The 71,298-nt window shown below is 47.4% G+C and overlaps 2 protein-coding genes and 2 long non-coding RNA genes across 5 annotated transcripts; 2 read left to right on the top strand and 2 right to left on the bottom strand.

Annotated features, from left to right (window-relative positions):
* Positions 1 to 19,690: 19,690 nt before the first annotated feature.
* Positions 19,691 to 47,042, bottom strand: ENDOD1 (endonuclease domain containing 1). The gene is made up of 2 exons (XM_086678608.1): positions 46,608 to 47,042; positions 19,691 to 23,972 (listed from the first exon to the last, which is right to left on the bottom strand). The coding sequence occupies exons 1-2, from the start codon at positions 46,905 to 46,907 to the stop codon at positions 22,770 to 22,772; spliced, it is 1,503 nt and encodes a 500-aa protein (XP_086534734.1). The 5' UTR covers positions 46,908 to 47,042; the 3' UTR covers positions 19,691 to 22,769.
* LOC147576829 (uncharacterized) lies at positions 23,920 to 29,704 on the top strand. Of its 2 annotated transcripts, XR_015241187.1 has the most exons (3): positions 23,920 to 24,022; positions 24,740 to 24,890; positions 29,391 to 29,704. It is a non-coding gene; the product is annotated as an uncharacterized LOC147576829 (long non-coding RNA). The 2 variants fall into 2 exon arrangements; XR_015241186.1 differs by lacking the exon at positions 23,920 to 24,022 and having other exon boundaries at positions 24,668 to 24,890.
* LOC112866054 (uncharacterized) lies at positions 45,282 to 48,150 on the top strand. The gene is made up of 3 exons (XR_015241185.1): positions 45,282 to 45,418; positions 45,949 to 46,265; positions 47,919 to 48,150. It is a non-coding gene; the product is annotated as an uncharacterized LOC112866054 (long non-coding RNA).
* Positions 48,151 to 66,379: 18,229 nt separating this feature from the next.
* Positions 66,380 to 67,216, bottom strand: LOC147576828 (lysine-specific demethylase 4D-like; the record flags this gene model as incomplete). Its single annotated transcript, XM_086676427.1, has 1 exon — positions 66,380 to 67,216. A coding segment is annotated over one exon (837 nt), but the record flags the coding sequence as incomplete, so codon positions are not given.
* Positions 67,217 to 71,298: the final 4,082 nt, after the last annotated feature.

The raw sequence follows: 71,298 nt of genomic DNA, 5'->3' as shown, positions 1-71,298 counted from the left end.
GGGGCCGAGGCTGCCCCGCCACGCCCGGGGCTCCCTCCCCTTCGAGGACTCCAAAGCCGGCCAGGAGCCTCACCACCGTTCTTCCACGTCCCCTGCCTGGGAAGAAAACAAAGCGGCCTTCCTCATCGCTCCGGGGGACTGCAAGGGAAGAGAACATTTCCTGCGCTTTGAGTGTGGGCGCCCTTGTCTCCTCCCTGACAGCCTTGACCCCAGGAATTAGTTCTTTCGGGTCCTGCACCTTGTGCGAGGTCCCAGAGTTGGTGAATGGCAGAGGGTCTCAAACCCAGCACTGTTTCAGAGAAATTACGTACACACACGCACACACACATGAATATATACACATACGAATTTATACATGTGCATTTTTTTCCTTTCCGCCACCCAGGGCTGAGAACGAATGCCATTTCGACGTTGTCCCCTTTCCATCTCCAGAACTGTGGCTGGTGTGTACTTGCGTCCAGGCCTTCCATGCGCCCCAGCAAATAACACCCTCACTCCCTCCTTCACCCACCTCCCTTTTACCTGCCCTGCTTCCTTGGTTGCTTGGTAGCACTTAGGGTCACAGTGTCACTGCTTTGGAGGTCCCCCCTCATAGACCACCCCCCCTGCCTCCTCATTTAGATCTGAGAGGTGGTGCCTTCTGCTGGCTGTGCCCCCAGAATGGTCCTCTCCCTTCCGGCTCTGGCTTGTCAGCCCCCCACAATGCTCCTGCCAGTGTCTCAGCACCCTGCCAAGACCTGGAAGGACCTGGTCTCTCCCATCCGCTCTGCAGAAGGGCAGAGCCTCAGGGGTGGTCACACCCCTGCCCCACCTTGGGGACCCGTTGGCAGCATCCACAGGCGTCCACGCAAGCTAGAGCCAGTCCCAGACCCAGGATGATTGCCAAAGGCAGAGGGCAGTAGGTGCTGGCTGTGGGGCCACTGAGGGACCACCGACCGAAAGTACAGACTGAGTGACTCCTTGGGGAGAATATTCACATGGGGGTGTTGGTTATTTTGCGGGAGGCGAAAATGAGGTGCTTGAAGTCACAGCTCCATATGTGACCGAATTCTCCTACCACCCCCACACTTTCCCTGCCTGTGCTCCTGCTCTGTTGGCATTGGCTGTGGCTCACTTCGTCTCGCCAGACGACTCAGTGCAGTTGGGAAGTTTTGCTTATTTGAGAGAGGCCTGTATACTATAAGGGTACCAAGAGTCACACGCAAAAAGGTTGAATTAAATAAATAAAAACAAAATGCCCAGGACTGGGTAGCTGATCCCTGGCACACTTGTGATCCTTGACGGATGCTGAATGTTTGGATCAACCAAAAGCAAGACCAGGGTCATCCATGTAGGGCTCAAGGCCCCCCCAGTAACCTTGAGGCAGGAGGAACAAGTGAAAAACACACAGGCTCTAACCTGGCTTAGAATCCTGGTTCTGACACTGGCCGTGCCATCTTGGATCGGCTATTCAACCTCTCTGAGCTTCAGATTCATCTTCCACAAAAAATAGAAACCACAATCCTTTATCTTGGCGGGGTTTTTGTGAAGAGTAAATGAACTAACCTATTTGAAAGTGTCTCATGTGCGGCAAATGCTCAGTTGAGTGTTAATTTCATTGTTGAAAATTCTATTCAAAATGAGGCCAAAGATGATTTCTGTCATCAGTCTCTGGAAAGACAGTCCTTCAGAGGTCTTTGGGCACCTCAAGCAGGAGCTGGAGATATTTAGAAAGGAGGAAAAGAAGCCGGAATGAAGACTGGAGGGTTCAGGGCCGTATTTCCTTCTTGGATTCTCAGTTTGAGTGCTAGGGGGAGGAAGCGTGGTTTTCTGGCAGCATGGCAGTGTTTTGGCAACATCTTAAAAATTGTCTCCCCTTTTTGCTAAATGGGCCCAAGTCTAGTCTCCCCCCTTCCCTCCTCCCTTCACCCCCTTTTCCTTCTCTCCCCTGTTTCTCCCACACCCACTGGATCTCAATTAGTCCTTTTGAATCTCAATGTCCTCATCTGAAAGCTGGCAATCAGAGTAATGAATTCAGAGGGTCGAAAGAAGGGTCAAGAGAGATAACATATTCAATAAGTCAGCCCTATCTCCCTTCAGCCGCCTCATATTTTCCTCTTCCCTGTTGACTTCTAATTTTCCCTCCTTCTCCTTCTTCCCCTTCTCCAAAGAGATGGAAAGTGAGGCTGGATCAGCCGCAGAGACGAAGGGTGCGTCTGGGAAATGTGTGCTTCCTTTATACCATTCCACCCTGTCTGGCCGCTACCGTTTGAAGATGACCGCCATTGTGAGTGGCTCTTACTATCTTGTCACCTAACGAGCTCCCACCACCAGCAGCAGCCTCTAGGAGTAAACAGCCTCTGAATTATTTACTTTTAGGAACTTTTCACTGGGTGTGTGGTCACAACGTGGAACGCTACAATAAATAAATTCAATACTGTAAGCTGATTCCATTTGGGGCCATGCCTGAACTCAGCAACATTAAAAATGTACCAGCCTGTGCTGAGGGCTCCTTGGGCAGCTTCGTTGAAAGGACTTGCAGTGTTCATTTTAGTGCTTCGTTTGGGCTTAGCGATCTGGCTGCTCCTTTTGAGGATTATCCGGAAGTCAGGGCCTCAATGTTCTTGTGTCCAACAGGAAAGACTGTCCTGGTCCGGGGCTCAGCCCCTTACCCGTCAGCCGGTCCTCCCCTCTGTGGTGCCGCTTCCTTATACAGTTCAATCCGGATTGATCGCTTGATGCAGTTGTTTATTGGGCAACCATTTACTGTGATCCCTGTTGTGGGGGAGGGGGTGGTAATAAAGCCCCCACGCCTTGCCCTCTATTCGGGACAACTCTGGAGAGCTCTTCCAGCTTCAAAGCTCTCCAAGGGCCTGCTGAGTCCTTTGGTATGACGGCCACAGCCCACCTCTTCCTCTGCTGGACACTGTGTCCTCTTTCAGGGGTGCTCCCTGAGCACTCATCAGTTACCTTCCATCATGCTGGTCTCATCTCAGGAATCAGAATTCCTGGGGGCCCGACCTGCAACATGGAGCTGCATGGAAAGTGGCCTGAGACACACCTGTGTTTCCATCCTGCCTCTATCACTCAGTGGCTATGTGACTTTGGGCAAGCTCTTTAACCTCTGGAAACTTCTTTTTCCATCTGGGGGAAACAGATGATGGGAAAGATTAAATGAGTTTATATACAGTGTGTAAGTATCTGGGTCACTGAAGCAGCTTAACAAACGTGACTTCTGTCTACGGCCGTACCACCCCGAATGTGCCTGATCTCGGAAGCTAAGCAGGGCCGGGCCTGGTTAGTACTTGGATGGGAAACAAATGGGACTTCTTTCTTTAATAATACTTGTCAAACATGACATCCCCGATCCTACTGGAACTTGTCTTTCAAGTTTATACATTTTGCTAGAATTTACGTTTTTATATCCTTGAAAATAATACTGCATCCTTGAAAGGGATAACTCTTTAAAAAAAATTTTTTTTAATGTTTTTATTTACTTTTGAGAGAGACAGAGAGACAGAGTATGAGCTGGGGAGGGGCATAGAGGGAGGGAGACACAGAATCTGAAGCAGGGTCCAGGCTCTGAGCTGTCAGCACAGAGCCCGATGCTGGGCTCGAATCCATGAACCTTGAGATCATGACCTGAGCCGAAGTCGGATGCTTAACTCACTGAGCCACCCAAGCACCCCAAAAGGGATAAGTCTTTCATTATTAAAGTTTTAGAACTCTGTCTTAAATGAAGCAATAGTGGTTAAGAAATCAGAGGGAGTGTGGATTTGGTTGCCCTTAAATGAGCAAGCTAACCTTATGACCTAGCGAATCATTGCAAAATGTCCTCATCTGTAGAATGGGACATTAATAGTACATACTTATGACAGATGGTATTTTCCTTGAATGCCTCTGATAGTATTTCTCATCCCAGCTGCTCTTCTAAAATGACCTTGACATTCCTCCATCAACAGATGGAGCCTAATTCCCATCCCCTTGCATCCAGGCTGACCTCAGTGACTTACTTGACCATAGAATGTTGCAGAAACAAGATTCTGGGACCTCCGAGGCTAGATTACAGGAGACCAAGTCACTTCATCTGGTTTCTTGTAGCATCCCTGTTGGAGCCCAGCCGGCATGCGGTCAGAAGCCCAAACACTTGGAGAGGTTCTGGCAAAGGTATCTCCTTAACAGCCCCAGCTGACAGCCAGCATCACCTGCCAGCCGACGGAGTGAGCCACCTTGGATGTCAGGCCCCATTGGGCCTTCAGATGCCTGCGCCCCAGCCAACATATAACTGTAATCCCGAGAGGCCACCCAAAGAACGGTCCCACTGAGCCCAGTCAAACCGCGGACTATGGCAGGTAATAATAAACTGTTGTTTTAAACCATGAAGTGATGGGCTGCTTTGTTCTGCAGCAACAGAAACCCAAACACTACCTCCTAGGCCTGTTGCGAAATGCGATGAGATAATGCGTACAAATTGATTGGTAACTGATTACTACACTTGGAAAAAATGGGTAAGCTGATTTATATGGGGAGATAGAACATGGGGACAAATAAACCCAGCCCCAAGCAGGCATGGTCTGTCACAATTCAGGCTCTCTATAGAATCATAAAATCGCGGAGTAGAAAGGAATCTTGGAATTCTTCTAGTTCAACTTCCCACCCAGAGAGGACATTCCTTCGTGAATGCTTGTTTAATCCAACTGTTACTTATTAACCCCTGCTCTGTGGTCGCTGGTGAGGATGGGAAGTGGGATAATGAAGGTGACTGAGACCAAGGCCAGCACCAGGGGCAAGCCCACGGACCGGACCATGGTGGCCCCGTGTGGTATCTGCATTTCCCCAGCACCGAGTGGCCATTTCATTGCTGGCCAGCTCTGGTTATACACCTTCCCTTCCCTGTGCTTGGGCTCCTGCTGATGTATTTTTTGTGTACCAACTTGTATTTTGAGTGGCAGTTCTCAGGCTCTTCGCTGTCTTGCTCCGTATCCTGAAGTCACCTACTGACACGTCCACTTACCCACCTGGGCCCATGCTCACCCTTATCAAGGAAGGCGGGCTCTGCCTGGCCCTGGAACACCAGCCCGTGGGCTCTTCGAGGACAGTCCCTGGATCTGTTTTCACTGGGGCCTCAGCTCCTTCCTACAACAACCAAAACCAAACAAACGGTAAACAAGAAAAACGAAAAGAAGAAAAGAAACAAGAACGACTGAACAACACAGCCAGTTATGTGTGGGTCTGGAAACATAAGAGAGATTCCCTTCCTTCATGTCTGTTTCAGTATATGTGCTACCAAAGGAGTTCACATTTCATGTTCATTTCAAAGAAGGACAGCATAGGCTGCTTTCTCAAGCTTCACAAATGACACTAAGTTTTTAATAGGCTGGAGTTTTAAGAGACAGGGGAAACCAGTTTAAAAAAAAAAAGCAAAAAAACCCAGAAGAGTTCATTACAGCCGAGTAGTTAGAACATGCTACGGTGTATGAGCCGTCACTGTAACCCACACACAGCCATGTTTTATGGCTTCCTAAAATTACCTATAAAAACGTTTCATGCCCCACGAGCTTCACACAAATATAGGGCTAGAATTTGTATTTTAAACGATAAATGTGAGTTCTGTGCCACAGCTGAGAAAGCCTTTGTCTTCTCTTGAGACACAGAGAACGTAACCCACCAGAGCCCTCCGAAGCCAGCCTTCCTCCTCCCCTGCCTCACCTGCTGAGAGCTTCGTCCCCCCTCACGGGTGCTGGGAACGGAGCAGTTTCACTGTCCCTTACTCTTCAGTCAGATCCCTCTCCTCAGTCTCTTCCTCCTCATTTGAAAATGTCATCCCTTGCTTGTTCTACTGTTTCCCTGCAGAGCCGTAATGGTAGTTTACGTACAACAGAACACAGGGCTCTTTTATTTGGCAGTTTATCCTAGTTTTTGCTGCTATGATGTATTCATACCATGGGGTGGGGGCAGAATCTGTTTCATCATCTCTGGAGAGAGCGCAGTCCCCTTCACAAAATCACCAGAACTTTCCTACATACTTCCAGTGCCTCCCTGGGAGTTCAATCCTCTGTTCCCGAGCAGAAATGAGTCAGTGGCAGAGGGCATGGTGCCCTTGGCAATCTCTGGGTAATCAGTCTAGAAGAGAAGGCAGCCCCAGCCCACCGCTTAATTTCTCTGCTTGATATTTTATAGCCCAGAGCGCCGATTTTCATCAACTTCTTCATCTCCACTTTGACCCCGTTCAGCCCTGGCTGGGCTACAGAGCCGGGAAGGTCTTTTGAAGTCACGCTGCTTCTTATTTCCAGAATAGGATTTTCGCTTGCTTTCCCCACCTCCCCCCACGTACTTACGTTTGCTGTTCTTTGGGAGTAACTAATGCTGGGTCCTCGGCCCTTCCCACGTGGAAAAGACTAGCTGGAGGCCCTTTCTGATAGCTCATTGCTTTGGGTTCTGGGCAGGAAGTGATGGACCTTCAGAGCCAAAACCAGGGAATCATGATAGCCCCTCCTGGATTGAGATGTGTCTAGGGAGTCATGACGGACCCTCCTCTGGGGAGGCGAGTCTGAGATGTTCTGCTGAGCCTTCCTAGGATCAGAAGGACGTGGGAATTCATGACACCTCTCCTGAAGACAGAGGGATCTGTGGAGTCATAACGACAATGCCTGTGGCAAGACAGACCTTCATTCTTCCATTCGGCATTGGTCCCACAGGCCTCCAACTGGGCCACACCCCACAAGCAAATCTCCATCACCTTCCTCTTTCTCCTTTCCTGCTCGGGGGTGAAGAGAGCGCGCGTCCTGGTCCACAGCCTCCATCCTCCTCCCGCAACTGACGCTGGCAAGCTGCAGGTGCTTTCTGCAGCACCTGCAACTGAATCGAACGTTCACGGCGGCCCCAGTGGCAAGTGACGCTTCAAATGCATGACCGCCAAGAGAGGTGGACCATTACCAGGGCCGCAGCACGTCGTGGGGCTTCTGTGCTTTAAAGGGCAGGGAGAGGAAACCACAGCAGAGGGTGCATCCAGTTTCTCGGGTGCCGGGGCCAGATGGTGCCATTAGAGAGTCTGAGAGAAATGCAGCCCCCTTAGCAGCCCCCCCACACACACCGGGGTGGGGGGGCTTCATGGCTTCCGGAGACTCCTTATTCAGTTCCTAAGAGGGGCACCTCCAACTTTTCAAGCAAAGCAGTGGGTGGGATTAAGATCTGCCACCAGCACACTGTTTACCTGCAGCCAGCGAAGCCTGCCTGGATACTCGGGCCTCGTCCAAGTGGTGGATCAGGTACTCATTCAGGGAAAGAGTATTTGTGTGAAGGTTAGAAACAAAAATAGTTTTCAGTGATGCGCTCCGGCTACATTTTTCAGTAATTAAAAAAAAAAAAAAGGACACGAAATCGATCCTGAGTCTCTTTCCTGATCAATTGCATTTTCATTATGGTCACAGCTCTCTCTCCCTCAGGGGGAAGGGACTTCATTTCTCATTCTTGAGCAGTTCATTTCTTCTTTGATCTTTTCACTGACTCGGTCTAAGCCAACGCCCTAAAATTGCTTTTACTCTGTCTCACGAAGAAAGAAAGGTCATGTCCTTATACAACGCTAGCATTTGGAGAAATGCCTATATAATATCTAATTGCTTGAAATGAGCAATTCTGAGACTCAGTCCCTATTGTAAGTGCGCTGAGGAGAGATGTGTGTTAATAACGATCAGATCCCCTTCCTTATCTTCTTTGCCCAAAACAGCGGCTTGGAGATGGAGGCCTGTGTAGAGCAGCGTGAAATGCTTCCCCAGGGAAGAGCGTGGCTCAGGGGGGCTGTTGCCTGGGAGCGCTTGTGGTAGTATCAGAAATCTGCCCCTGAACTTGACACCTTGCCTCAACTGCCTGACAGTGGAATTTGGAAAGGGGGGTGCATCGCTCACAGCAGGGCTGGCAGGACAGAGGTTAGGAAGTACTTTCTTTGTGCCCTGCAATGGGCTAAGCATACCTCATCCATATTCTTGCTCTCCAACCACAATACCAGCTTACCAGCTGGTGACGAATACATAATTCTCCAGGTTATGTTGTTCCGGGACCATGTCAGCAACCAAGCTAGGAGCCCTTGGAGAACCGATCAATCAGAGGGTCGACTTGACCATGAGTTCCTTGAGATGGGTTCCTCAACCGCATCTCAATTTTATCTCTGCGGACCGAGGCGCTGGACCCCTCACTGACGGTTCTGGGCCGTGGTTAAACAGACTTCAAGGCTGAAGGGAGCAAGAGGCAGTTCGGGCTGCCATTGGAGCCAAAGTCCTTGGTCCTCTTCAAATAAAAATTGGATTTGCTGAGAGATGAGTCTGAACAAGGGACTGTTTCCCTCTGGACTATTTTGCCGTCAAACAGGCAGGGCTGTGAGACTGTGCAAGGCTGCCTGGGCAGACTCCTTCTTCGAAGGAACCCAGCTCTAACATTTGCAGGGTCCCCACGATGTTTATGATCAGTACTGCTCAATCTTCATTTTTCTGGAGATAACTCTTCCCAGTCCTTTGAAATCAAGTGACCCAACGCAGGCTGGAATTACTCAGGGAAGCCAGGAGTCTTTAAGCACCTGTCCACAATGATGGAGGTTTCTCATAAGGGGACACAATAGATAGACCCCTGTTTTACAACCTCACCTCTAATCCGAGTGGTTGAATGTATTTGTAAACCTGAGTCCCTTCTTAAAGTTAAGTTGTTTTTTCTTTTCTGTAATGAGTTTGCATTTTCCCTTCTCAAGATGGAAACTTATTTTGAAATCCTGTGCCCATTTAAAACCATTTTTGACAGTTAAAATACATATAAATAGGTTCAGCTCAGGTCATGATCTCACGGTTCATGAGATCCAGCCCCAAGTGGGCTCTGGGCTGACAGTACGGAGCCTGCTTGGGATTGTTTCTCTCCCTCTCTCTCTGCCCCTCCCCCGCTTGCACGCACACATGCCTGGGGACACAGGTGCACTCTCTCTCAAAATAAATAAACATTTAAAAAATACATATAAATAGAATATATCATGTGGGAAAGATTGCATTCCTGATATGCCCTTCTATAAACTCAATTTATTCCCTTCAAAAAGGTAAACTCTGACTTAATAGAACAACTACAAGATCGGTGAGAGTATTCTTCTTAGGCACTTCTGTGAGATCCGTACATATTAAGGATGTTTGCTGTCTGTCTGGGTGTTATATTTATCAGTTTTCTCCCCTTCTCGCCAACCTTAGTCTGTAAGTTGTACAGTACAAGTTCACAACCGTATTTTTGGTCAACCCTTGTGCCTAATAAACAGCGTAGTAGACATGAAGTGTCCGACAAATGAAGACTACCTAGAAACTCAAAAGGCATATCATGTCACGTTTTGCAGCCTATCTGATAACCTAATCTTCTCAGTGGGTTTATTTTCAGAAGCTAAGGAAAAGTACTTGTATGGAAAGCCCAATCATAAACGCCCACTCTCTTCTCCAGATAGCACAGAAAATTCTAGAACTAAGATTCCTATTTCCTGATTCTTAACAGAGCCCTGCCTGCCTGCTTTGGGATTGAGAGAGAAGGTCTACAGAGAGCACCTAAGTCATTCATTAAAATTTTGAGCTGAGACATCCCTTTGCACGAGAAAGTTTTGCTGCTTATCATGATGTGCTTTGGAGCTGGACTGTTGCATTTCAAGACCCAAGTCTACTTGCTGGCCGTGTGATCTTGGACAACTTGTTAACCTCCCTACTGGCCCTTCTGCCTTCTTTTGTAAAAATCCTTTGTGAAATATAGATGCCCTTTAGTGGAGTGTTGAGAACGTAAGTGCTCAACAAAATCCAGCTGTTACTGTTATTATGATTATGGCGCCACCCAAGTCATGGAAACAGCAAGTCAAGTTTCAGGGGCCGTGTAGTGATGTTATTCCTCAGGCTCGTCCAATTTTTCTACCAATTGAGTCTACACTTTTGCTTCTCCCTTCTATAAAACACTGGGAGGATCATGGTAAATAATAATGCCTTTATGTTTACGAGGCCTGCTCACACTCAGTTTCTCATTTGATCTCCGCAATAACCCTGTCAAAGCGAATGAGAAAGATCTTGTTATCTCTATTTTATAGGCAAGGAACTGAAGGCAAAAGACAGGTTAGGTGCCCTGCCCAGACTAATAAAAAGTAGAATGGGACTTGAAGCAATTTGTATCGAAAGCCCAATATACTCACTTTGTCTTTCTCCCTGCGTCTCAGGGATGAGTAGGAAGGGCCTTGGTAAAAAGGGTCATTCCCCTAATTCCAGCTCCCGATTGCCATGTTCCCTGGTCTAGGCCAGTGGTCAAGTTTTGCTGCCCTCGCTGGGAGCATCAGGACAGGGAGGACTTCTCCTCCCCTTCTTGGCATTCTGGACCCTCAGTCCAGCTGCCTTAGCTCTGATTCGTAAGCATCTGGTACCAGCTTCTTATGCCCCAGGTTGTACCGGCAGGTGGTTACTAGGAGGTACCTGGCTGGGGCGAGTCGCATTGTTTCTACACATACAAACCTTTCTAACATCTACCCTAAGTATCAACAGGCTCACCAAGAGCAGATTTGAAAAAAAAAAAAATGTCACAGGAAGACATCAGGCTGGAATAAATGGATAGATATTGGAGGTGGAAGGGTGTTTCTGTTCTGTGAAAGGCCAGAGTAGCTCCAGCTTCCAAGCAGCCAGGCTGGACCCCGGGCACTGAGGCAATAGATTTGAGCACTTTGCGTTCTCTTTTGCATGAACAACAGCTTTCGGGGGACCATCCCTTCTGCTCTAGTGCACAAAGTGGGGAAGGGCTCTCCCAAAATACCCAGGGCCCAGGGCAGCTGAAATTATCTAAAATTGTAGAATCAACCCTGGCTGTACAACAGAATCATAGGTGAAATTAAAATTTTTTTTAATGTTATTTATTTTTTATATATAGAGAGAGACAGAGTGTAAGCAGAGGGAGGGGCAGAGAGAGAGGGAGACACAGAATCCGAAGCAGGCTCCAGGTTCTGAGCTGTTGGCACAGAGCCCAACATGGGGCTCTAACCCACAAACTACGAGATCATGACCTGAGCCAAAGTCTGACACTTAACCACTGAGCCACCCAGGTACCCCTAGATGAAACTTTACACAAATACTGATGCCCAGACCAATTCAATCAGAATCTTTGAGCCTGAGATCCAGGCACCAGATTTTTTTAATAGCTGTACTGAAATATGTTGTATTATATAAACTGTGTAATTGGAATACAATAAACTGCACATATTTAAACAATTTGATGAGTTTTGACTTAAGTATATATTCTGATCCATCATTAGAATCAAGATGATGAACATGAACATCACCTCCTAAAGTTTCTTCACACCTTTTGTAATTCTTCCCTACCTCTCCCATCCCCACAAGAAGGCAGAAGTCGATCTGCTTTCTGTTGCTATAGATTTATATTTATACTTATATTTTCTATAATTTTATGTAAATGGAATCATATAGTGCATTCCTTTTCTTTTATCTGGCTTCATTGGTGACATTTTAGTTCAGATCTTTAAAGATGGGACCTAAGAATCAATTAAAAGTAAATAAAATCTCCCTGGTGATTCTAAATATTTACCTAGGATTAAGCACTACCGTCTCACTGAAAACTTGAGTGCAAACCTCCCATTTAGTCATGTGGAAACTGAAATCTAGAAAGGTACTGGGTTACGTATAGAGCAAGGAAAATTTCAAGACAACAAAATCACCCTTAAAATGATTGTGGCCATTTGGGGCACCTGGGTGGCTCAGTTGGTTAAGAGTCCGACTCTTGGTTTCAGTTCAGGTCATGAACTCAGGGTCATGGGATTGAGCCCCACATCGGGCTCTCGCTGAGCATGGAGCCTGCTGAAGATTCTCTCTTTCTCGAGGATCTCTTTTGCACTGCTGGTGGGAATGCAAACTGGTACAGCCACCCTGGAAAATAGTATGGAGGTGCCTCAAAAAGTTAAAAATAGAACTACTCTATGACCCAGCAATTGTGCTACTAGGTATTTATCCAAGGGATACAGGTGTGCTGTTTCAAAGGGGCACACGCACCCCCATGTTTACAGCAGCACTATCAACAATAGCCAAAGTATGGAAGGAGCCCAAATGTCCGTTGATTGATGAATGAATAAAGAAGATGTGGTATACACACACACACACACACACACACACACACACACACACACACACTGGAGTATTACTGGGCAATCAAAAAGAATAGAATCTTGCCATTTGCAACTACGTGGATGGAACTTGAGGGTATTATGCTAAGTGAAATTAGTCAGAGAAAGACAAGTCTTATGACTTCACTCATATGAAGACTTTAAGATACAAAGCAGATGAACATAAGGGAAGGGAAGCAAAAATAATATAAAAACAAAGAGGGGGACAAAAACATAAGAGACTCTTAAATATGGAGAACAAACAGAGGGTTACTGGAGGGGTTGTAGGAGAGGGGATGGGCCTAATGGGTAAGGGGCTTTAAGGAATCTGCTTCTGCAATCATTGTTGGCACTATATGCTAACTAACTTGGATGTAAATTTTAAAAATAAATTAAATAAAAATTAAAAAAAATATATTCTGTCTCTCTCTCTCCCCTTCTGTCCCTCCCCTGCTCACTCTCCCTGTCTCAAAAAATAAAATAAAAAATAAAATAAAATAAAATAAAATAAAATAAAATAAAGTAAAGTAAAGTAAAGTAAAATAAAATGATTGTGGCCATTATAGAGCAATTCTTCATTGCAGACCTACCTTGTTTCTGTAAGTTGGACAATATCTATCTGCGTAAGACTTATTGTGTTCAGACTTACTGGTGCCTGTTTCAACCTGATCATTCTCTGTTTCACTTCCTCATCTGAGTAATTGTTCTCTAATAAAAATTTGAAGGAAATGACTAAGTGTGTGACCGTATTAGAACTATGGTGAAATGGAAGGGGGAAAATGGTCTCATGGCTTCTACATATAGTGTGGACTCTATAACTCTAGAGGGCTCCATTCACACAGACTATGGTGTGAAAGGCATTCCTGGAGTTGTGCAGTGCACAATCTGTACAACCTTATATAGTGATCCTGAACAGCCTTGAACTCTAAGTTCTGGGTCTCACCTAATTGTGCAATGATGGGAAAGTCAGTTGAATCTCTGAATCTTAGCTTAAAAATCTATAAAATTGGGGTAACCAGTGCTCACAGGATGGATATGACTGAAATGAGGTCCTGTTTAGGGACTGGCAAACCCAAGTGGCTATGGGAGCTAAGCAAGTAACTTAACTGAGCAACGTGGGTCGGGTCAGAGAGGTGACAAGGAAATGATGGGGCTCACGACAAACCGTCTATTCAGCTCTAGCTGATGATGGCCTTGTAAAAATGCTGGCACACTTACCAGAGCTTCTGTTTGTTAAAAGAAGTCAAAACCCAAAATATCTGTGGTCAAACGTAGTCTGCTGGTGACTGTGAAAGGGCTTTATAAATTCTAAGACACCTAATGTATGAGGCTTAACTTGAGCTGTGGGTCTGTCCGTGAGGGAGTATCTTAGATGTTTATCTTGTGTCCCCCCTCTCGTCACAGAGGCAAGTCAACCTGGGAAGCCGGGTCATGACCAGAAGGTTGTATGGTTGCAATGGGATTGAAAAGAGGCGTTAGGTAAGTTGAGGTTTAATGGCATTGAGCTAAAACAACCTGATGCATTCATTTTACGGGGCAGGTGATGGATCTGGGTTTGGAAATACTCAAAATTCAAGTTGCCAAGCCTTCGTCCCTTGTCGTCAGTGTCTGTCACAGTGACCTTTCTTTCTCTGCCATACAATGGCTGATCAACTCCCTCTCTGCTGGGAACACCTTTTCTCTATCTGTTCTAGTGCATTCGACTGGGTTAGAAAGTTGTGGTGTGGTAGAGTGGCCCCGGTGACTTGAACCAGGAGCCCTGATTAGACGCATCTCTTCTCCATTCTGCTTTCAGTGACATCACACCGGCAGCTTGAAATTAGCCACGGTGCGAGGATTTATACCAGAGAAACGGGCCAACGTTACAAATCAGGTTTGTCCCCCCCCCTACCCCAGAGAGCTGGTTGTTCAGCGTCAGCCAGCGCACCAGCTGGTTGTTCAGCGTCAGCCAGTGCACCACCGGTTATGAGCGCCACGGGCCCTGCAGCCTGGTTACCTCTTCCACGTGTATATTTCTACTTTGATCTACGAGGGGCTGATCTTCTATTTGACACGAAGAGAGCAATTTGCTGGCATTATTTCCAAGATCTTAGAGGGCACCTCGCTTTGTCCCCAGCCCTCACAGGAAAGGGCTCACCAGGGCAAGGCGCTGGCCCCATGAGAGGCTGCTCCAAGGCGGGACCTCCTGGCCCTCAGCACAGTGCCTTCCATCATGCCCCTCGCCTACTTAAACAATTCCCTTGTGTGGCCGTTTCTCCGGCTGGGGGGGAAGGATGGCAGGAGATCATTTATTCTAACTCGCTAGCAGGGACGCAGCGTGCTAGCTGTTCTCAGACTCTTTGTATTTTCACAGGCGACAGAGACAGCCCAAGGGAAAAGAGCCAAGGGGTAAGTTTGCGGGCCGCTGGGGAGTTCGTTGCCTTCCCGGAGCTTCGTGACGTTTCTGAAACGCTCTCAGGTTGGCTACCACCTAAGAGTAACCCCGCTAATTAATTTCGCGAGTCTGGGAAGAAGAAATGCAGACAACGATAATGAGACGACAACGACAGTGAGACAGTTTCACCATCCCTCCCGGTAATACCTCAGAGAATTTCCCTGACTTTTGGTGACCCTCAAATGGAAGAGAGAAATTCATAAAACTTGATCAGAAACATCTGTGATTCGGTGATAGAAAATTACCTGTTGCAAAGCAGAGATGTATTGCATGCAGTTTGGCAAGGCCCTAAGGAGGGTCCTTCCCATCCAGCCCTTCTTGTTTTGCAAATGCACCCACGAGGACATCCAGAAAAAGAACAGTAACTCAAAGGAAGTAAGTTCAGGTCTCCTGTGTCCCAACGAGCACCCTCCCCTTTGACCAGCCTGCTCATTCCTCACTTCTGGAACTTCCATTTCCCTGAGCGTTTACTTCCAGACACAGTGAACAGGATACACCTGGATGGGCCCAGTCAACAAGCATCTTAGGGAAATACACACTTAAGAGATCCTCGAGACACATAGTCCTGGAAGTTGGCTGTCTGGTGTTCTTTGAAACAGAGGACTCCGCAGCAGGCCAGGGCTGGCCTTCGGTTTGCAGGCTTGTCTGGGCGGCTACCATCGGTTCTCAGAGGAACCCCCGTGGCTTTTCATTCTGATGTGTTTCTTGCTCAGCTCTATTGTTATATGACTCATACGGTGTCTTCTTTTCGACACCTAATATCCCAGGGACTCAGCCGACTTGTATATGAGGGATGTGCCTGAGGAGTGTGCAGACCAGTCTATTGAAGACAGGATTTATCGAGTTTTGAGAAAATAGACTTAAGGGTAGATGAGAGGCAGAATTCTGAGGACCTTCAATCCAGAGCCAAACCCAGTCTTTGGCTAAACCATTTATACTTTCTGGAGAACTGCTTTAATTTTCATTTGTATCTACTCACATTTAAAAAAAAAAAAAAACCTGAACCAGGGTTACCTGGGTGGCTCAGCTGGTTAGGTACCCGACTTTGGCTCAGGCCATGACCTCATGGTTCCTGAGTTCAAGGCCCACATCGGGTGAGCTCGATCCCTGACCGTGCGCAGCCTGCATGGGATTCTCCCTCCCTCTCTCTCTGCCCCTTGCTCACTCATGTGCCCTCTCACTAAATACATACATAACATACTTGCACAAATTTGAAAAATCTTAAAAAATAAATAAAAAATAAACCATGCACCAATTTTTGACGAAATAGGACCAACTTTGGAGCCTCCTATAAATCTTCATATTTATACGATACTTTATAGTTTACAAAGCTTATTATCTCATTTGATCTTTACAGAAACCCTATGAGGTTGATACTTTTATTTGGGGACTTTGCCAAAAATGTCATAGGAGAACAAAGACTTGAACCCAGGCCTGTGGAATCCAGGGCGCAGGCTAACAAACAAACAAAACAAAACAAAACACCACCAAAGAACCAACGCCATAGCTCTTTAGAGAAGCGTGTTAGCGCACAACTCATGGCAGATTTGATCTCGAGCTCCTTTCTGCCTTCTAAAGATGCTAGAGATCCTGAGAGCTCCTGTTAGGACGTGGCCTTTCCTATAACACTGAGTCTTTAGGATGGTTCTAGATAGTGCTGTTCCAGATAAAAACAGCATTGTTCAATACAGTACTGCATGGGACTTCTCTGTACACCCATAAAGTAAAATAAATAAATAAATGATCGGGGCGCCTGGGTGGCGCAGTCGGTTAAGCGTCCGACTTCAGCCAGGTCACGATCTCGCGGTCCGTGAGTTCGAGCCCCGCGTCAGGCTCTGGGCTGATGGCTCGGAGCCTGGAGCCTGTTTCCGATTCTGTGTCTCCCTCTCTCTCTGCCCCTCCCCCGTTCATGCTCTGTCTCTCTCTGTCCCAAAAATAAATAAAAACGTTGAAAAAAAAAATTAAAAAAAAAATAAATGATCGTTTTTTTATGGTGTGTTGGTCCATCTTAGCGAGTGTGCCCTTTCCCTACCCAAAAAAGAATCAAATACTCCCTAAAAGGACAGCAGCCCTAGACTCCTACCATCAAAGTCTAGATAACCGTGGTTGTACCTGCCAATACATGGTGTTGAGGAAGATCGGGTGAATTCCTGTAGGTGAAAGTACTTCTGTAAACTCTGGGGTTCTAATAGGTGAATCTACCATTTTCAGATGAAAACAAAGCCAATAAACTTTTCCGGATGGGCAAAAAAATGTACAAAATTATGCATGTAGTTAGGAAGGGCTTATAGACATGTATGAGAGTCCTTATGAGTGCTGATTCAAGGCATCACCTTGTCCCACCACCGAGTTACTGTATTTATTCTCAAGGCTCTTTTCATTAAGCATGAATTACATTTTTTCTATACTTTTAAAGTCATGTAAGTTTAACTCTGGATGGATGCGTGAGCCAAAGTCCCCTTCGTACTCTTGTAAACTTCTCCCCGCTATGACCCAGGAGCCTTCTGGTGTTTTTAAGATGCTCACAAAACAGGACTCGTCCTGGCTGGGGCTGTCTGAGCAGGTCTCCATTGGGAAGGGGCTCTGGGTTGGAAAAGTCATCTTTCAGGAGGTATAACTATATCAAGATAAAAAGAAGCAAGAGTGATCCTGAAGAGTCAAATCTCAGAAACCTAGAAAGCACTTAATACCTGCATCATTTGGAGCAGGAGGCAGGGAGGGATGGAAAGATGTCCAGTTAGGTGGTCAAGAGGAGGGATGGGAATCACTGATGAAACGGGTAGTTCAGGAGCCAAGTCCACAAGCTCTGAACATCTGCCAACATGACTCTTTTTTTTTTTTAATGTTTTATTTATTTTTGAGAGAGAGCACGAGGTGGGGGGTGGGGGAGGGCAGAGAGAGAGAGGGAGACACAGAATCCAAAGCAGGCTCCAGGCTCTGAGCTGTCAGCACAGAACCCGATGTGGGGCTCGAACTCACAAACTGTGAGATCGTGACCTGAGCAGAAGTCAGACGCTTAACCAACTGAGCCACCCAGGTGCCCCCAACGTGATACTTTTTTTAACATTTGAACCAAGAGTGATCCATTAATTGGGACAACTCAGAACACACAGAATAAGCAGACCTCTTATAATTTCCCAATTAATCATCAAAATTATCTTTTGGTTCATCTACGTAGTATGGATTCTTCTTTATAAAAATAATCTCTTATTTTGAAAGTTAGTGTGCAATCTTCAGAGATAGCATGCAGTTTTCTATCAGACTCAAGCCTCCCAAGTCCAAACACATTGTCAGCATCTTTTGTGGATATAGGTATTAAAGATCAATTAGTGGGGCCTCCGGGTGGCTCAGTCAGTTGAGCATCCAGTCAGGTCATGATCTCAGGGTTTGTGAGTTTGAGCCCAGCATTGAGCTCTGAGCCCACTTGAGATCCTCTGTCCCCCTCTCTCTTCCCCTCCCCCGCTTGTGTGTGTGTGCGCACTCACTCTCCCTCTCTCTCAAAAATAAGTAAACATAAAAAAAAAGATTAGCCTTTGGGCACTAATTCATGACGTCTTTTTAACTCACAAGAGGCTGAGGAATAAAGCAGAATGACTATTTATAGTAAGAGCCATCATTCCTCCCGGTCGCTAAAATATACACACTCTGTCTAGTTACCGCTCTTCCAATTTCAGGGTTCCTGGGGAGCTGAATCTGTTATCAGCCTGCGGACTCAGCAAGGAAGGGGCCTGGAGGGAAAACTCTATTCCAGAGATCAGAAACGCTCCATACCTCCCTTCCTGAATAGTGCTGGAAATATGCCAGTTCCCAGTCTCAGAGCCTCCTTTGTCTAAACTTTAGGTCCAACCCTCACCTATTTCCTCAGACATGTTGACAGGCTTTGGATGAGGCTTTGGATTCCTTCACCTTCACTCATGGCCTCAACTCCCAGACTGCACTTTAACCCCAGCCTTTCCAGCTCTGATCTAGAACTATCCTGGGCTCTAAGGCAGCTTCCAGGCAATTTCATCCAAGATGCAAGGATATTATCAACAGTAGCTGTATCAACAAGAATTAACATTTCCTGAGCACTTACCACATGGCAGCCATGTAATGAAGGCTATATCTTCATTAACTCAATGAATTCTCCTAACAACCCTCTGAGTTTAGAACTACTAATTAGCCCCATCTCACGGATGAGGAAGCCGTGGATTTAGGCGGTAACTTGTCCAATATCACATAGTTGTTAAATGTTGAAGCCAGGATTCGAGCTGAAGTCATTTTGACTCCAGAGCCTGGGCGCCACCGTTAGGCCATGCTGTTCCTAGGAGTGACCTTGACCTACCACCTCCCAAGAGTGTCTCACAGTAGACTCCTGTACACTGAGCACAGCCAACAAAGACAAGTGGTCATGAGGGCTTTCTTTGTTGAAATTCCAGCTTAACAACAATTGGCTTGGAGCATAATTATTAGAAATCAAGCCACGATCTGGGGGAAATACCTACAGAAAGAGATGAGGAGAAATTCTGAGAACCCATGTAAGTCAAGCAGTCCACACTGTTTTGTTCCTGGTGTAACATTTTGAAAACACATGTATTATGTGGTGAGCTCGGGTGACATGCTGAATGAGACACAGACTCACGTATCAGATCCTGCCCAAATGGGAAGGCAGCCAAGAATCACCTCCATCCCAGATGGGGTGCCCCACCTAAGGCCACAGAGAAGACTGGTTCTGCTCAGAGACTGCTTGTTATTTTTCATGCTGTGGGGATTCCTAATGAATAAACAAGTGTTTTTGTAATTTTCTATGTGATCCAGAATCAGTGAAGGCGTAAGCCCTTGGTGCTTATTTCTGAAGGACAGATCGCAAATACCTGGTATCCCAGACAGCTTTTCGGAGAAAAGAACACTGAACAGTAAGCCCTCTTTCACTGATCTAACCCTCTTGTATGATTGAAAAAAATTTTTTTAACAAAGCTAGATGAGAGCAGAAACTGCTTGGATTGGTGTGGATAAAGAAGAAAACAGGAAAAAATTAAAATCACAGATAATCCCCAAAGCTCATCTCAACCATTACGATTCTCCTCCTTTAGTTATTTTATGGTTAATAAGATAGATAGAATGACACAGATCGACAGAACAGCTAATGAGTTGTCAGTAATTACTTTATTGAGCATTGCAAGGTGCACAGCATTGTACATAGCTTGAAAATGTCCAATTGGCTTTTGTCACACCCTCCAGAAAGGCTTCCCTAATTTCCATGGTTTTGTGGGCTTTCTTCCTGTGCTCCAGGGGGCACGTTCACTGCAGCACCAGCCATGATATGTTACAGGTTATCCATTGTACCGTGTATTCTCCTCCACTAGATTCCTGAACTCCTCCAAGATGGGATCCGTGTATCGCTGATCTCTGCAACTCTGCAACCTCGATGTTCAAAAATGCATGTTTGACAGATGAACGGCTGACTGAATGACGAGTGCTTCATTCTAGTTCCTTCTCCCAACTCGCTAGTCTGCATGGAGGTGGAAGTGCTGATGGTGAGTGAGAAGCCAACATTCAAAAGGCACAATGGAAAACAGGAGTGTCCAAAGGCGTGGCTGATCCACAGACTAGAAAATTAGCTCCATAATGAGGAAGAGTTGGCTGACCTCTCGTGGGCCTGAGAACATAACACAGCCACAGAAAGTCTTCAAGCCAGAGACAGGGTTCATCGATCCAGAGTCACACCTCAAATTCTCATCTCAAAGCCCAAAGTAGCTCGGTTGGCAAGGTCAGCAGTCCAACCACCTGCTAGAGCCAGTTCCGGTAAACTAGAGGCACAGCCAACCCTCGAGGTCCAGAGTGGAGGGTCTCGGCCACCTAACCTTAAGGATATATTTTGCTTTATTATTCATTCCCAGATTTCACAAAAGGCCACACAAGAATAAATAAATAAGACACTAAACAACTACAGATGAGAAAGGAGCCATTTCCAAATGGCTCTCAAGAAGCAGTTTGGATGCCCTGTTCCTTGCATGGTGCCAAGAGGCTCAAGCTGCCACGGATGCCCCCTTTGGGCCTTGTCGGTATGCAAATATATACCGTGAGGGAATACAGATTCTGCGGGAGGCAGTAAGCATGAGGCTGTGCATGGACGGCTAATCATTTCATCACATAGGCTGAATCCCGTTGATGAGTCAGGGCCTAGACTCTGGTTGATGGATGACGGAGAAAGCCCTGCCAATGGTCCAAGGAGGCAGCTGAGTAGTAACACACACGCACACATTATCTGACATCCCAGGTGTGGCAGGACAGGTACAAAAGACCTTGGCTCCTGGTCTCTCATCAGCTAGCAAAGAAACTAAAGGCAAACCTGGCCCCTCCCTGTGCCTGGGTTTCTTCATCAGTTCGGGGTTTGGCCAGACCATCTCTCTTGTTACTTCGTAGATTCCCTTCCCTTCTGCCAGCAGGATTCTTGATCCCTTAGTACCAAGGCAAACCCTCACCCCTTGCTACCAAGGCGTGCACCTCCACGCCGCTGAAATAAAGGGGAGCCCAACTACAGATGTTCACATTCACGAACAGAAGTGTTGGTAAACTACTGCTCAAGATTCTTGGATAAATCTAGTGCATATCCCCCTATCATGGACTAGTCCGGTGTTCGTAATCCCCAAGATTGTACCGCCAACTGGTCAGGAGAGCTACGCTTCTACTGGGTGCAATTCAATTATTTTTCAGCAAAGTGTAAGTCACTACACTCACATTTCTTGTCTACTGACCAGCTAGCCCATTATTCTTTCCTTGTTGCCTTTCTGGATCCCAGGTGTTGGCAACTAACTTTCAGATGAATGGTACCCTGCACTCCCAAGATCAGCATTTTACACTTGGCCCCTTTCTACCTCACGGCAACTCTTTAGAACGTTCAGAAAAATCCAGATGATTCCAGCTCAGCTGTGGAAGGCAGAGCAAAGTTTGGAAGATACTGCTTTCTCTTTCAGGGCATGATTTAAAATGACAAGTGCTTGATTAAAAAAAAAAAAAAAGGGATTAGCTCTCAAACCAAACTTGCATTAATGGGAGACTTTTCTAGCCTCAAACACACTAAAAAATTATTTCCTAAGACATAGTGATTCTTATTCAAGTTTATATGTATATAAATTTAGATATATACGGATATGGAATTATAGCTAGAATAGTTTTTCTTTTGTGGCTCTTTTATATACACTTCAACCAAAACAATCATTTAAGGACAGAGGTCTGAGTGCTTTATGGTAATGGGGTACTTGCCTGATATATAACAAAGCCTGATCTAGAATATTAAGGAATACAGATTTTCATATTAGCTTAACATGTCAGTCTTTGGGCCCATTCTTGTCAGCCAGAAATTTAATCTACATCAAGTTAATCCAAGCTTGGCTAAGGATGTTCTCAGACCTGCGGCATCTACTCAGAGCAGGGCTCCGACCCTTGCATTCTCTTCTTCACACCTGAGAGGACTGTACTACACTGTTCAAAGGGCGAAAAAATTTCGCCCTTACATTCAAACTCTGTTATGCCACATTTAACATAACATGCTTATCGTTACCTAAAAGAAAAATGCAGCAAAATTCATCTTTGGAAGAAAAAAAAAAAAAAACACACAAACAACCTTACGGGTCCTTGGAAGCCATGGAAAGGTAAGGGATAGAGCAAATTCTTTATCCCTAAGAAAGTGATTTCAGCAGGGGACCATGTCTGCACATTCCCGAGGTCAGCCGAGTTGGAGAGAAAGAGAAGCAAATGAAAACGAAATCAATCCACAGCATCTCTAGCGGTTTGCCCTCAAGTCTCAGAGAAGAACGGAAACAAGATTCCTTTCTCCTTTGCTTCAAAACTCTTTGGATTCAAGTTGCCTTCTAATTCTTCCCTCCTCTGTAATTCTTAGTTATCACAAATGAACACCAGAGAATCTCAGGTGGTCCACCCATAGCAGAGTGAATAAAGATTCTAATGCTTTGGAAGTCTGCCCACACCACACAGATGTCCTACACATAATCCCAGCCTCAACCTTTCCCTTAGGTCAAGTCTAAATTATACCATCTTCCTTTGCAAAAACATGCAAATACCCCTACCAACGCTCAAAATAGAGTGGTAATTGACAGTGAACAGAAACCCATTGCAAAGACAAAATATTCCAGCTTTCTCTACTTAAAAAAAAAAAAAAAATCAAATTCACTGTAACTGGACATGACTGGTTTTTTTTGAGTTCTAGAACTCCCCAGAATTGTCAAAAGTAACCTTATAGCCAATCCTCTTGCAGATACTATAAAAAACCTGGAACAGGCCACCCATAGTACCAAAAGCGGCGTCAAAGAGCAAAGAGACAGTGCCACCGAGGCCCACTGCAATGTCCCTGCACACAATCGGAACCGCGCCTATGGTGTGCACAGGGAAAGCGGCCACATCCACAAGGACTCGGACGGGAATGCCCAGGACGCGGCAAACGGCCTTGAGCAGGCAACAAAGGATCCGCAGAACGGCCCTGATGATTTTGACCATGACTTTGAGTACCTTCCAGGGAATGCTGGCCAGCTCTTCCCCAATGGCCAAGAAGTAGGAGATGGTGGCCGAACCCAGGCGGTAAAGGCAACTTTCTATGCCATTAATCACTTGCTTGGTAACAAACCACAGGAGGTACATAATGTTCTTCAGGATCCCCACTGCAAGATAATAAAGTAACTGGAAAAGCTTGATGACGGGGGTCACGAGCAGGCCCATAAACTTGCCCCAAAAGCTACTCCTCTCCTCAGAGGCCTCTGGGGGTAGCAGAGCAGATCTCTCGCTCTTTGCGCTAGAGCGGGCACTAGCGCCCTCTTCCGATTGCACCGCTCGCTCTTCGTCCTGGACCTGGTTAACCATTTCCAGGATTTTTTTCATTCTCTCCGTGTCTTGCTCGGTTTCGCCGCAGTTGTCCCGGAACAGCTGAGGGTTAAACGGAAGCAGTTTCTCCAATTCTTTCACCATCACGTCCTCTATGACGTCACCGTCCCGGGTGTGCTTGACAAAGCCCATGGCCCAGCCGCTGCCAGGGACGGCACAACAGGCTGCCAGCCAAACAAACGCAGGGACGGTCACTTTGCCATGAACTCTCTGGTCTGAGGGCACAGCGCCTGTGAGGATATACAGGTCTTCCCCACCGCCACACTGAGGGCCCAGGGCGCGGTCCATTAGGCTGTTGAGATTCATGTACCACCGCTCCCGGAAGGACGGGGTCATGGGAGCTGCATTTGTGAGAGCGAACGTGGCCACGTGGAAATCACTGCCAAGGGAGAACGGGAACAGCTGTCCTCTTTGGTAATCAGAATCCACGTAATCTGCACTCAGGGCCTGCTTGCTCCCCAGGTTGTTCACGGAGGCGATGGCATCAGTCTCATCAGTCCCCTCCTTCAGGTTGCTGGCGGGATCGTCAATCTGAAAGAAGAGAGCAAGGACTGAGATGCGTGCTGTTCACAGCGGCGACGGTGCGCTCGAACCCTTCCGCCAAGGCTCTAGAGTCCCTACGGCACGAGCCCTCCTCGCGCTGGGGTTCGGGAGCGCTTGGTCCTCTGTGCACACACGCTTCATCCTAATATCCCATGACACTGGTGTTTGAAAGTGGCTTCTAACTAGACTGTTTCCTGTTTTCTGTCCTGCGTACACTCCACCTGGGTAGAACTGCTCTGTGATAACACCTACTCACACGCACACCCACGCACCCGCACATGCCCGCGCTTGCGCACGCGCGCCCCCCCCGCCCCCCACACACATTGGGTATTACATTATGAAGTCACTTTACCATACCATTTATAAAACATTAAATCCCAGGGTCTTATGATAGTCTGCTAGCTGACCTCCACTGACAGAAATCCCCATTATGATTCCTATGTCTTGTCTTAAAACCAATTTTTTTTTAATTTTTTTTTCAACGTTTATTTTTGGGACAGAGAGAGACAGAGCATGAACAGGGGAGGGGCAGAGAGAGAGGGAGACACAGAATCGGAAACAGGCTCCAGGCTCTGAGCCATCAGCCCAGAGCCCGACGCGGGGCTCGAACTCACAGACTGCGAGATCGTGACCTGGCTGAAGTCGGACGCTTAACCGACTGCACCACCCAGGCGCCCCTTAAAACCAATTTTTTAACCTATGACAAAACTCTTCTGATCCCAAGGTGACGAGTATTTTAATGTCATCTGTTACAGCATCATCTGAAACTCTATCGAGTAAAGGCAGCAAAACAGCTTCCCAGCATCTCCATGCTTGCTTAACTCTGCAGAACAATCAAGTATGTCTTGGGAGGCTCCACTTTGTGAAGGAATGTCAGTGTGTATGGAATTAAAATACCTAACTCAGGTATGGAAAGCCGTACTAGAAATAGTAAGAGTATTTGATTGAGAAAGTTTAATATATTCTTTGACGGGCTGTCATGCAAAGGGCAGATGTATTTTTCCACACTCTCTGCATAGTTTAATGATCTGGTTATTGCCATGATTATAAATTACTGACAACACTGCTCGCTGAAGACAAAAATACGCCTATGATGTAAGAGGTGATTTCAGATTACATTTCTGGGTGACACTTGTCCTTTTGCACGCACCACTTCATCTTACTCTTTGGTTTCCCAGTGGAACCTGTGGATGGAGGAGCAGGTACAAAGCTCTCTCTGTAATCCACCTCCCGGCTGACCTGGTCCCCCTGGGCCACCCACGTCATTTGATATAGTTCCTGTGTTTAGTGGAAAATTTTTTTCCTAATCACATGTTAAGAGGTTTTAGAAAAATGAACTCTCCCCCTCCACCAGCATCCTGCCCCATAAATAATCTTATAATAAATTCCTTTTTCAAATTTAGTACAAGGAAAAAAAAAATTGTTTCTCTCAATGAGTTGGCCTTTATGCCAGACAGTAAAAGCTCTTAAAACCCATGGGATTTTTTTGTGTATGTGTTGGAATTAAATGACAGGAGAGTTTCAATTTTCTTGCCAACATGCACGTAAGAAAAATAGACTGATAGAAAATTGCAGAGGAGCACCGGAGGGGAAATATTCACCCATTCAGTAATATTTATTAAGCGTATATTATGTGGGACCAGTACTATAGAAGGAAGCGTTAGGACTGGTAACAAAAACCACCACCACGGCCATCAACACTTAATGAGCCCTACACGGCACAATTCAAAGAACTTTACATGTATTACATCAGTGAGTGGCTATGCTAAGTACTCACTCATTTAAACTTACAAAAAAACTAGGTACCATGATCACCTTTTGACAGATGAAGAAACTGAGGCACATCAAGATTAAGAAGCTTGCTCAAGGCCACACCGTGAGTGGTGGCATTACCATGTGAATGCAGAAAGTCCAGCCTCATGGCTGGTATCCTTAATCACTACCTTATTTGCCTCGAAACAGGCCTTCACATTAAGAAATTCACCATCTACTTAGGAAAACAAGACATAGGTGCAAAGTGAAATAGGAAACCAAGAGAAAAACAACAGTGCAGTGTGGTTTATGTTAAATGCCAAATACATGCTATGAAGAAAAAGAACAGACCAATTTGAAAGGAAGGAAGGGCACAATGAATGCAGTCAACGATGACTTCTTCCTGAAGAAGGCAGAAGCTGAGGTGGTATTAGGAGGATGTGCAAGACTTGGATGAATTCAGAGAAACAGAAAGGTCAGCAAGGCTTAACAAGACTTCTACACCAAGGCGTCGGGGCAGAGACCAGCAGCCGGTGAAAATCGGATTCTGACTAAGGAAAAGTGAAAAGGATGGATTGGAACCGGTGGCAGGAAGCAGATTATAAATGGTCTGATATACAGATAACTCATCACAGGATAATTATCACTACCACCTAGTGAATGCTCACTGCATACCAGGCACCGTGGAAAGCTCCATACAAAGCATCTTTTAAATTTTTTTAAAAGTCCTTATTTATTTTTGAGAGAGAGACAGTGTGTGAGCAGGGAAAGAGCAGAGAGAGAGAGGGAGACAGAATGCAAAGCAGGCTCCAGGCTCCGAGCTGTCAGCACAGAGCCTGACGTGGGACTCGAACTCACGAACTGTGAGATCGTGACCTGAGCCGAAGTGGGACGCTCAACCCACTGAGCCACCCAGGGGCCCAGTACGAAGCATCTTTTTTAATCCTGATAGGATCCCCATTACCTTGGATGTGGCCAAAATTGTAAAGCAGCTTTGCCAATGACTACCCTTTGGAAAGCACTGAGCTGCTGCGTTGACTCCTCACATAACCCTCCCAGCGAGGTGTTATCATCATCTTCGTTTTACTCGCAGGAACACGAAAAGTTAAGCAGCAGGTGCAAGGTCATCCAATATGTAAGTGGCAGGGCCAAGGCTTACACCCAGCTTCTCAGACTCCAAAACCCCAGCTCCGCGCCAGCAGCAGTCCATGCCTCTGGGTAAGGAAGGGAACAGGAGAGCCGCAGGGCGGCCATGCTGGAGGACAGGCAGAGGACAAGAGACAACTGGGAAACACAGATGGAGCCGCAGGAGAATCAGTCATCTAGTGTCACATCAAGAGTCAAGGAAGGAGAAAGCTTTGGCTGCAGAAGATCAACAGTGTGGCACCTGCCAGAGGGGAAATGGAAGGATGGGGACGAAAATCAAGGCCTTCGATGATTCCAGAATCCTTAGTGAGACTTCAAAGGGCGATGTCCACAGAGGACTGGGGAAGGAAGACAGGTGGTGGAGGTGACTGGACAGAGCGAGAGCGGACTGCAGACCACTTGTTTGAGAAGCTTCAGGAAAAGACAGGGGACGAGCAGGCCCTTTGCTGAGGAGCAGGTCACGGAGATAAGCAAAGATGGTCTTTCGGCCCCCACACACCACCGAGGGGAAGGGGCATTGGGAGGGTGGGGCTGCTCAGGTCTCTGTGCAAGGGAGCACTTGGGGGCTCAAAGGCATCTATCTCAGGGGCACAGTGTCACTGAGCAGAGCCGGGTCCCTGAGGGTTTCTGGGCTGCGAGGTCCATGCAAACATCAGGGACATGAGTCACCTGGTACAGATTTGCCACAGGGGAGTCTGTCACTGAGTGGGGAAGAAGAGCTATTTGTCGACAGTGACAACGGTCCGCAGGAGGAGAACAACAAACATGGAGGCTCGGCAGCCGTACTCTGCCCCCATCCTTCCCCCTTCCTCTTGCTCTCTCTTCTCAACTCCTCTAAGGTTGCAATCATACCAAGTTCACAAGCACCTTCTCTGCAACAGTTCGGAGGCCTGGCAGGTACAGGGGAGCTCCCTTAACCCCCTTCCCAGCAGCCAGCCTGCACAAGGGTTTTGACGAGACACAGGGTCCCACAGGGCCAGAAGACCAGGAGGTCAGTGAGGGTCCCGGTCAAGACCTCCAAGACCAGTCAGGGGGCTGTGCCATGGGGCAAGAGAGTGGCTGCAGCCCTGAGAGTGTGCACAGGGTCCCGGAATGTCCCAGAAACACAGTGGCACGGAGGCTTTGCAAGAGGGCTGGGATGCCCAGGTGGGGAGGATGGGAATGTGGGAGAAGCTCATCACTAGTCACCAAGATTACTTTTAAAGAGCACACACACAATGGATCCAACAGAAGAAGATACTGGGATTGGGGAGGGGGCGGTGTCTGCATATGCAGGAGAACAGGCTCTTGGGCATTTGTTTCATATATTTTTACAGACTGTAAGGAGCACGAACACTGGCATCATCTCTCTTCAAGTTTATTTATTTTGAGAGAGAGGGAGAGAGAAACCAGGGGAGGGACCGAGGGAGAGGGAGAGAGAGAATCCCAAGCAGACTCCACGCCATCAGCACAGAGCCTGATGCGGGGCTCGATCCCACGAACCGTTATATCATGACCTGAGTCGGATGCTCAATCAACTGAGTAGCCCAGGTGCCCCCAGGACCATCTCTTGTACTTCGTCTGCATAAAGCATAATGGAGACTCTGCGTATTTTAGGTTGTTGGTGGGTGTTGCTTATTAGTATTCTGGTGGTGAGGACACCAATGCCACAGGGGGATGGGACAGCAAAGGGAATGATACTGGGAGCACATGGAGAAGAGTCAGCCGGGGGTGAAGGGACCTCTCCTGAGAACATGGCGGGAAGGGGAGGGGACATGGGGAATTGGTATGGGTCAGTTCTCTGCCGTAAGTGGGGACATGGAGGCAGAGCGTCAGGAGGGCAGGGAAGGTCTGCCAGCCTGTGGTGGTCACCGTGCCAGGGAATTCATGAGAGAGGGCAGGAAAGACGCTGGAAAGAAGGGAAGGCTCCATGGAAGCCAACCAGGATGGGGACAGACCAGCTGTGCTTAGGCCAGAGTTACAGTCTTCATACTGCTTTTGTGCACAGCCGTGACCCACAGGTCAGGGACAGGTGCAGAGAAAGAACTGGTGGGATTGAAGTGGGGCGGCCTTGGCACGGCAAACAGAATTGAAGCACCTCAGAGTCCAGGTGGGCAGGGACAAGAGGGCGGCAGGTGGCAGCCACTGGCACTGCTGATGGAGAGACTTGAGTGGGTGCGAGCGCAGGTGACGAGCAAGATGGGCTCAGGTCCACGAGCAAGACGTGGACCGGGGAGGCTGGGGAGTGGCAGCCAGGTGTGGCTGAGGGGGACGGGACACAAGTGGATGGTCGATTTAGGCAAGCAGAGACAAAGTGGGGGGACAGCTGGCAGGCACTGAAACTATGTTTCTCCATCTGTCCATCCCACTATACTGAAGGGTACGAGACAGTGCCCGATCACCTCTGTGCTCCTGCAGCCAGCACAGCAGCCCTTTGCCATCGGGGAGTGACTGGCAGTTATTGCAAGAGTGACCTCATTTGACCTCTACAACAATCTTCTGATGCACATCATCTCTCGCAATTTGCAGATGAGAAAGAGAGGCTCCAGAGAGGTCAGCTCGTCCTCTGGTTCTGCTCCACGATCCGCCGCATGGAAAAGGTGGTCATCTAGAAGGATCATCAAAACGGTTCTGGAACTTTGTGATGATTCCGAAAGGGGTGGTGTTTCCTCCCCCTGGAGAATCTTAGCCTGAGGCTAGATAAGCTCTCGGCTGGGCTGATTCAGATAAGATCCTGTGATCAGGAGAGACCCCCCGTGAGCGCCTACCTACTCTGTGGGGACAAACAGGCTGTTCTTTTGGGAGTTGTTTTATTTTCAACAAGAGTTAAGTAATTGAATGAGAACAGCTGGTATTCCGATTTTGCTTCTGCGCTGAACTATGATACACACACACATACACACACATACACAGGGACATTAAAAAGATGCTATCATCCCGCTGCCCACCACGAAGTGGGTAAGAGGGCCCCTCCTTACAAGGAACATGAGTGCAGCTGACAGCGGTGACATCGGATGATCTTATCAGACCTGGAGCTGGATGCGCAAACAGGGCCTCTGCACAGTCACGTGCATCAGAATGAACTAGATCTGAGGCCTTGGGTGAAGTCTGAGACAATGTACTTGCCATGGAAAATATGCAGCTCGAGGAAAGAGCTGCCTTTCAGAAAAGTAGCAGGAGGCTGGTGAAGCCTCCATAGCAAATGAGGGGCGTTTGAGGAAGGACAAACCGTAAGACCTTTCAGCTCTCAGGAAGGGAATAAACAGTTCCGGCCCACCCATTTAAGAAGAAAAAAAAATCCTCCCTATTTGGCATCCAAAATATTCTCTATCCCCTTGAGAACAGAAACAGCTTTAGAAGACCTACTAGGATTTTTTTCTTTTTTCTTTTTTTTTTTTTTTTCTTTTGAAAGAGAAACACAGGGCTTTTCATTTCCTGACCAGCCCTTTTGCACTCAGGCAGGCCTTGGGGTGCCCTCCGCCTTCCTCCCTGTGAATCACCCTTCCTCTGGGCCCCCAGGGCCGCTCACACACCTTCCTGCCTGGGGAGGAGCAGGCCTTCCAGCTCTCCTGGTGCTGTGCACACAGTAGGTGTTCAGCCCGTGTCCAGGGTGTGGAGGTACAAAGATAAGCTGCGTGAAGGGTTCTCTCCCCCCGAGTCAGAAGATGATGGAAAAGAAAGAATCAAAGGATGTTCCACTTCCATTTCAACCTTTTCTTGAAAATTTAAAAAAATGAAAAAAAAAAGGGGGGGGGATTAAAAAATGCACCAATCCTAAACTGGCAATACACAGCCGGGCCAGCAAAGGACGCCTGAGGGGAGGCCCATGGGTGGCCTTAGGGACAGACAAGCTCCCGTGGGACTCCTCTGGCTCCTCCTTCTCATGCCTAACTCCAACTTTCAAACTCCTGCTGGGAGTCTACAAAAGTGCCCGAGTCCTTTAAGACCTTTCCAGAACTGCAGTACCTTCTCAGGTTACATCATCCCTGGTCTTCTTTGGTTTCCTTCCTCATTACTCACTGCAGCCTGTTTTCCACTCTGTTCTCTGCTTTCTTTTCCAGAGCAATTATTCTTAGCACTTGACTGTGGGGTACGGAATTCCAAAAAGTCTGTTAAGTTGAGACATTTCTTCCGTTTCTAACTTTTTCCACCTTCTGAGTTCAGACAAGATTAGAGGTTCTTGGGTCTGGCTGCCTGTCACAATCACCTGGAAGTTTTACATAAAATATGTCCGGGCCTCGCCCCAGACCAATTAAATGAGAATTCTGGAGTAGCGAGAGGGCTGGGCATCTAGGATGTTTTTAAAATTCTCCAGATGATTCTAAATTGAGAACCCGCTGGGCTAGATCTTTATCAGATTCTCATTCATCATATGGGTCCCTGGTGGCATTCACTCCTGCCCAGATAGCCACTACAAGAAATGAGTGCTGTCTCCTTAAATCAGTAGTTTTCAGAATTTAGTTTGTGTTAGAAGCACCTTGGTCCCTGTTAAAAATGCAGATTCTTGTGTTTCACACCAGAGGTATATTCAGCAGGATTGGAGTGGGGTTCAGAAGTGCATTTTTACCACCACCCCAGGTGATGCTGATGCAGGGGGTCCATGAACCCCACACCAAAAAACAAATGTTTAAGTCACCCTTGGGTAGTGCCTAGATGGGCTTAAAGATTCACATGAGGGGCGCCCGGGTGGCTCAATCGGTTAAGTGTCTGACTTCAGCTCAGGTCATGATCTCGCAGTCTGTGAGTTCGAGCCCCGTGTCAGGATCTGTGCTGACAGCTCAGAGCCTGGAGCCTGCTTGGGTTTCTGTGTCTCCCTCTCTCTCTGCCCCTCCCCCGCTCGTGCTCTGTCTCTCTTGTTCTCAAAAATAAATAAAACATTAAAAAAAATTAAAAAAAGATCCACATGATCCTTGCGATTTGTGAGAGTATTATTCACAAATTGCAAGAGCTGTGATGACAATACCAAGGGAGAGAATAAAGTATTATAGGGCCATTTAAATCCTCCACCTGTTGGAGCAGTGAATATTCTGATCATCAAACTGTGTAAACATGGATTTCCTACCTTATCCATCCACAGAATAAGAAGTCCTTTTTTTGCTACTTATACTCTTTTGAGCAGATCTCACTATTCTAACATCTTCAATAGTATCCTATATTGCCTGGTTAAATGGCAAACAGGTATATTCAGAAGGCCTCCCCACCCCCTCCAATCTCTTCTCTCAAATCTTCCCTTTCATTCAGCCAAAACAGGCCAATCCGTTCCCAACAACGTCAGTTATATGGATGTAACATGAGTGTTTCCCTGCTTCCCCCTGTATGGGCACCCATGACTTCAGTGGTGGGGGTGCCTCACCACTCCTCTCTGCTGCTTGAACTCCTCCTGGGTGCTCAGGCCCAGCCCCAGCCTCACAGCCCCCATGCCGGGGGTGTCTTTTGGCCTCCCTGATCCTTTCTCCACTCCTCTCTGCCCTGCTCTGTGCCCCAGGAGGCTGGCTCACATCATCTGAGCTCTCATGCCCTCTGGCTTCTGCCTGGAGCAGCCAACGGAAGGGTGGGAAGAGAGAGACCAGAGTATTTATTCCTTGGCTCCCCCTGCACCTGGCTGCTGCAGCTGTGGCTCTGGCTGAGTTTCTGGCCAGTCATGGCTCTCACCAGGCTCCCGCCTGACCCCACGGGCTTGGGATGGTAACAGGTCCCTGCAATGGCTAGGCCCCAGGCGCTTTACCCCGTCTTGCTGACTCCCTTAGTTCTCTGTAAATCGTTTCTTCATTCAATTCTGTCGGTTAAACTACTTTGAGAGTTCCATCTGTTTCCTGCCAGGACCCTGGGTTGAGACAGCCTCTGTGAGTGCTTTCCCAAGATCACAGCTCACACAGTCCTGGGAGGATCAATTCCACCTCAGGGCCTCTGTGGCATGAATTACACACACAGTTGGTACACAGAACCAGTTCTGTTGAGTAGTGAAGGTCCCTCGAGTAATCTAATATGGCCGCCCAAACCAGGCTCCCGCAACCACCAGGTGTATCAGCCCTCGTCAACATGCCACAGTCAACTTCTGTTTCTAAATTAACTGAGTATTTCAGATACTATCTCTAAAAACAGCATTTCTTACCACATGACCTCCTCCTCCTCACCCCCTTGCCAGTCACAACCAAGGGATGGCCAATCTGGCCAGCAACCAATCAGATGGCTCTCTTAGGTTTTTAATCCAACATAATCCAAGAAACTCAGAGACAGACAACAATTAGAGTATGAAGGTTGCTACGTGCAGTTTAGAGTTGGTAGTCAGGCTGACCCATGGGAAAGCAGGAAAACTAGTTAAAAGAGGAGAGTAGGATAAAGACCCTAAAGTCTGTGGGACCATTTGGTTTCTAGAAGTTTCTGAGCTCTGGTTCCTTTGAGGCCTGTGTGTACCTCCGTTGCTATGTCTGTGAATCTACCAGTCATCTGTTACAACAGCCCTACCCTTCACCTGAATAAGCTTGGGTAAGTTTATGATTCATGCACCAACTAGCCTGAAGCATCAGGAGAACCCAGCAAGCCCCCTGTGGGAATTGGGGCAAGAACCTTACAGACATGGAACTTCCCAGACACCTGGATTAAATCTCAGGAACAAAGGAAAGAGACAAAGCTGTCCTGGTTCCAGAAGTCTCGGAACAGACCAGAGGGGGCACCCCACAGACCAGAGAGAAGGAACTTCTACTAAATTCTTCAAGAAAGAATGCATCAATGGGCTAAGTAACATGGAGGACAGCATAGGAGCCACAGAAAAGGCTGAGACCAGTCACAAGAAAGGTAGCATTGGAGCAGGAGTATGGATTTTTGGTTTTTGTTTTTGGCCAGCTCGCATTTTATTAGAGAAATCCAGGATTACAAAGGACTTTAGAGTTAACCTTTGGACCCTTCTTTTTACTGAAGGTGGGTACAACACTGACAAAGCCCCAGCTTTGTTGGTTTTATTGCATCTGCTGCTTGGCCCGACCTATCTTCCTCTTCCATTTGGCCACCTTAGGAGTCTGACCTCTCACTTTCCCATCACAGGCCAGGAAACCATTTCAGAAATAATACTGGGTCAAACCTAGGAGTATGGTCAGCCTCATCCTGGTTGTCTCCAAGGCAGGCATGGTCTGGGAAGCAAAGGTGACTTGTTCATTCAACATGCTTAACGTATATGTAGTGAGGGCTTGGACACAATGCAGAGTGGCCTTTGTACACACTGTCACACCGAATCTTCGTCACTCCCCCATGGAATTGGGACAATTAGCCCCGTGCCACAGATAGGGACTGAACTTGAACTCCCTGAGATTCAGTAACATTTCCAAGGTCACACAGCTGATAAATGACAGAGCTGGGACACAGCCCAATTTTGTCTCCCACTAAGACCCATTTTCTGAACCACTCTGTATGCTCGCTCAGTCTTTGCCCTTTCAGGGCTAACAGTCTACTAGGAGAGAATTAAGCTGGGGTCACGATCTGCCTTCCTACCTTAAGTAACAAGTTACCTGCGGAAAGGGGCTGGGGCTTGTTCCATGACCACGTCTTAGATTCCTAGTTCGTGGCTTAGTACTGGTAATTGAATAAATGGTTTTGGCGTGGAAGAGAATGACGACACCGGGGCGCCTGGGTGGCTCCGTCGGTTAAGCGTCCGACTTCAGCTCAGGTCACGATCTCGCGGTCCATGGGTTCGAGCCCCGCGTCGGGCTCTGGGCTGATGGCTCAGAGCCTGGAGCCTGCTTCCGATTCTGTGTCTCCCTCTCTCTCTGCCCCTCCCCCGTTCATGCTCTGTCTCTCTCTGTCTCAAAAATAAATAAACGTTAAAAAAATTAAAAAAAAAAAAAAAAAGAGAATGACAACACTAATCAAAGAGTCAACCAGGAGCTGGGTACCTGACTACTCATACTCTGCAGTGTTAAAATTCTAGACCCGCTGATCAGGAATGAGTAAGTGAATGAGCAGATAAGAAACGGCGTGGGCTTGTTTCAATCACCGAAAACCCCTGTAATTCCATGCCTACCTCTTAAACCCCAATTCGCTGTCAGAGAACAAATGTGTGATAAACTCTTGTCTCTGTCTGACTGGCTGTGACCACATTTATTACGTACAAGAAGAGAGGAAAAAGTCAAGCACTGGCCTGTGGCAAGAACAGGGGAGCAGAATGGTACCTAATACTGAGAGCAGCAAAAGCAACAGTAATGGGCCTGGTCAGTGAGCCACTCAGGCATGGGACTGAGGCTGAGATATCACCACTGTCAACCAATTTCAGAGTCACCCTCCTCAGAAAACCGGGAAAGGCTCAAAGCCTGTCTCCACGCAAGATTACGGCTATAAGAGGGGCTCAGTTGGGCGTCCATCTTCAGCCCAGGTCATGGGCTTGAGGTTCATGAGTTCGAGCCCCACATTGGACTCTGCTGTCAGCACAGAACCTGCTTCAGATCCTCTGTCTCCCTCTCTCTCTGCCCTTCACCCCCGCCCCCCAAAAAATAAATTTTAGAAAAAAAAAAAGAGATTACAGCTATAAAAAATAGCCTTTCTCCAAAGCCAACTGGCAAAATCCACCCTTCACTTTAAAGATCACTAGAGAAGAGGACTTCACAGCCCTCGGACCCTTCCCCACGGTGTCATAACTCTCGCTGTCAGGAAATGGCTTATTTGCATCCAACCTAAACCCTCCTCAAACTATTAAATCTTATCCTTGTGTTTTAAGCACAAAAGAGACAGCATGTGCTTCTCAACGCTGTGTAATAAATATGATTTAAGGCTAGTAAATCTGCTCTCGGGCAAGATCATTTCCATGTGTTGGACCTTTCCTCCTGGGTTTTATGAACATCGCTCTTCTTCGAGTTCCTCTCGATGTGAGACTACACGGCAGCATGGCTGAGTGACAGAACACCAGGTGAGACATGAGGAGAGCTGTCAGCTCTGTCACCTCCTTGCCTTGTGACTTTGGGCAGGCCAGCAAGTCTCCTCTAAGAGGAGAAGGATCACCGCTGCTCAGGAGCACAGGAAGGGAGAAGAAGGTAAGATTATTTCAGGCTGTCCGTGAGTTACCTGGATGCCGACTTGAAAGAAATAGACTTTGCATGTGGAGGCCCCAGGCCTTCTATTTCTAAATGCAATAAATTATTTTTGTGTATGTGCAAATTCACTCATCCAGAGCCCCTCCACTCTCCCACTCCATGGGTATGACGGTTGTTTGAGGGGCGTGCTAGAGTCCAAAAGGGCCCTGAACCTTGTTGACTAGAATAAAGAGTAGGAGTGCCTCCACGCGTCTCTATGTGTAACAGAAATCTCTGGAATGTTAGCACACACGCACGCAAATTGTAAAGATTAGTTCGTTATCTGCGTGAAATGAGACCCTTTTCCTTATATACTTCTAGAATGTTCGAACAATATTTTTACCATAAGCGTATGTTATGTTTATAATCCTAAAAACCCTTAACATGACAAATAGGGGCCATCACCACACACAGCTGAGATGTATCTCGGGCTGCCGGGCTATAATAGGAATAGGACGGCCCGCCCAGCGTTCGAATTTCACTGTTGCTGTTCAATCCATATTCGCAAAGCGCTCAGCATTCAGCGACACTCCTTAATTACCGCCCAAGTGCTGGCATTGGGCTAGACCGTGGGGCTGGCAAAATCCAGCCCACCACCAGTTTTCGTAAATAAAGTTCCCTTGGAACACAGCCGTGCTCGTTCACGTATGTATTGTCTGTGGCTGTCTCTGTGCTGTAACAGCCCAGCTGAATCGGTGCATCAGAGACTACACGGCGAACAAAGCCTGAAGTGTTTACTATTTGGCCATTTATAGCAACAGTTTGCCGGTCCCTGCGTTAGAGGGCGAGGATTTGACAGCAACAATAGCCCTGTACCCTGCCCTCACAGACCTTAGAGTCTAGCTGGGTGGCGCTCAGTTAGTTCCACAAATAACTGTGCAACTGTGACACGCTAGCAAAGAAAGGTATGTTTGGTACTACTAGAGAGTATTCTGGGCAGCTGACCTGTTTGGGAATATCCCGGAAGACGAAAAACAAAACCAAAACAGCGGGTACGGAGGCCCTATGATGGGTGTGAAAAAACAGCAGCACCACACCCCACAGAAGTAAGCCAAAGTGGCTAGAAGTAAAGGCCTGGCAATGTGTGTGACACCAGATAAGGCCAGGCGGGGAACAGGAGCCACGCGTGCCGGACTCCGGAGACCACGATAAGGCCTTATCTTTATCTGAGAAGAAATGGGGAGCCTTGGAGAGTTTCCGCTGAGGCTGTTGGAGGCACGATGGGATTAATGATCTGAGAGTATTTCTCTGGCTTCTGAGTGCAGTAAATTCAGAGATGTGGGTAGAAAGGGTTAACCAATGGGGAAGCTGCTTTGCAGAGCCCTAGAGGAAGGTGAGCAGACTTGGGCCTCCAAAGTGCAGAAGGCAGGGGTCACAGGAGTGAGGTCTGTCCAGCTGAGGTGCAAGAGCAAGGTCACAAACCACACCAAACGGTGCGCTTGGCCATGAAGGAGGCCTCTGTTGTCCTGGGTGCCACGGCTCCAGATACAGTGGAGACGCTCCAGAACAAGTAAAGGCGTACCAAGGTTCACAAACCCGGCTTTCCCTTCCCCGGCTTCCATGTATCTGGAGACTACAGTGGATGCCCAGTCTTTCAGAAACATCAACAGTGGCCATTTCCTTACATGGCCCAGTTCTAGCATGCATCCTGGCCAATCCGCTCAAAAAGCTGATGTGATATGGGTTGGCTTCTTCCCTCAGTTATGAATGTTATGACAAGGGGACTTCCGGAAACCAATGTTGCCATTGCCCAGACACAGCGGGAAGGCTCGTTGGCCAAGCTGCGTTAAAACCAGGTTACCTAGGACGTAAGGGCAAAGGTGAGAACTTGCACAGGGGAAGGACTCCAGTTTACTAACAGTCCTAAAGGCAAAAAAGGAATTTCTGTACTTTTAAAGAGGTGGGGTGTGCTAAGTTGGAGCAAAGTCCCTCTCCTGGTCCCAAAGCAGGGTGTAATACATTACTGGGCTATGCAGTTTCAGAATGTGCTGGGTTCAGCCTGGCTTTCCTTCTCTGGGGAGCCAGGTTCGGTGCACCGGAAGGATTCTCGCACTCGCTAGGACCGACAGATGGATGAGTGGGTTCTCTCTCTCTGTTCCAGAGGTGGGGCTCTGGAGGGTGTAGTTTGCTGGCACCTTTTCCCTCAGGCAACTGGCACCTGGTCCGGAGCTGGGCTGTCAGGCTCATGCGTGGCACCCAGCCCACCTCCAGCAGCCAACAGCTCCACGCCCCGACAAGACCCAAGACCCCGCCCTTATCCTGGCCACGCTCACCGAGACTCGGGACGATCCTTGTGGTTTGAAGGAGTTTTTAGGTGATCCACTGGGGAATCACCTTATAGAGAATGTCTGCTTGCATAACGGCCATAGGAATGCCCAGGACGGATTAGAACAGAGCAAGACTGCAAAAGGAGGCAACAGCGCCCTCAGCCCAATGAGGCACTTACAGATCCTGGGACCTGCCGTGGCTATAGGCACGAGGGTGCTCCTGGAGGCTGCGGGCACTGATGTTCATTGGCATGTGGCAGTGGGGCTGGGAACATGCTCTGTTGTAAAAAATCCTGATGGGGGCGGGGGGGGGGCCTGGGTGGCTCAGTCAGTTAAGCATTAAGCTCAGTTAAGCTCAGGTCGTGAGCTCGCGGTTCGTGAGTTTGAGCCCCGCATCAGGCTCTGTGCTGTTAGCGCAGCACCTGCTTTGGATCCTCAGATTAAGTGAGATTACGTGTGAAAACACACCTAGAAAAGTGCCCTGTGTGAGAAAGTACTCAGAGTTCTAGGCCCCCACCTGAAGCTCTGCTCAACACCCAAAGGCATCTCACCCTTAGCACATCTAACACACCAGCTCCTCCCTTAGTATCCTCACCTTATTCACAGGCACCTCCATTCTTCCAGGTGTTCTGGCCAAAGTCCTGGGGGTTATCTGTGACTCCTCCCTTTCTCTTGCTCTCGGCTCTTCCTTTAAAATATACTCTGAGCTAGAAAGAATGCCAGCCCCGGTGGTCCAAGCCACCACCATCTCTTGCCCCGATTATTGAAACCACCTAGCTAGTCTCTCTGCTCTGCCTTTGAACCCTTATGGTCTGTTCTCAATGCAGCAGCCAAAATGACCCTATTAAAATGTAAGACAGAGCACGTCAAAAACCCTCCGCTCAAAGTGGGCACCATGGTATCCCATCTCATCCCATCTCACTAAGAAACCAAAGGCAGGTTTCTTACAAATAGCCCACAAGGCCCGAAGTGATCTGCTATCTCCCACACCACCTCTCTGACCTCATCTCCTGCTACCCTCCTCATTTCTCCTTCTCTCGACACATTGGCCTCTCTCTCAAACGTGAGGAACACTCTTGCCTCAGGGCCTTTGTACTTACTGTTCTCTGCCTGGAACATCCTTTCCCCAGATACCTGCATGACTGGCTTTGTCACTTCCTTCAGGTGTGTATACAAAGTCACCTCCGCAGTGATGTCTCCCCTGAAAGCCCTTTAAAAACTTCACCTTTTCCCGGATAGGTCAAATCCTCCCGCCTTGCTTTATTTTTCTTCGCCCTTTCACTATTTAACATGCCCTGTCTTTTATTTATTTATTTTATAATCACCTGTGCTCTCCAGTAGATATTAAGCTCCACGAGAGAAGGTATTTTTGTCTGTTTGATTCACTGCTCTATGCCCAGGGCCTAGAAGAGTGCCTCACACATAGCAGATGCTCGAATAAATATTTGTCGATTTAGTGAATTAAGTGACAAAGTGCCCAGGGCTCTGTTAAAGCATTAGGTGTCCCTGCCAACTGAAAATCAATCAAAACTCAAGACCAATCATCCCTAAAATTAAGGTACAAGTCAACTGGAACATGTAATTTAACTTATATTTTCAAATACTATGTCAGCCATCTGTTTACTCTCCAAAATGAAATGTACCATATTTCTCCTTTTGACTGAAAGTATAGAATGTCCTCAGCCTGACCTCTTTTGATTGAGCCACACTTCTGTCCGGCACTGGGTCAATAGAAGCATGGCTGGAATACTAATGGTGCTTCTATTTTTGGTTCGCCCCATGAGTCGTTTCTTTTTTACTTTTCCTTCCTTTCAGTGGCCAGATATATCAGCAGGCAACAGATCATTGCTGCCATCAGATGTCAAGTTCTACAGAATCAAAAGGGTACGTGGCCACCCAGGAGACACGATCTACACCTTGAAGGGGAAACCATTCTTGAACTAACAGTGATTCCAAGAGCACGGCCAGATCACGGGAAGCAAAACCACTGGCAAATGGGAGGATCTCTTTTCTCATATTCTCACTTGTACTTTAAAAGTTTCACTGACAGTTAAAAGGAAGAGACGTTTGAAACCCAAAGAATACAATCCTTAGTCAAGGAACGATCCATTGAATCACCAGGAGCTAATAATTGAGCTACTGACAGGCTGACACAGGGATTTTCAGAATGGTCCATTAGAAGCAAAGCCACAAAGCATCCGGAGACCTAGATGAATTCAGTAAAGGAACAGCCCCAGTCAGTCCATTCGGAATCTGGAGAGAAAATACAAACACTGGATTTGGGAGATGGTACAACGGAGTGGAAAGGGTAGTAAGAGCTTGGGAATCCGACAGCCATAAACTCTAATCCAGGCTCTGCATCTAGCGGCTTGTACACGGTAAGGAATCAGTAAATGATAGCTCCTTTCTGACCTATCCAGATTTAAGTGTGAACACTTGACGAACGGTGTCCACGGCTGTTTGAGGACAAAATATCCCTGAAATGTTCCGCCAATGTAGGGCAAGTACCTTAACTTGCCCCTGAGGATGACCACAAATCAGATGGGAAGGCCGAATTCAAAGATGAGGAAAAACCCAGAAAAGGAAAAAAATGCAAGGCAAGGTAGCCTGTGTGACTCTGGCTTTTGCTATCTGTGCCCCGGTAAGGAAGACATCGCGAGTGACTGACTTGGGAAGCATCCCTCTGAGTAGGCGCTTCCCAGACTTCTCACCCGGGCTCAGCACAATAGATTGCAATGCGATTGCTCACTGTTTGTTTTGTGACAACACACCTCTTGGTTACTCAGGACAGGGAGGACCTCAGAGGCGTGGGTTCAAGCCCCACACTGGGTGTAGAGCTTCCTTAAGAAAATAATCTTAAAAATGTAATAGGGGCACCTGGGTGGCTGTCGGTGAAGCATCTGACACTTAATTTCAGCTCAGGTCATGATCTCACAGTCGTGAGATTGAGCCCCACGGCGGGCTCCGCACTGGGCATGGAGCCTGCTTGGGATAGCCATCCTTCCACCCTTCCTTCCTCTCTCTTTCTTTCTCTTTCTCTCTCTCTCCCCCCTCCTTTTGCCCCTCCCCTGCTTGCACTCTCCCTCTCTCAAAAACAGTAATAAAAAAAGGGGGCGGGCTCAGTTGGCAGAGCATGTGATTCGATCTCAGGCTTGTGAGTTCAAGCTTCAGGTTGGGCACAGAGCTTACACAAATGAAGTTTTTCAATTAATAACACCCATTAGAGTAAGAACTTAATAAAGTATACACACTAATATTTACTAAGACCTTACCGTACTCTGGGTACCGTGCTACATGTCTGTGTGTGTTACCTTGTGCATTTGTCACAACCACTCTATGAAAAACACTATCATTGCCTTTAATGTACAGATCAGAAAAACAGGACTGGAAGAATTTAAGGTCCCATAGCTTATAAGTGGCAGAGCAGGGGTCTGAATTCAAGTCTCTTAACTAGAAAGTAGGTATCGGAATTGTCCTGTTTGCTGTTAGAAATGAAAGATCCAGAACTTAATCAAGATTCTAAGTTGTGATGACTGTTCACGTTTACTAAGATTTGAAATACGACCTTATCGGACCCTTTAGGAAAACGCTTGTGTAGTTCACCAGGACATACCCTTCACTCCAGAGCCACCGACATCTAAGCAACATTTATGTGGCCAAATATGTGCTCCCACTGGTCCTACGATCATTGGGAAAGAGAAATAGAGTAGAAATGAAGATCCCCATATAAAAGAGGAGGAGGAAAGCCCCATGACCATTAACGCAGTGGATTCACTGTGAGGTCAAAGGATCTCCACGACGTACTGAAAGAGCATTGAACTAAGAGCAAAGGGTCATGAGTTCAAATCCAAACTGTGTGACATTGGGCACATCAATTAACCTCTCTTCATCTCTCCAACTAAGACAATGACATCAGAGTATTTTTGTACGATTAAAAAAGTGTAAGCTAATATAAAGCCAGATCCATTCAGTATTCATGTTTAAAAACTGGTAGGATCTTAAATGTCGGTCTCCAGCATGAATTGACAATGTGCTTGAAAGGCATCACCGATACCTTATCCAAAATGTCTTCCATTAAATGGCAAGGAATTGAGAGACTAAAAGGTGTGAGGCTCCTGGTACCATACCAGAAGCCAGTTCTCAAGTCTCTGGGGTCTTGACTGGAAGCCTTCCAAACCATCCTCATCACGCTAATGGGATTTTCTCATCTCTTTTTTGCCTTTTCCCCCATTCTCAATTTAACCACATTCCACATAAAACCTACAACAACTCTCTGTTTTCTCGGCTTCCTTTTAAAGTTCTCCTTCTGTGCCTCAGAAGATCCCATTTAAATTCTTCCAGTGTGGGCGGATATGGGGATCCTATATCCGACACCAAGGAGCTGCTGTCTAGACAAGAGATCCAAGTCATTTGCGTTCCAAAGGCCAGAGCAAGGACTAATGGGGTGGACTTAGAAGAGGGTTCCAGCTCTCCTTATGGACATGTTTGTATTAGTGGCTGCTGGCCAGCTATGGGGCAAGCCCCTGAAGCCGTACATGTCCCCCCAAGAAGGCTCAAGCAGAGCATCTCCCTGACTGCTGCCTGATTGAGCCTAAGAGTGAATTATTTTATTCAACACTTATTAAGACTGTCTGTGTCCCAGGCACTTAGGAACATAAGCATGATGAATAAGGGTGCAGCATTCACTTCTCAAGGGCCACTGAGACAGACACTTAAGTAGGCAATTATAAAACAATGTGGGAAGTACAAAAAAGACAGAAATTATTGGAGCACCGAGCAATGGACCAAAATCAGGTGGACAATTCTTTCTGGAAGAGATGACACCTGAGAAGTCTTAAAGGACGGAGGAGAGGAAGAAGTGACGGGCCAGATGGGGGTAGTAAAGAAAGGATTCTGGGCACAGGAAAGGAGCATGGGGTCCCTGGGTGCCTCAGTCATTTAAGCGCCTCTTTTTTTTTTTTTTTTTTAACGTTTATTTATTTTTGAGAGAGAGAGACAGAGCGTGAGTGGGGTCGGGGCAAAGAGAGAGGGAGACACAGAATCCGAAGCAGGCTCCAGGGTCTGAACTGTCAGCACAGAGCCCATCGCGGGGCTCGAACGCACAAACTGTGAGCTGTGAACGCACAAACTGAGCTGTAATCGGTGCTTAACCAACTGAGCCACCCAGGCTCCCCTTAAGCATCTGACTCTCGATTTCAGCTCAGGTCATGATCTCATGGTTCATGAGTTGGAGCCTCATGTCAGGCTCAGGGCAGAGCCTGCTTGGGATTCTCTCTCTCTCTCTCTCTCTCTCTGCCCCTCCCCTGCTCATGCTCACGTATGCTCTCTCTCAAAAATGAATAAATTTAAAAATTAAAAAAAAAAAAAAAGGAATGAGCAGAAGTGACAAACAGTACAGAAGCAGAAGTACAGACAGTACAGTTTTATGAGAGGCAGGCCAGGCGGCTGGATAATACTAGAACATAGAATGTGAGGGTGTGGAGGAGTGAGAACAAGGCTGGAGCCGGAGATAGGAGCCAGGGCACGGACGGCCTTGTAAAGCTGCATCCTGCAGAATGAACTTTGTCCTGTAGGTGCAGGGCAGCCAACACCTTGAAGGTTTTAAGCACAAGAGTGCCCAAGTTTCTATGATCTTCAAGTTAGGAGCTTGCTTTTCCCAAGGGAAACTGCAGGACAGCTATGAAAGGTGCTGAATTGGGCTTTGGGAGCCTCGGGGCCAGGGCCGCCCTGACTGACTCATTACCCAAGGCAAGCACCGCGCTCCTTTGGCCTCCTGCCTCTCCCTCGCCAGTCTGCTCTTGGTAAAGCTGACCTCATAAAAAGGTGATGTGGGCACAGGGCAACTCAGCATTACCAAGTGCTCTGAAGCAGCCAGAGGCCCACTGAGCGAGCCCTGAGCATGGTTCTGCAGCCGGGACCCGGGCGGGGAGGCAGGCCTCCGGGAGCAGGCAGCAGTCAGGTCTGCCGCAGTGTGTCCCGAGCCGCCTGCAGCTCCCCCTCCCTCCTTCCTTCCCTGCTTCCTCATACCCTCTGGCTCCTGGCCCACTTCACCGAGGCCGGGTGGGAAGGGGACCCAAGCCCGTCTTGCAGAGGAAAACATCAGCCACTGCCACCTTTCTGAGCTCCCCGGCTGGGACCTCCGGCCTCCTGTACTGTTTCCAAACCACTGTTCATCTCAACGCTTCGAGATGCCATTTGGAACCATTTCCCCCCTCCTCTCCCATCCCCTTCCTCATTTCCTGCCCCGGGGGCTCCACCGCCTGGATGACTCAGTTCCGCCCACGAAACCTGCTCCTTTGTGACTCCTTCTGTAACTGCATAAATGGCTCTGCCTCACTACACCTTCCTTAATCACTCCTTCACACCCGACCTCTCCCTTCCATTATTCCCCTTTACTCTGAACACTTGAGCAGACTGGCAGCTGCGTTCTTCTACTAGTTTAGTAATCCCAACCCCTCCCCACGCACTAACCCCTGAAGCCGCCACTCTCACTCTTGATGTTCCTCCTCCTTTCTGTCTCTCTTCTGAACTCTGCCTCATCCTTCCAGGCACAGCACCAATGTCACGCTGACCCTAAGGCTTTCCCCTATCACCCTGGAGACAGGTGAAATCTAGTAGGATTTTGTTTACCTTTATGGGTTTCGCTTATGTCCTAAAAACAGCTGGTACTTATATGCCAGGCATCTCTTAGGGAACTTTATATAGTAACTCATTTAATCCTCAACACCACCCCGTCATTAGCTCTAAAATAACCTGGCCAAGTTTACAGCTAGCTGAGAGGAGCTGATTCTCGAACCCACGCAGCCCAGCTCTCATCAGCTGATTCTTCACCTGCACACTAGGAAACCTTACAGCTCAAGGGGCATCCTCTGTGCTCCTGGTACCCTAAGAGCCTGGCACCCAGCAGGTGACTGATGACTAAATGTGCTCTGAATTGAACTGAAATTTGTTTAGCGTGCCTCCCTGTGTCCTCCTCGCCATGTGTATGGTCTCCTTAAGCTGTCCACGAGACCCTCAAGGAGAAAGGACTAGATCATCTGTTTCCTGACAGGGGCACAATCGTGACGCATAATGATCTGAGGGATATGCAGAGAGCTCGAAGGGGTGCAGCTGAGGGCAAACTAAGTTTAGATCAATATATGTCTTAGGTGTGTACAAGTGAGAAAGGTTTTTTCCAATGCCTGATCTCATAGGCCCTGACATCATAGGCTATGGAATGGACACGGAGAGGAAGGTAAGAAGACTGAGGTGCAAGAGTGCAGGAGACGCGGCCAAGCTCTCAGAGCTAGAAATATCTGAATGACATTGCAGGGATTACAATCCAGGGCTCTGAATGAAGCACCTGAAAGCCAGTCTGTTCGCCCATGTGGTTTTGGCCAGCTGTGACTATCAGGAATGAGTGGGTTGAGTGGGTAGCTCTGCTCCCAGCTGGGGTGGGGGGGGGGGTGGTCTTGGTAGCTGGGGCAGGTGCAGGAGACAAGGTGGGAGGACGGTGAGAACTGACCAAAGGGGACCCTGGCTGGGTGTGCAGGGAGGGGGGTGGCTAGGCAGACCTGGGGCAGGATGTATTAAGGCAGTTCAGCAGGGCCTCTGGGAACCTTTTACAGTGTTTGGTCACCCACACCGACAGTACAGGACACTCATGACATGATTTCCACGTGGTCTGATAACGTAGCTAGGAAGAGTCAGGTAAAACTTGTTTGCCCTTCCCAATAGTTGGACAGTTTCCCTACGATTTGTAATTCTCCCATTGCATTTCTACAGATATGTGCCTTTATGGTCCTAACTCAACGCAACTTCAGACCGAATGTACTCGATGTCGTGTGCACAAGGGGTTTTTAGGCTCAGGTGGCCTCTGCAAAAGAGAAGCTTTTCCATAGTAGAAAGGGCAGTGAACACCTGCCCCATCTTCCCGGCTGGGCAGACTTCCACAAGTCTCTTCACTCCCTGGGCCTTGATCTCCTCTTCTGCAAAATGGGCATGAAAATGCCCACCCACCTACCCAGGCCCAAAGAACTGTGGCAACGACCTGCGCCAAGGCCTGGGAGCTCCCAGCCGAGGCTTTCGGCTGATCCGAAATGGTCAGTCTCACGCTCCTCACTGGTCAGGAAATGAATGAGACACTGCAGATGTCTACCCCGAACTGTAGGGGAGAACCACTTCCCACTGGGGGCCTCGGGGTGGACGAGGGCGGCGGCGCGGCTTCTCCGGAGGCTCGCGGGTGGCCAGGCTCTTGCCGTGGCTTAGGGGTGGGGGTGGGGTGCGGCGAGGAGGCTCGGAAACCCGGGGTTCCTGACCTAGCGGCGAAGACGCGGGGCCGCCCATCCCCGCCCGCGCCCCCGCCCGCGCGCTCGCCCTCGCCGCGGCTGCAAAGCGCCCTCGGGGGCCAGCCCCGCGCCCGGGCTCGGGCACAGCTCGCTCACCTGCGGCTCCACCAGCCAGCGGGGCTCCGCGCCGCCAGCCGCGGGGCGCGCCGCGCGGAACGCCGAGTACACGGGGATGCGGTCCCGGCTGCTGTACAGGGTGGCGAAGCGCTCCGCGCCCGCGGAGCGCTGACAGATCTTCACGTGGGCCTCGGCCGCCAGCCCCGCTGGCGGGGTCCCGGCGTAGAAGAAGCGGTCACATTCGCCGAAGCCGGCTTCCTCCTCGCCCACCAGCCGGCCTTCCAGCAGCGCGGCCAGGGAGAGGAGGCTGCCCAGCGCGAGCCAGCGCGCGGGCCGCATGGCGGCCTCTGCGAGCGCGGCGGGGCCGAGCGGCGGCCGGCCGGGGGGGCGCGCGGGCTCTGCGGGCCGGGCCGGAGGGGAAGTCGGGACCCGGGCGCGGCGGGGCGAGCGCTCGGCGGGGCCGGGCGGGGCGGCGGGGCGGCGGGGCGGCGGGGGCGGGCCCGAGTCCCGAGGCCGCGCCTCCCTCCCTCCCACGCGCCCGCCCGCGCGGAAGATGGCCGCGGAGGCCCGGGGGGCCGGGACTCCGGGGGTGCGGCGGCGTCCCCGGCTCGCTCCCCGGCCTGCCGCCGCACCGCCTCGCCTCTGCGGGCCGCGGGGACGCGCCCCACGGGTGGGAGAGCAGCGTCGGGTCGGCCCGATCCGAGGGGGCTGGGAAGTGACGGTCCCCTGGGCGGGGCGCCGAGAAGCCTCCGGAGCCGGCGCGCTCCGGGAGCCTCCGGCGATGCAGAGACGCGGCGTGAGATGCTTGCGGCAAAGCGGAAGGCCCAACCGCCCGCGCACCTGTAAAACTTTGATGTCATTTTAGCGGATCAGAAGCCCCGAGACTCAAACTGAGAAATCCTGTTATAGCAAGTTCCTAACCTAGGCAGACAGTGCAGCCCTGCTGTGGTTTACTTGATGCAAGGCTTAGAAACAAAACCAAAGCCTAGAAAGGACACCAACCGACATCGTTGGTTGATGGGTTTCTTTGATTCATTGCTTCATTCATCGCACTGAGTGCGTACACGCCAACCTAGGTTGGGCCCAAGGGTAAGCAAGAACGGGGTCCCTGCGGCAGGGAGCCTGCTCATTAATCAAAGAAGCGTGTTAGTAAAGGAATAATTAAAAACGGAATATGGAACTTTGAGAAACTGGCTGCTCCCAATTTGCTTGCTTGCCCTCCAAAGATAAAATTATAATATTGTGCTTACTTTTGTAAATGACACATATCCTGACCCCAAGATTCTGGAACATACTACAGGGTGGAAGTGGCTTGATCTAACTGAGGTTTTTGCTGACTGCTCATTCCAGGGCATGGCCATTGTCAGGAGCATCCGCTGGTCACTGCTGTCTCCCCGTTTGGATCGCCTCTGGTCCTTCTTTCCGCTGACTCTCTTCTCCCAGGGTAGGAGACTTCACATCAGATCCTCTTAGACTTCTGCACCCATCCCCACATCAGTGGGGCTTCAGTTGATAGCCTTCAGCAAAAACTTGAAGAGGAAAATTGATGGCTGATGTGGAATAAAATGGCATGCTACCTACACTTCTGCCATCTGGTTGTTTTTTTCCCAATTTGAAAATAGGAGCCAGACTAGACACTTCTCCACACCCCTGCCCCCATCTCCATGCTCTGATGACAATTCACCCCCACATCACCACCTTAGACCAAGTTAGCCTAGTTGCACACCCAACTTTGATCCCTTCATCCCCTCTGATCCATTCTCCATCTGGAGTGACTTCCTAAAATAAATCTGATGATGTCACTCAACTCAGACAGCTGTTTAGTTGCTCTCCACTTGCCTGAGGATGCAGCCTGACTCCTTTCCCTGCTGGACCCGATGACCACTGAGATCTGGCCCCTGTGCTCCCTCAGCTCTAGTCTCGCAGTGACCCCTAAGCGCTATGCGGTGTTCTTTGCAGTTCCTCGAATGACAATGAGGAGCCTTTTGTCCCTGAGCCTTTGCATCATAAACTACTTCTGTTGGCCTGGAATTCTCACCACTCACACCTCACGCATTCCAGTTCCTTCACGCCTTTTATTTACCAACGCTCCCCACCCCATCCACTGTGATCTGGCTAAACATTCCACAAATATGAACAAGCTTGCTCTCCCTGCTGCTGCCCTACATGAGGTTAAGGGCCCCATCTGATTGTGCCTGGTAAGCCCAGTATTTCCCCTGTATGTAATTGCTATCTCCCCCCCTTAGAAACACACATAGTGCGGGGCCCCTGGGTGGCTCAGTTAAGCGTCTGACTTTGGCTCAGGTCATGACTTCATGGTTGGCGAGTTCAATCAAGCCTGGCGTTGTTGGGCTCTCTGCCGGCAGCACAGGGCCTGCTTTGGATCCTCTGTCTCCCTCTCGCTCTGCCCCTCTCCTGCTTGTGTGTGCACACGTGCACGTACTCTCTCTCAAAAGTAAAATAAAATACTAGAAAAGAAACACACCTAGTGCCTGTTGTAGGGTGATGATTTAATACAATCAGTGAATGAATGAATGAAAGGAAAAAAAAAACCTTCTGTCATGAAACTTTATTTGGATTCTCATTGCTCTAGTTCATTCATTCATTTTCAAATGTTTTTTTTTTTTAATTTTTTTTTCAACGTTTATTTTTTTGGGACAGAGAGAGACAGAGCATGAACGGGGGAGGGGCAGAGAGAGAGGGAGACACAGAATCGGAAACAGGCTCCAGGCTCTGAGCCATCAGCCCAGAGCCTGACGCGGGGCTTGAACTCACGGACCGCGAGATCGTGACCTGGCTGAAGTCGGACGCTTAACCGACTGCGCCACCCAGGCGCCCCCATTTTCAAATGTTTTTAAAACATCTACCACCTTGAAGTGCTACACGGGTAGTCAGGATGGAAAGCAGAAGGTAATGGATCCCAGACACCTGCTCTGCCTCAGACCAGGGAAGGCAATGCTGGGAACTTTCTGTAACATGGACTTCATCCCAATGCAAGACTGACGCAGACCTTTGCACCACAGAACTTAAAATAGGCAGGGAAGAAAGACAAGTAATTATAATACAGTGGGAGACGTGTTCTTTAGGCGAAGCATTACATGCTCTAAGGGCAGAGAAGGCTAATCGGGAGGAGAAGCTCTGGAAAGACAATGAGTACAGTGGAAAACCATACTCGATGATGAGGCACGTTGAAACAATGGCTCGCACACCAGAATAATTCATTTCCAGCCAACTTTTTGGCACTCCTGTCTGTGGATCATCTAGCACTTGTACAAAATTGACAAATCATGAAGGTTAGAATGCCCGGTTTATTTTCCTAATAATGACTAACTCTAAGAAAGCATGCCGGGCTCGCTACTCCGGTGAGTGGCAGAAGGCATCTGAGTCAACCGGGCTGTGGACACCCATGCCAACGGGAGGCTGAGTCATGTTCACCTAAACTTGGGGCAGAGCTGTCTTGTTTCTAGCAAAGCTAAACTTTGGATGATGTCTAAAAGTAATAACTAGACAACTTCTGTTCTCATAGAAGCAGCATCCGTGTGTGCACACACGCCCTGCCCGTTAGCCTGCACTAAAAAAATGCACCTGGCCCACAGAGCCGCTGGGCACTTCTGGATCGTTCAGCTGCCTCTGGATATTTGTCCAGATGTTAGAGGATTACTTCAGGCAGGAATAACTTGGAATCCCTCGTGTGGAGAAATATTTCAAATAATTTTTCTGATAAACCTCCATAAAAAATAAAGAAATAAAAATGAAGATAAATGTTTCTGAAACTTTTTTTGGCTTTCCCTATCTATAGGGAGAAGAGTGTCGTGGTTATGAGCTTGCACGCTGGAGTTAGACTGTCTGAGTTCAAATGCTGGATCCTCTTACTGGCTTTGTGATCTTGGGCAAATTGTTGAACTTCTCTGTGCCTCAATTTTCTCGTGTATAAATGAGGATAATGATAGCCCCAACCTCCTAGTGTTAAGTGGTAAATGCGTTAATATGCCATGTTTCATTGAGTCTAAGACACACACTTTTCACATGTAACATCTCCAGAGTTGAGATGCATTTTACAATTCATAGTGTGGGATAGTTTAATTGTCTCAGTGGTATGTAAAATAATGGTGCATCTTATAATCAGCATTGTCTTAGATGTGGTGAAATTCAGGATACAAAAAAAAAGAGCTTGGAAATATCCTTGGCACATAAAAAGTACTACATAGGTATTTAATAGATTATATAGACATAAAATACAAATATAACTCCTCTAACTTCATCAGAGCCAATCAGTATCACTCAGTTTTTTTTTTTAATTTTTTTAACGTTTTATTTATTTTTAAGACAGGGAGAGACAGAACATGAACAGGGGAGAGTCAGAGAGAGGGAGACACAGAATCCGAAACAGGCTCCAGGCTCTGAGCTGTCAGCACAGAGCCCGACGCGGGGCTCGAACTCACGGACCGCGAGATCATGACCTGAGCCGAAGTCGGCTGCTTAACTGACTGAGCCACCCACGCGTCCCAATATTGCTCAGTTTTAAACAACTGTCTATGTTTCTATGTTGACAATGGCAGCTAATGACATGACTGACCCGTTTGCCAAGAAAGAAAGAAGCTGCTCTCAACACCTGGCTTGAGGTTGGAGGAGACATCTGGTATCCGTCCCTGTATCTCAGCAAGATCTCAGAAAAATATATAACTGAGAGCTGCTGAGACAGGTACCTTGGATGGGCTAATAATATGGTATCCCTCTGGATCAATATTCTTTATCTGATTATTTATCAGAAAGTCTGGGTGCTCTGAGACACAGCAGAGAAGTAGGATCTCTGACAGTGGGGCTCAGCAATCTGGCTCTTGCCCCAAACCTCCATCCGCCAGGGAGCAAACCAAAACTGTGCAGCTAACCTACCACTTTTAGAAGGATAGTGACCATCTGGCTACTCAAGAGGGCCCTTTGGAGACTTTACACCCCTCCCCAAGTAGCTAATCAAAGTATTGTCTTCCAATCACTCTCCCCAAGAGAAGATTCAATAAATAAAATGTTTAAAATATCATCACATTTCTGGTAATGCTTTAGTGAACCTTGGAGGCTCATCTCATGAGTGACTCCCAGACCTCTTTGTACCAGCTGTAATTTAGCTCAACTTCTGGGCCCCAAAAGGCCCAGACAGGCATGCAGACAGAAGTGGGTGTTGTATATTTAGAGAGGGGACCAGAAGCAGCTTCTCTGGCTTTTTGTTTCTTGCCGATTACGTGTTCCCTTTTAATATTGATTCCATTGTCAATGTGAGAATGTGGAACATTCTGTATTAAACTTTGGTATTTTAAATTTTCTTCAGTTTGAATAATTTATATATTTCAACTTATCTAGAAAAAATGTATATTGCCTTTGTATTAAGAAAGTAAAACAAACAAACAAAAAACTTTCCAACAGGAATCAGTCAAGAAGAAGAAATAAAAGGCATCCAAATGGGTAAGGAAGAAGTAAAACCCAGACTATTTGCAGATGATGTGATACTTTATATAGCAAACCCTAAAGACTCCACCCAAAGACTACTAGAATTGATAAATGAATTCAATAAGGTCACAGGATACAAAATCAATGTAAAAAATTTATTGTGTTTCTACTCGCTAATAATGAAGCAGCACGAAGAGAAATTAAGAAAATAATCCCATTTAAAGCTGCATCAAAAAGAATAGAGTATCTAGAAATAAAATTAACTAAGGAGGTGAAAGACCCATATTCTGAAAACTATGAAACATTGATGGAAGAAATTGAAGATGACACAAAGAAATGGAAAAAAAACATTCCATGCTTATGGATTGGAAGAACCAATATTGTTCAAATATCCATACTCCCCAAAGCAATCACAGATTTGATGCAATTCCTAGCAAAATACCAATGGCAATTTTCACAGAATTAGAACAAACAATCCTAAAATTTGTATGGAACCACAGAAGGCACTGAAGAGCCAAAGCAATCTTGAGAATGAAAAACAAACCTAGAGATAGCACAATTCCAGATGTGAAGTTATATTACAAAGCTCCGGTTATCAAACAAGTATGATACTGGCACAAAAATAGACACATAGGGGCGCCTGGGTGGCTCAGTCGGTTAAGCAGCTGACTTCGGCTCAGGTCATGATCTCGCAGTCCGTGAGTTCGAGCCCCGCGTCGGGCTCTGTGCTGACAGGTCAGAGCCTGGAGCCTGTTTCGGATTCTGTGTCTCCCTCTCTCTGACCCTTCCCCGTTCATGCTCTGTCTCTCTCTGTCTCAAAAATAAATAAACGTTAAAAAAATTTTAAAAAAATCGACACATAGATCAATGGACCAGAGAAAAAGCTCAGATAAGGCCACAATTACATGGTTGACTAATCTTCAAACAAGGAGGCAGAAGACGCAATTGGAAAACATCTCTTCAACAAATGGTGTTGGGAAAACTGGACAGCAACATAGAAAAGACTGAAACTGCACCACTTTCTTTCACCATACACAAAAATAAACTTAAAATGGATTGAGGACCTACATGTGAGACAGGAAACTATAAAAATCCTAGAAGGGAGCACAGGCAGTAACTTCTCTGACACTGGCCATAATGCCATCTTTCTAGACATGTCCCCTGAGAAACAAAAGCAAAAATCAACTATTGGGACTACATCAAAATGAAAAGCTTCTACATAGCAAAAGAAAACACTAACAAACCTACTGAATGACAATGACATAACCAAATGACATAACCAATAAAGGGTTAGTAGCCAAAATATATAAAGAATTTCTACAACTCAACACCAAAAGAAACCAAATAATCCAATTAAAAATTGGGCAAAAGGGGCACCTGGGTGGCTCAGTCGGTTAAGCATCTGACTTCGGCTCAGGTCATGATCTCGCGATTTGTGGGTTCAAGCCCCACCTCGGGCTCTGTGCTGACAGCTCAGAGCCTGGAGCCTGCTTCAGATTCTGTGTCTCCCTCTCTCTCTGCCCTTCCCCCGCTCAGTGTCTGTCTGTCTGTCTGTCTCTCAAAAATAAATAAACATTAAAAACAAAGCTTTTTAAATGGGCAGAAGACATGAAAAGACATTTCTCCAAACAAGACATCCAGATGGCTGATAGATACATGAAAAGATGCTCAACATCATTCATTGTCAGGGAAATGCAAATCAAAACCACAAAGAGATGTTACTTCCTACCTGTCAGAATGGCTAAAATCAAAACACAAAAAACAAGCGTTGGCAAAGATGCAAAGAAAAAGGAACCCTTGTGTATGCACTGTTGATGGGAATGCAAACTGGTGCAACCCCCGTGGAAAACAGTACGAAGGTTCCTCAAAAAATGAAAAGAAAAAAATTAAAAATAGAACCAACGTATAATCCAGTAATCACACTACTGGGTATTTACCCGAAAAAATACAAAAACACTAATTTGAAGGGATACATGCACCCCTATGTTTATTGCAGCATTATTTACAAAAGCCAAGTTATGGAAGCGGCCTATCAACTGAGCGGATAAAGAAGATGTGATAGGTAGATAAATAGATAGATAGATACTTATAATGGAATATTATTCAGTCAATACAAAAAAGTCACTACAAAAAAGAGTGAAATCTTGCCATTTTCAGTGACATGGATGGAGCTAGAGAGTATTAATTATGCTAAGTGAAATTCATCAGAGAAAGACAAATACTATATGATTTCACTCGTATGTGTACTTTAAGAAACAAAACAAATGAAGACAGGAAGGAAAAAAGAGAGAGGGGGACAAGCAAGAAACAGACTTAACTATAGAGGACACAGTGATGGTTACTGAAGGGGAGGTGGGCGGGCGATGGGTGAAATAAGTGATGGGGATTAAGGAGGGCACTTCTGATGAGCATCGGGTGTTGTATGGAAGTGTTAAATCACTAGATTGTCTACCTGAAACTAATTGTAGGTTAACGACACTACAGTTAAAAAAAACAAACAAACAAACAAACAAAAAAAAACTTTGCAGGAAAAAAAGAAACTGCAATGCTATTAACATGTTTATTAGAGCAAGAAAAATTAGAAACCTAGAATAAACAATCGTACACCTGGCATGACCACACTGTGTGAACGTATGCAAACCATAAAAGACTGAGGAGAGTTCAGTAATTATCTCTGCGTGACAGGATAAGTAACATTTTTTCATTCTATGCTTGTCTGTTTTATTTTTTTTTAATTTTTTTAACGTTTATTTATTTTTGAGACAGAGAGAGACAGAGCATGAACGGGGGAGGGGCAGAGAGAGAGGAAGACACAGAATCGAAGCAGGCTCCAGGTTCTGAGCCATCAGCCCAGAGCCCGACTCGGGGCTCGAACTCACGGACCGCGATATCATGACCTGAGCTGAACTCGGACGCTTAACCGACTGAGCCACCCAGGCGCCCCAGGGGCACATCTTTTTTAAAGCAAATAATATTAAATTGAGTTGAAGTTTAGAAACCACTAAATTTAGTAAGTATAAATTTTAGAAAAACTCTCAAGAGGATTTCCTTTCCATTAGTTGTTCATAGAACACCAGGCACTTAGTCGTTCTTCCTTATAATACAAACATGATGGGGAGGCTTTGATGGAGACAGAAGACCTAAATCTGCTTTCTATAGATACGGATAAACTGCTTGGCTTGGTTGTGTTGCCTAACCCCTATTAATACTATTTAGTATTTGCAGTGATCTGTCCGGGCGCTATAACAAAATACCACCAAAAGGTGGTAGAAACACCAAACATTTGCTTTTCACAGTTCTGCAGGCTCGGAAGTCCAAGATCAAGGTGCCAAGAGGTTCGGCGGACGAGTTTCATCACCTCTAAGACACCATTGATTTTTTTCTCAATGTTCATTTGTTTTTAAGAAAGGGAGAGAGTGCACATGCTTGAGAGTGAGAGAGGGGCAGGAGGTGCAGAGGATTTAAAGTGGGCTCTGCCCTGAGAGCTGAGAGCCCGATGCAGGCCTGGAACTCGTGAACCCTGATTATGACCTGAGCTAAAGTCGGACACTTAACCTGCTGAGCCACCCAGGTGCCCCTAAGATACCACGGATTGTAAGATGCACCACTATTTTACATGCCACGAAGGCAATTAAGTCATTGCATATTCATGCTAAAACCCAAGAGGTTCATGGTATGAAACCACCCTCTGGTTTGTCTAAAAAGGCTTTACTGAAGAAAATGGAAAGGATCAGAAGAAACCATGACATTGGCCATATTCATTGAACTTTCTCCCTTGACTTGTTAGCTGGTTCCTGATTTTGGCCACCAGTGGTGATTAGATGACGTCATTTTTACCAGACAGTATTATGCTTGTCTCCCCATGAAGATGCCCCCTCTTGATGCTTTATGCCCCTGCCTCCTCCCCCCAAGAGCTCTGACTACATTTCCAATGACATTTAGACTATGGACTCGGTTCCTGGGTCTCCCACAGGCCTGTCCTCTTCACCTTGCCCACCACTGTGTGTGCCCCCTGCTCTTCCAGCAAGTTCTGCTATTATAGTCCCTGGACATTTGAGGCCTTTTTCTTGGCACAACTCCTACGCCATCTGGCCCCAGGTCAGGCAGGGAGGTGCCCTGCAACCATAGGAGGACATGTGAGGGTGTGAGTCAGAAATAGCCACACTTAGCCTGCTTACGGAAGGCATGTAGGGGGTCTACTGAACTAACAAGCCGCCTGGACTATAAACCTTTGGTCACGTGACTTAGAGGACTCTGAGTATCTTCCCTTTTTTACTGGCTCCAAAGGTAGAATGAGATCATATAAGTTGGTCTCCATGACTGTGGCATCTTGGCAACCCAAACTGGCTGTTTACAACAGGGGGCATGTCTCAGAGAACAATGGGCCAACTCTGGACTCCAGAAATGTTTAATTTGGTCTCCAGAAGTGTTTGATAGGGATTTTAAGTTTTTCAATTAGCTGCCAACATTTCAAAATCTGGAGGTTTTCTTCCTAAAATTGTAAGTTGCCAACTTCTCTGGAAAATGCAGAAAACGACAGCCTCCTTGTGACCCTCATTCCCACAAAGCGAGACAGCAGGCTGGCCCCAGGGAGAGTCCTTGGTCTTACTGTGGGGCATAAACCAACATCGCGACGGTAACACTCACTTAGATAACTCGCCTGAGCCCGGTGGGAATGTGAGTTTTCCACCAGGGGTCAAAGGTCTCACAGGAAAGGTCAGGAAGTCTCTGGCCAGGTTTTCTCCAACCAAGCAGCCTCTGAGTGACATGAGCAGTGGACAGGAATGGATGGAAAGAGAAGGACCCCACTTCAAAGAAATACAAACTCCCACAGCTGGAAAGCCAAGCCCCATGTGCACAGTGACCTGAGTGAAAGAGACAGTGGGAGCCAACACAGCCTGGACACCGTGATCCACAATAAAGAGAAGCAGAAATGTTGGCCAAGAAGCCTGCACAGAGCCTTGTCACGTGTTCTGTTCCCTGGAATGAAGGCGGGAATGGCCGGGGCGGGGGCGGGGGCGGGGAGAGAGGAATGTGTCCTCTCTGTGTCCCTTCCTATTTCCACTGGGCCCGAAGAGCAAGAAAACAAACCAGAACTCTCACTGGCACTTGCGAAAAAACTAAGCTCCCATCCACCCCTGCGGCCTAACTCCCCATGGGCCACATGCTAGATGGGTGGTCCTCAACTTGGCTGCACGTGGGCGTCACCCAGGGAACTTTCCGGATTTTGTACTCCTGCCATTAAAATGAGGTGGGGAGCATGGGGGCAGGGCATCCAGACATCAGTATGTTACAAATGTGCTTCCAATGCGTTGAGAGCCGGTGTCCTGGAGCAGGGCTTCCTGAGCCATAGGTCTGGGCTGGATGCTGAGCTTTTGCATTTCTAGCAAGCTCGAAGGCCATGTCCATACTGCCGATCCAGACCACGCTTTGAGTGACAGACAGCTACAGTCCTTTTCCTTTGTCATTCTTTTTTTTTCAAGCATTTTAGCAAGGAAGTCTGGAGGTCTGTCACCTTGACGTCTGAAATAATAGTTAATAACCAAAAACCAAATAAAGGTAACAATAATGTTATCAAAGCAACACAAAATAATAATAATAAAAACATCGGTCATGGCGCGACTCTGTTGTGTGCTTTTTGCCAAACACTGTGCTGAAATTACACTTTTTTTTTTTAATTTTTTTTTTCAACATTTATTTATTTTTGGGACAGAGAGAGACAGAGCATGAACAGGGGAAGGGCAGAGAGAGAGGGAGACACAGAATCGGAAACAGTCTCCAGGCTCTGAGCCATCAGCCCAGAGCCTGACGCGGGGCTCGAACTCACGGACTGCGAGATCGTGACCTGGCTGAAGTCGGACGCTTAACCGACTGCGCCACCCAGGCGCCCCGAAATTACACTTTTAAAAAAAATAGTCAACAAGCAGCTGCGAACGAATGGCCTGTTTTTCACTTTGGGCTGGTTACTACTTGGTGTTTCACTTATATTAACTTACTTGAGCTTTACAACCACCTTGTTGTTGTGGGTACTGTTATTATCGTTTCCCTTGTAGGGAAGAGGAAGCTGAAGCTGAGATGAGGCAGCTCACCAAGGTCACGGTTTGTGAGCGGGGTGCTGGGGTTTGAACACAGAATGTGTGTGGGTAACCACTCTGCTACACCGTCTTTCCAGGGAGCTGGGCCTCTGCGATGGGAGTCACCTGTCCACGGCCACGCTAACAAATGGCAGAGCTGGGCTTCAAATCTCCATCTGCTTGACTCTCCAGACCAACCTCTGGGAACGCAAAATGAATGCTGTGTATAAATTGCAAGTCAGCGTTCTTGGCACGCCGCACACCCTCGATACGGCAGCTGTGTTTCCCCGTCTCTTTAGCTCTTTCTTTCACCTTTCTCCTGGAGTAACCGGTGGGAACTCTAGACAAGCAGAGTAGAGGGTGTCTATGTCCATTAAGGCTGCTCTAACAAAATACTATACACTGGCTGTCTGAACGTTTATTTCTCATGGTTCTAGAGGCTGGAAGTCTGAGATCAGGGCACGAACACGGTCATGTTCTTAGTGAGGGCCACTGCCTGGTTTACAGACCCTGCTGTAACCTCCGATGGTAGAGAGAGAAATCGTTGGTCTCAGATCTCTTCTTAGAAGGGCATTAATCCTCATGACCAATCCAATTCCCAAGGCCCCACCTGCAAACATCATCATATTGAGGATTAGGGTTTCAGTGTATGAATTTTGAGGGAACACATTCAGTCCACAGCTGAGGGGAGGGGGGCAGATAGAGGGAAGACAGAATGGAACACAGGAAATGGAATTCAAATGCTCCCTAAAGGAGCCATGGAACGTCAATGCCATGGGCAGAGGTCAAGGGAGGGATCTGACAGTACGGTACACTCACTTTCCAGAGTGAAACAGCCATTGGGGGAACTCAAAGCCAGCCCCCTTCCCCCTGCGGAACTGGCGAGGAAGGAATAGAGATGTCTGGAACAGTCATTATTCTCCCCGAAAAAGGTGGCACGTATCCATTTCTCAGCCACCATAGAGAAAAAAGCAAGCAAGAAGGCTGCCATGAGCCCAGTTATAGCCAGTAACAGCTCTGAGAGCCCCATGGGGCTTGGGCCTTGAACTTAAGGCTGAGTGCTCCCCCAAAACAATACATTTCTCTAGGGGCTCTAAAACCAGTGGCTTGGGGAGAGCCTGGGTATTGTTATGGTTGCTGAAAAGCTGTGGCATGGTGAAATTGCCTAACAGCTTATCTGTGTCTCCAAGCAGATCATAAACTCCATGTTATGTCATATTCCAAGCACCTAGTACAGTGCTGGGCTGTGAGGGTGCCTAATGATGTTCATTGAGTGAATGAATGAATCGCATTTGGAATGTGAGAAACAGAGTGTTCCTCTGGTTCTACAAGTCATTTCTTTATTTTTTTTTAAATTAATGTTTATTTATTTTTGAGAGAGAGAGAGAGAGAGAGAGAGGGTGAGTGGGGAAGGGCAGAGAGAGAGGGAGACACAGAATCTACAGCAGGCTCCAGGCTCCAAGCTGTCAGCGAAGAGCCTGACGTGGGGCTTGAACTCACGAACTATGAGATCATGATCTGAGCCGAAGTCAGATGTTTAACTGACTGGGCCACAGAGGCACCCCCTGCAAGTTATTTCAACCCCCCAGCTTAGAGCTGGATATCTTATTTTATTTATTTATTTATTTATTTATTTATTTATTTATTTATTTAAAAAATTTTTTTAATGTTTATTTTTGAGAGAGAGACAGAGAAACAGAGCATGAGCGGGGGAGGGACAGAGAGAGAGGGACACACAGAATCTGAAACAGGCTCCAGGCTCTGAGCGGTCAGCACAGAGCCAGACACAGGGTTCAAACCCACAAACCGTGAGATCATGACCTGAGGGGAAGTCAGATGCTTAACTGACTGAGCCACAGGCACCCCTGGATATCTTATTTTAAAACAATTAATGCAAAAGCGATAATGCTATAATAGAGACTGTTGACTTATTTTAGCTGTTTCTTATGATGCTAATCCTTTTTTCAACTCTGTTGATGGTTGCAAGTCATTTATTCATTCAACCAACAATATGCATTGAGTTGTCACCACACACAGAAAACCAAGAGAGATAATAATCAATTGTGTTAACCTGGTGTAATCCACAAGCTAAACCAGAGGTAAGATAAAGTGCTTAGGGTCCCAGAGGGTCATGGGGAACGACAGTCCAGGTGATATAATCACAAGAGGAGTAAGGTTAGGCCAGTTGGTTCCCAGGAGTTTCTCAGCAAGGAGAAACTCATTAGACCTTTGACATTCACAGGGGATCCTGACATCTTTGTCAATTCCTAATGACACTTTCCTGAATATTATTATCTGGACCTGGGATTTACCTGTGCATAGTGTCATTCTAATTTTTTTTAATGTTTAATTACTTTTGAGACAGAGTATGAGTGGGGTAGGGGCAGAGAGAGAGAGAGAGGGGGGGAGACACAGAATCTGAAGCAGGCTCGAGGCTCTGAGCTGTCAGCACAGAGCCCGACGTGGGGCTTGAACTCACGAACCGTGAGATCGTGACGTGAGCCGAAGTCAGATGCGTAACCGACTGAGCCACCCAGGTGCCCCTGCACAGTCTCACTCTAAATCTACTGCCTGTTCATCTCACACCTGATCATTCGCCTGGTAGCTGTTTTGCTAGAGAATTCCTACTGCAGACTTCCCGGGAGCAAGAGGTCTCCTTCCTTCACACTAGGTTTATAGCCTTCTGCATTATTTGGCCTCATAAAATATCGACTGCACACAGTTAATCTGAGTTGCTCATAAATAGCTGAAATGGCTGTTAACTTGGTGAATGCCAGGGACCTGCTGTGTCTGCTGGAGTCTCAGCTGATTCAGTACAAGTCTAAAGTACCTACTGTGTGTCCAACACACGCCATGTTAGCGGATGCAGCAGGGAACCAAAATATACAGAACTCCTGCTCTCGGCATTTGCATTTGGTAGGAAAGACAGAGCCGCTTCCAGGGTTGGCTGTGAACTATGTGTGATTTCAAAGGCTCTCTGGTCCCCAAATTCCTCTTTCCTCAGCTTACCTAAAACACCAACCACCACAACCACTCAGTGGCTGTACAGAGCAGCGTTCATTAACTGAGTTACTGTATTTTGTGCCTCTCCCCCAGTCCAGATCCCTGCCTAGGCACCCCCTCTCACACTTCTGCCTTCCACCCACTTCGCTAATCTGCAAGTGCATTAAGGATGCTCCCACCTCAGGACATTTGCACCTGTTGTCCCTCTGCCCATAACAATCCCCCCTTTCCCATGTCCTCACGGCACATCCCCAAGCAGTCTTCTCAAAGTCTCTTCCCACATCCCTAAAAAGGCCACCCTATCAAATATAGCAACCCTGTCACCCTGTAACCCTTTACTCTGCTTATTTTTCCTCATAGCCCTTGTGACTACTTGACATGTTAGTATATGTCACTCTTGATGATGAGAATCTGAGCTCCAGGAGAGTTGAAAGTTTTCCCTTTTCACTGTTGTTTCCCTGATTCCAAGAACGGTGCCTGGTACATAGTAAGTGCCCAGTAAACATGCTGCATGAATGAGTGAATGAGCCCCGAAATGCACAGACAGGATGTGAATCTTTTGAGAAGAGGCTCTGGGAGATGGGACAGAGAAAAGATGTTGTCTGAGGTCTACAGGCCTGGATATAGAGCTTGTTAGGGTGGGGGTTGAGGGCCGAACAATTAGGACACAGGATGCCAGGATACCACAGGTGAGGTATGAAAATCCAGAAACCCAGGGCGCCTGGGTGGCTCAGCCGGTTAAGCCTCCGACTTCGGCTCAGGTCATGAACTCGCGGTTTGTGAGTTCAAGCCCTGCATTAGGCTCTGTGCTGAGAGCTCAGAGCCTGAAGCCTGCTTCAGATTCTGTATCTCCCTCTCTCTCTGCCCCACCCCCCACCTTAAACACTAAAAAAAGAAGAAGAAGAAAACGCAGAAACTCGACCACCATGCAAATGTTAAGTTTTTGTAGACTGGCGCTTCGAGTGATAACTTCCCCCCGCAGTGCTCAGTTCTGCCTCCCTCTGTCCTCCTTGAAATTGCTTATCCCTGCAATACCCACCACTAATGTGAGAAGGGCATCACTATTACCCGGCTGTGAGGGGCACTGAGGGACAAGAGCGTGTGAGGAATTTCAGGGGGACAGGCTGGTGTGCAGTGTGGGATGGGAAAGGCAGCGGACTGAAGGGCTGAGCCTCACCAGGGTTCTGCTCGACTCAGATCGGTTTCCTTTCGGCTTATCTCTGTCACCAATTCCTTCCAACTGTTTGTGGTTTCCTACTTAAAATGACGAAAGGTAACACAAACTTATGGGGGGGGGGAAGCAACTTCAAGTCCATAGATAGCCACAGTCCAGTGATATAACTATCATGCTGAAGTTCTTTCTAAATATCTGGAAAGGACTCCTCACACACACAGAAACTGAAATGGTGTCATGGTTCTGAATAATTCAGAGTGGCCAGATAGCCGAATCCCTAACTGAAACATTTTATTATAACTCTTACAGGAGTCCCGAGACCCAAACACCAACCTCTACAAGTAGCAGTCAAGTACGGTTTCTTATGACCGTCTCACAAGTTCTGGCTTTTAAGTCATAATGATAATAGCTAATATTTATTTGGCACACGTTATGTTTGCCCTGGTCTGAACTCGCTGTGTGCAAACTCTAACAGGTGCGATGCGCTAAGGGCTCTGTTTGCCCAAACAGGGAAGTGGAGGGCCAGAGGGAAGAGAGGATTTATTGAACGATTACTCAACAAATCAGTGTAGGAGGCTGCATAAAGATTGGGTCTTCTGGTTCCTGACTCTGTATGAAATCTTGACCTTGCCTTGGTAACATTACAACAAGGCCAAACACGACCAGGAGTGGAATTTGCAAACAAGCCTATGTGACCTTTTGTACAAATATGTGGTAGATCAGGAGGAAAAAAAAATAAGTTTTCTACCAGTAAAAATAATGGGTGAGGCACAGTTGGGCATTTTCTTGCAAAACTAAATATACTTTTGCCATGTGATATAGCAAAACCACACTCCTTGGTATTTACCCCAATGCGCTGAAAATTTCCATCTACGCACAAACCTGCCCCTGAAGGTTTATAGTAGTTGTATTCATAACTGCCGAAACTCGGAAGCAGCCAAGATGTCCTTCTGTAGGAGAGAGGATAAATAGGCAACGGTATATTCATCCAATGGGATATTATTCAGCAATAAAAAGAAATGAGCTCTAAAGCCACGAGGCATGGAGGAAACTTCAATGCATATCACTAAGTGAAAGCAGCCCATCTGAAAAGACAACCTGCTGTATGAGGCCAACTATACGATATTCTGGAAATGGCGAAACTATGAGGGCAGTGCAAAGATCAGAGGTTGCCCAGGGTTTGGGAGGGGTCAGGGCGAACCCGTTCTGCGCAGAACTATAGGGGTAGGTACGTGTCCTTATGCATTTGGCAGGCCCGCAGAAGGAACACCTGCAAGAATGAACCCTCGTGTCACTAGGGACGTTGGGTGATAATGATGGGTCAGTGTGGAGTCATCAACTCTACCAACTGTACCACATAGGTGTGGATGCTGGTGGAGGAGGCTGGGGAGGGGGATGTGGGAGTCTCCATACTTTCTGCTTAATTTTGCTGTGAACTACTCCAACAAATAAAGTCCATTAATTACAAAGAAAAAGGCACGGGGAAGCCCGTGAGGGTGGTGATGAGGGCTGTCGTAGAACTGAGCAGCGTAGAAAGAGAGAATCCAAGAGCGTGTCCCTGGCCTCGTGCTTGCCCTCGAGGCAGCTAGGGTGCAGAGAGGCACATCCAGATGAACTGAGCACCTCCTACGTGCCTGTCACAATGACACCCCACAGCACTGCCCAGAACTCTTGCACCGTAATTTTGGCTCGGAGAAAATCAACGATTTTTTGCTGCGACTAGAAAGTGGCAAAGCGCCTGTTCAAATGCTATTCTCCCATAAGTCCACTTCTCGTCTCTGAGTAAGGGCGAAAACAGCGCCCCGAAAGGCAAAAACAGTGATCACAGAAAGGTTCGCTTTGCTAACTATATCATGCCCCGGAATCAACTTTGCGCATCAGCATGCAGGGCGGACGTATCGAGGAACCGAGTCTGTGGGTAGAGGGAAAACATAAAACCACGTCAACAGCATGATTGTTTCTTTGCCTGACCATTCAAAGTAAGAAGCTAGAGGGGAGGAGGGGGGGAAGAAGAATCAACAGGGAATCACGATCACCATCCAGACTGACGGCCTTCCTAGAATTTCCCATACTGAGGACAGAAGGCCATTTGTAGCAGACAAGCAGAGTCCGACTCTCCCGGGAGTCACCCTGGGGAGTCAGTCACTGGTTCTGTGAAGGTGAGAAAGAAAAGCCTCCAACGTTCTGGAGTCAGGCCACGGGAGATTGCCTCACAGCCGAGCGACACTGTGGGGAGTGGCCCGGGCCCTGGGAAATCTGGCTCGATGGTTATAGCCGCTACTGTGCAGCAGGCCCCATCGGCTGGGTTTACTGACGGGAGGGCTGGAGAGGCCACGAGGTGCAGAGATGCACAGGGGCAGGAGAGGCCAGCAGCGGGGAGAAGCCAGAGAGAAAGCTCGGCGCTCTCCAGAACTAGGGCTTAACCGCAGCGCCTCTATTTGACAGCGGCCCGGCTGAGGACCCCCGTCCAGCAGCTCTAAATTCTTGACGCCCTCGCTGCAGTGACTTTCATCTTTTCAAGTTGTGTCTCACGTGTTCCAAGAGGTCCCACACAACTCCCAATGACTACAGGTTTCTCCACCCACAGGACGGACTGTTCTTCCTTGGCCAGCAGCAAATCTCATGATGTCACATGACCCACTGTCCTGAGGCACATCTTCCATCAGAAGGTCCGCGAGGAGTCAGGCAGAGCCCACACAGCTCCCTACAATGGGCATTTCCAGGCACCAGAACCTCCCTCCACGGTTCGGGTTGTCCCGGATAGAGAAACAAGTCCCTCTCGGAATGTCCTGGCCAGCATTTGATGAGCAGTAGCAACGAGCCTTGCTGTAGCTGAGTTCCCCAGACCTCTCTAGGCCCAGGCAGGCTTCCCCAAGTCTCCTTTCTTGTCTACCGTGGATCCTGGGGACTAGGGCCCATCTTCCCGGCCTCTTTATGGCCACACCTATCTCCTTCTTCTATCCCCAAGCCTCGCTGGAGAAAGAGAAAATCTACCTCCCTATTTCCTTGCTGCTCCAGGAAAACAAAGGCTTCACTCCTTACAGCTGCAGGAGAACAGAAGGAAACAACACGCACACCCCCCCCACACACACACACACAAACACACACTCACACGCTCTTAGCACCTTACAGACTCCCCTCTTAATGTCTTTAGTCTGAGTTTCAGCTCCCTTCCCAAAAAGTAATTATAAGTCTCCTTTGGACTTTCTCTTCTATTTTCATTCTGCGAGTGCTCATGTAAAATCTTTCCTCTTCTGACCCAGACTTTTCCGAAGATTAGGCAGAGCCCATATTCCCAGGTGGCCCCTAAAGAGGCAATCAAGATAAAAATGTTAATTACTGTTGGTTGAGTATAGGGCAGTTCATGGTAGGCACTGTTAAAAGATGGTTTAATGCGGGGCACTTGGGTGACTCAATTGGTTAAACGACTGCCTCCTGATTTCTGCTCAGGTCATGATCTCATGGTTTCTTGAGTTCAAGCCCCGTCTGGGCCAAGCTGGCTTGAGATCCTCCCTCTTTCTCTACCCCTCCCCCACTCACACTCTGTCTCTCAAAATAAATAAATACACTTAAAAAAAGAGAGAGAGAGATGGTTTAATGCAGGGTGCCTGGCTGGCTCAGTCAGTAGAGCATTTGACTCTTGATGTCAGGGTGATGAGTTCAAGCCCCAACTTGGGCGTAGAGCCTACATAAAATAAAAAAAAAAAAAAAGATGGTTTCACACCTTAGCTAATAAGGTCCTCACAACAATCTGCCTAGTGTGCAGTGTCCCATTTTCCAGAGGAGGGCTCTGAAGCTCTGAAAGGGTGCATTGACCTGCTCAGGTTCCCGTAACCTCTAGTGAGTGACAGAGCTAGGATTTGAATCTGGTTGATGCCAAACCTAATCTTCTTAACCACCACAAGCTCAGAGACGCAAATGAAACCAAGGAACTGATGCTATTTACTGCAGGAGATCCAGAGTTCAGCAGCATTTGGGGAGGGCTCTGCCAGAAACATAACAGCGTTTTGCAAACTCCACCTTGGCCCAGAGCTCCAACGATTGTTAACAGTGTCAAGTGGTGGCATATCTGAGGCAACCAGGAAGGACTGGGAGGGACCGGAGGAAGCAAGGTCCGTTCAAGGACTCTGAGCTGCGGAAGCCATAGAACGATGGCAGGTTGCAGGGGTCTGATACCCAGCATTGTCCTGGGGCAGGACTAGCCTTGGGTCCAGAATATGCAGCGCGTCTTGGCCCAGGCATGGGCAGTCGACTCCTGAGCCTCCTGTTCCTGAGGACGATGATGACAACTCATGTCTGCCAACTGGGTGGAGATTCCGGGCAGACCTCCCCCCCCGCCAGGCGCTGAGCTCCCCCTCGTCTGGCGAGGTGGGCTCCGTGTGGTCCACAACAGCCCGGTCCTGCCCGCGCTTCCACAGCTCATAGCGCTCAGGCTGCAGGATGCGCACGAAGGCGTCCATGGAGAAGGTGACCCTGGCCTCCCCGCAGCTGCACTGAGACGCCACTTTGCCATAATCGATCCATCGCGGGGTGGCGAAGTTGATGGCTTCTGCGCAGTTGAAGCCGTGGTTGAAGCCAGAGTGGTAGCCATAGGGAAACGTCACCATGAACTCGCCAGCCTCCTGGGTGATCCGATTGAAGGGGATCCCGTTGTCCTTGAGGACTGTGGGCGAGATGAGAGCCACCTTGTGCCGCAGGAAGGCGTCACAGGCGCGGGCACCGCCCGGGAACAGCTCGGTGGCCAGGCGCTCCAGGCGCCGGCCGTGCTCCGGGGGCACCGCGTACCAGGTTTTGGGCTCCCCGAAGTGCAGGTAGTTGATGCTGTAAAGGTCCATGTCCTCCGTGTGCCAGGCGAAGGTGGTCTTCCACATGCCAAAGTACAGGTAGGGCGTGTTGACGCCCTCGATGACCACGCCGCACTCCTGCTCCAGCAGGCCCTGGATGGTCCCCAGGTGTCAGCGTTTTGATCATGTAAAGAAGCATTGATTTCTAATGCCACAATTTGGTCATATGTATAAGGGTGTCTTCAAATATTTTCGCTCCGAATTTTATGCTTGGATCTGACACTTGAACTTTTCCCGCCAGCTGGCGGTACTCAACCCCCCCCCCCCCCCCCCCCCCCGCAGCCGGGCCTGTTCATTTGGCAAATTTAGTAGACACGCTCCCCTCCCCCTCGCCCCCTGCTGGAAAGGAGCGGCTATTGCAGCGGTATCTGACACCCTGGTTTTCCATTTCTTTAGCCAGGCCTGTTCTGTGCCTGTCTTTGGATTCCATGGAGGCAACATTATTTCCGTAAAGTTAATTTTTTTTTTTCACTACAGGATGAAATGTCATTATTGTAAAAAACTTAGAGGGGCGCCTGGGTGGCTCAGTTGGTTAATCGTTTGGTTAATCGTCCGACTTCAGCTTGGGTCATGATCTCACGGTCCGTGAGTTCAAGCCCCGCGTCGGGCTCTGTGCTGCCAGCTCGGAGCCTGGAGCCTGCTTCGGATTCTGTGTCTCCCTCTCTCTCTGCCCCTCCCCTCCTCATGCTCTGTCTCTCTCTGTCTCAAAGATAAATAAAAACATTAAAAAAAAAAAAAAACTTAGATTCTATATGCCATGTCCTGAGACACTATGGTTTTAAATTAATAAGCATCGAAGTCCCAAATCCCAAGGTCTGTCTGGATATATACAGCTGAAGGGTCCACACGAAACCACAATCATATAAACATTGGTATTAATTACTACAATGATAAAACCTCTCATATATGTCACACATCATCACCAGTTCTAACTTGAACTCTTTAAGCAACTAAAATTGTAAGAATACCTCCCAGCTTGCCAATTCATTCAGGAATGGAAACCCTACTTTCAGTAGGTTCTTGCACAAAGGAAATGGGGTATTTTTTGACCGGCATTTCAATCAAAACCAATTGTTGAAGGTAGACGCAATTGAGAAGATCATTTTTATCCAATCAGCTCCAATATAATTCCATTGTCAGCAGATCAATCGGACTCTAAAATGTTCTTTTCCACTGCTAGTAACCTCAGTTTGTTATCATCCCCCTAAAATAAAACCTATTTGGGGTCAAAATATGTGTTTGAAACCTAAACGTGGAAAGATGCAAAAACCCACATGCTGCAATAGTCTGAAGATTTGATAAAATTTTTTAAAATGTTTTTTAAATTGTTTTTTAATGTTTATTTATTCTGAGATGGTGGGAGAGACAGAGCACGAACAGAGGAAGGACAGAGAAAGAGAGACACAGAATCCGAAGTAGGCTCCAGGCTCCCAGCTCTCAGCACAGAGCCCGACCCAAGGCTCCAACTCATGAAAGGTGAGATCGTGACCTGAGCTGAAGTCGGACTCTTAACCAACTGAGCCACCCAGACGCCCCCAAAATGTTTTTAATCGCTAAAATAAAAAGTAAAGATTTAAAAATTTGAAACTATTTCAAATGTAAATAGTTCTTGCCTTAATTTCTTTTACCTTTATTTGTTTGTTTCTAAGAACAAGGGTGGGGAAGTAAACAGGCAACTGTCCAATAATATGTGATCCTGATTTCACATGAGCATTTTCTAAGATACAGAAATATGTTTTCCCCCTTGAATGCAACCTCACAATGAAGCAGCATGGATTGATGGCTCTACGTGTGCCATCAAAAATTGAATCTTCTCAGCACTGTTCTTATCTACTCCTTTAGTATCCTCCAAAATCATTCATGTCCAACTCTGGTCTATTCCTTTAGTTTCCCATAAAATGAAGACTTTACCTGATAAAAATCTGTCTTTAAAACTTTGAACATGACAATATAGCAAAACTAGTTACCACCCATGAGACAATAACTAAATATATGTGTGTGTGTGTGTGTGTGTGTGTGTGTGTGTGTGTGTGTATATATATATATATATATATATATTCTTTTTTTTTTTTTTTTGAGAAAGAGCATGCATGGGGTAGGAGCAGAGAGAGGAGGAGAGAGAGAATCCCAAGCAGCCTGCACGTTCTGCACTGAGCCCATAGTTGGGCTTGATCCCATGACTGCGAGATCATGACCTGAGCCCATATCAAGAGTCAGATGCTTAACTGACTGAGCCACCCAGGCTCCCCTATATATATTCATTTTTAATCAAGGAGAAATGGAAACTCTATCTATCAGATTTCCAATGTAAAAATAAAGCTGGTCCCACAACTGAAAAACAGAAGCTTTAAACTTGTAACAGAGAAAGTTCTTCCTTTCTACCAATTTCACACATTTAACAAGAAAAAAAGAACAGAATAATATATAACCTGTCTTACACTGATCCGAAATCCTGATTTCAAATGAGACAATCCCAGCCGCATAAAGTGCTTTCTTAATGGAGCCATCCTCAAAATGAAAAGGAATGGGCTGATAAGCCAATAACATTTTACTTACTTTATTTTTATTTTTTAAGTAAGCTCTACACCCAAAGAGGGGCTTGAACTCAAGACCCTGAGATCAAGAGTCACATGCTCTGCTGACTCAGCCAGACAGGTGCCCTCCAATAATAGCGTTTTAATTAAATCAGCTATATGCTAATCCAATCCCATGGCTCCTCACTGTAATTCAAGATAGAATTAAAATCGAAAGCCACAAAAAAGGTAGAAACAAGGATGTAGAGAAACTTTTAGTCAGGAAAGAGGGAAAGCTAGCTAGATGATTTCACCAAATCCTTGACCCAAATCAACATGAATTGAGTGACTACAATGCTGAAGTTATTGAGATAGGATTAATGGAGAACACAAAAATGAGTCAAGTCTTAGACCTTCCTGAAAAGATGTTTATTCCCATGGGGAAGGTAAGACAAGTGCAGAATTAGCACTAACTGACAAGCTCGATTTGAATACTGACCCTAATATTTACTAAATGGTGACCTCAAGCATTGTATCCAACTTTTTCATAATTTTATTTCTTCATCTATGTGATGAGAATGACAATACGGTGATTTTGTACATTAAATGAACCACTCACCTTGATGCTTGGTGCCTACGGCTCCTGGCATATTGTCTGTGCTCAATAAAGTGTTATTGAGTGTTACAGGAGTTCAGAGGAGAGAGGTCTGGGATCATTTCGGAAACTTCATCAGTAAGTAGGGATTAAGGTCATCTGCCAAAAATGAGAGGAATGATAAAATGGAAGTTCTGGGAACAGCTGCAAGTTTAAAATACGGCCGACCTTTGAACAATTCGGGTGTTAGGGGTGATAATGCCCCACACAGTTGAAATCTGTGTATAACTTTTGACTCCCTCAGAACTCAACTACTAATAGCCTACTGTTGACCAGAAGCCTGACTGATAACATAAACAGTCAATTAACCTGTATTTTGTGTTGTTTGTTTTATGTACCGAATTCTTACAATAAAGTAAACTAGGGTAAAGAAAATATTATTAAGAGAGTTAAAAGGAAGAGCAAACTCATTTCCAGTACTGTACTGTATTTTTCGGAACGAATCCATGTATTAGTGGACTCTCCAAGTTCAAACCCATGTTGTTCAGGAGCAATTGTACTGGCTGCGTGTGGGCGACCACTGAAGTAAACAAGAAAAGCATAAAAGGTCGCAACAGTTTTCTTTTCTTTTCTTCTTAAGTGTATTTATTTATTTTGAAAGAGAGAGAGAGAAAATCCCAAGCTGACAGCGCAGAGCCTGACTCGAGGCTCGATCTCACAGAACTGTGAGATCATGCATGACAGGAGCCTAAATCAACAGTTAGACGTTTGGGGCGCCTGGGTGGCTCAGTTGGTTTAGTGTCCGCCCTTGGCTCAGGCAATGATCTCGCAGTTCATGAGTTCAAGTCCCGTGTCTGGCTCTGTGCTGACAGCTCAGAGCCAGGAGCCTGCTTCAGATTCTGTGTCTCCCTCTCTCTATGCTCCTCTCCTGCTCAGTTCAGTCTCTCTCTGTCTCTCAAAAATAAATAAAACAGTAAGAAAATAAAAATAAACATAAAAAAGGGTCAGAAGCTTAACACACTGAGCCACCCAGGTGCCCTGGTCACAAGAGTTTCCTTAGCATCCTTCAGCAAACTGATCACTCA

Source organism: Puma concolor, chromosome D1 (genome assembly GCF_028749965.1).
Source record: "Puma concolor isolate L17-30 chromosome D1, mPumCon1.1.hap2, whole genome shotgun sequence".
NCBI lineage: Eukaryota > Metazoa > Chordata > Mammalia > Carnivora > Felidae > Puma > Puma concolor.
Note: the sequence above shows the minus strand (reverse complement) of the source record. Positions and strands in the feature narration are given on the sequence as shown.

What these genes read in the sequence shown, in the direction of transcription:
- ENDOD1 (XM_086678608.1), bottom strand. Translation starts at nt 46,907, where the DNA reads ATGCGGCCCGCGCGCTGGCTCGCGCTGGGCAGCCTCCTCTCCCTGGCC. An exon ending in GCTGGCTGGTGGAGCCGCAG is followed by an intron (nt 23,973 to 46,607) that starts GTGAGCGAGCTG and finishes CTCTTCTTTCAG; the next exon opens with ATTGACGATCCCGCCAGCAA.